General features: G+C 43.5%; 3 protein-coding genes across 4 annotated transcripts; 1 reads left to right on the top strand and 2 right to left on the bottom strand.

The window, feature by feature from the left end:
• Nucleotides 1-4,488: 4,488 nt before the first annotated feature.
• LOC125374029 (involucrin-like) lies at nucleotides 4,489-5,757 on the bottom strand. The gene is made up of 4 exons (XM_048384722.1): nucleotides 5,380-5,757; nucleotides 5,215-5,295; nucleotides 4,951-5,031; nucleotides 4,489-4,536 (listed from the first exon to the last, which is right to left on the bottom strand). The coding sequence occupies exons 1-4, from the start codon at nucleotides 5,755-5,757 to the stop codon at nucleotides 4,489-4,491; spliced, it is 588 nt and encodes a 195-aa protein (XP_048240679.1).
• A 617-nt stretch (nucleotides 5,758-6,374) lies between these two features.
• On the bottom strand, nucleotides 6,375-20,261 carry LOC124120952. Its single transcript, XM_046483874.2, has 3 exons — nucleotides 20,104-20,261; nucleotides 10,298-11,060; nucleotides 6,375-8,050 (listed from the first exon to the last, which is right to left on the bottom strand). The coding sequence occupies exons 2-3, from the start codon at nucleotides 11,024-11,026 to the stop codon at nucleotides 7,856-7,858; spliced, it is 924 nt and encodes a 307-aa protein (XP_046339830.1). The 5' UTR covers nucleotides 11,027-11,060; nucleotides 20,104-20,261; the 3' UTR covers nucleotides 6,375-7,855.
• A 17,452-nt stretch (nucleotides 20,262-37,713) lies between these two features.
• On the top strand, nucleotides 37,714-52,067 carry LOC124120948. 2 transcript variants are annotated; one of them, XM_046483865.2, is made up of 3 exons: nucleotides 37,714-37,857; nucleotides 49,430-49,616; nucleotides 50,019-52,067. In XM_046483865.2, exons 2-3 carry the CDS (start codon nucleotides 49,459-49,461, stop codon nucleotides 50,692-50,694), a joined length of 834 nt encoding a protein of 277 aa, XP_046339821.1. In that variant the 5' UTR covers nucleotides 37,714-37,857; nucleotides 49,430-49,458; the 3' UTR covers nucleotides 50,695-52,067. The 2 variants fall into 2 exon arrangements, with proteins under 2 accessions (XP_046339821.1, XP_048240714.1); XM_048384757.1 differs by lacking the exon at nucleotides 37,714-37,857 and adding an exon at nucleotides 47,463-47,528.
• The last annotated feature ends 12,354 nt before the right edge of the window (nucleotides 52,068-64,421 follow it).

Genomic DNA, 64,421 nt, shown 5'->3' with positions numbered 1-64,421 from the left:
ACAAATTGCCAACCTATACTTTCTTTTGCCGCTTACTTTATTTGATCAGGGTTACATCATTCAAGGCCTTCGTAATAAAAGCTTTCAAAAACAAAACGTTTCATGGTAGACATGTGGACCGTTACAAAATTTGTGTCCGGTGCACTTCCATAGTCTGACTCGTACCATTTCTTTTTAGTTCCCTTTTTTCAGGTGAACAGTTAACTTGCCTTTGCATGTGTTTGTGACGGGTGCCACCGGTGTGGCAGTGGGGCACGCTCACCTTCTTGCGAAAACCTAGTATCATTAGGATTTAATTTTATTATAATTATTTAGAAACCACGTACAAACTATGAAAAATATGATGGGAAATGTAATGAAAACAAAAGGAAGAAAAATAGGATTTGATTGTGATTCATAATTATAATTATTTAGAAACCATGTACAAACTATGAAAAATATGATGGGAAATGTAATGAAAACAAAAGGAAGAAAAATAGGATTTGATTGTGATTCATAAACTTATGATTGTGATATACACTGTAGTCGGAATCAGAATGAACTCTGCTAATAGTAGAGATTTCTTATGAATATGGTTTTATTTACTCCTTCCAGCTTATGCCTGGAGAATACCAGTGCCTCTAGTTGGTTGAAGAGGCATCAATGAAAGGGGGATCAGGTGTTCACAATGGCGACTGAATATCGGATATTTTGGGATGTGGCTATCTGAGCTCGGTCAGTTCTTCTTCTTTTTTTAAAATGCCAGGTAGTAGCTTCATGGAAACTACACATATACATATATACCGTGGTCGAGTGGTAGAGCGTCCGCCTGGAGAGTGGAAGGTCCGGGGTTCGATCCCCGGCTGTGTCATACCAAAATACGTTAAAAGATGGTACTTGTTGTTACCCTGTCTGACGCTCGGCATTTAGGGGCTAAAACAAGGACTGGTCGGCTCGGAGTCAGTATACTGTGTCTGAGTAGGGTATTCATGTTAAACTGCGGCTTGGTATCTCAGTGCGCTAGCACTATAAATCAGCATCAGTCCGGAACTAGAACAAGCAGCCACACACATACGTGCATGCACATCGCTATATAAGTGCAATAATCTTGGACGCGACCCCATTTCACCTCACCTGTGATTATGGAAAGGGGTTTCGCGTCTTTTATTTTAGAACTCTTCAGAAATAGTGTCATTTGTTTTTTCAGATGTCCATGTAGACCCACTTGGACCTCAACATGAGTATGGAACTACAGTAAACTACGGTTATAACGAACTCAAAGGGACTGCTAATTTTAGTTCGGTATAACCGTAGTTCGTTATAAGTACATATACAGCATGACTACAGCAAGTGGTCGGGACCAAAAAGTAAGTTCGTTATATCCGTCAGTTCGTTATAACCCTGTTCGTTATAACCGTAGTTTACTGTATGTCTGGCTTGATAAAGTGTAACAAACACGTGTAACCATCCTCTGAATCGCAATAGATTTATCGGGGCGGGCGGCATGTATTGATAACACTGTTCAGCCTTCTGATTTCATCGCAAAGCTTCTGAACACATCTCTCCCTGCCTTTATCAATTTCCGTGGGCGACTTTAAAATTGGGAATGAAAATTCCCTTCGATTTTACAACAAAAATGTGTCGCAGCACATGCTGGATATCCTGAAAATGTGTTGTCAAAACAAGAAGTGTCGTGTCAAGAATAGTCGATGATGTTCCCAAACGATTAGGTCATACAAACATACATGTAGTGTCCTTCGTATGTGACACCAGGGAGTGTTATAAACAATTGACTAGTGACACCAGGGAGTGTTATAAGCTATTGACTAGTGACACCGGGAGTGTTATAAACTATTGACATGTAACACCAGGGAGTGTTATAAGCTATTGACTAGTGACACAAGGGAGTGTTATAAGCTATTGACATGTAACACCAGGGAGTGTTATAAGCTATTGACTAGTGACACCAGGGAGTGTTATAAGCTATTGACTAGTGACACCAGGGAGTGTTATAAGCTATTGACATGTAACACCAGGGAGTGTTATAAGCTATTGACTAGTGACACCAGGGAGTGTTATAAGCTATTGACATGTAACAACAGGGAGTGGTATATGCTATTGACTAGTGACACCCGGGAGTGTTATAAGCTATTGACATGTAACAACAGGGAGTGGTATAAGCTATTGACTAGTGACACCAGGGAGTGTTATAAGCTATTGACTAGTGACACCAGGGAGTGGTATAAGCTATTGACTAGTGACACCAGGGAGTGTTATAAGCTATTGACATGTAACAACAGGGAGTGTTATAAGCTATTGACTAGTGACACCAGGGAGTGTTATAAGCTATTGACATTTAACAACAGGGAGTGGTATAAGCTATTGACTAGTGACACCAGGGAGTGTTATAAGCTATTGACATGTAACAACAGGGAGTGGTATAAGCTATTGACTAGTGACACCAGGGAGTGTTATAAGCTATTGACATGTAACAACAGGGAGTGGTTTAAGCTATTGACTAGTGACACCAGGGAGTGTTATAAGGTATTGACATGTAACAACAGGGAGTGGTATAAGCTATTGACTAGTGACACCAGGGAGTGTTATAAGGTATTGACATGTAACAACAGGGAGTGGTATAAGCTATTGACTAGTGACACCAGGGAGAGTTATAAGGTATTGACATGTAACAACAGGGAGTGGTATAAGCTACTGACATGTAACAACAGGGAGCTATTTTAACTTATTGTTTGTAGGTGCTACCTTGTTTGGCGTCCTTTCCAAGGCCACTAGTTTATGCCTCATTGGTCACGGGAGTCTTCTTGATACATTGGTAAGTTTGAAATACAAGTCTCATTGATGTGTCACCTCTACCACGAATTACCAACAATACTCGTTGGTTGGTTAGTTGGTTGATTTGTTGTACAACACCGCACTCAGCAATATTCCAGCTGAATGACGACGGTCTGCAAATAATGGAGTCTGGACCAGACAATCCAGTGATTAACACCATGAGCATCGATCTATTGCAAATGGGATACGATGACATGCATCAACAAAGTCAGCCAGCCTGACCACCCGATCCATTGAGTCGCCTCTTACGACAAGTATGGGTTGTTGGGGACCTATAGTCTTACCCGACATCCCTACGGGTGTCCTGTACATCCAGTCAACAAGGTTTCAAAGTTATATTTTATGGATTAATAATAAACAAGTTTATCGTTATCCTTTTGGTTTATTATTTCAGAACTAAAACTGTACACATTCAGTGTATAAACATAAATAACAAAACACATGTTATGTAGATCTATCACAAGTATTTTAGATGTTATGTAGATCTATCACAAGTATTTTAGATCTTATGAACATTAAAATTGTCATGATCATAGCTATTAGTGGTACACAATATAGTACACTTGCACATATAACTATTTCCAAACATAAACGTCCATTTATATAATTGGCAATTTCTGTATCAGGTCAATATTGTACAGTAATAAATTAAATTTTCGTAATATGTTGTTATATTGTTAAAAACTCAATGTACACAGAAAATTAATCATGATTTTCAAGAGACGTAAATATGATGTCATAGACCATATGATATATACATATGTATGTTTTCAGGACGTTTTGATTGGAATCTGCTCCAACAGTGGAGGTAGCGGACCGGACCGGGGATCTTCAGATTGTACAGAGCATTTCACATGACGTCCAAATAAATACGTGAACAATACTTGCACATACAATTTCACAAGTATGGACAACGTATGTTGCAGGTATGCAGGTAATTAATCTCACTATGTAATATCACACTTTTGTTTTGAGGTGGTCCCTTATTAATAGTTTTTGCTTCAACATGTAACTGAATAGTTCCCCTGGCGTATATAGAATTTCAGGTGACAAAAAAACATCAATTAACCGTTACATATGTTTTACACCCTTGCTACCTGTATATCATGTTAAATTAATGAATATTTTTCTCCACTGGATTCATTGTATTAATGTCATCTATTTCTGAAATTTAATTTTGTTTTCAAGGCCTGTTGTATACATGACACTTTTTATGAATGGCATCTTCTTTCATTCTTTGTCACGACGTTTCAGAGCTACTTCTTGCTCCTTCATCAGGTGAATCAGAGATACTTCTGGCTCCTTCATCAGGTGAATCAGAGCTACTTCTTGCTCCTTCATCAGATGAATCAGAGCTACTTCTTGCTCCTTCATCAGGTGAATCAGAGCTACTTCTTGCTCCTTCATCAGGTGAATCAGAGATACTTCTTGCTCCTTCATCAGGTGAATCAGAGATACTTCTTGCTCCTTCATCAGGTGAATCAGAGTTACTTCTGGCTCCTTCATCAGGTGAATCAGAGATACTTCTTGCTCCTTCATCAGGTGAATCAGAGATACTTCTTGCTCCTTCATCTGGTGAATCAGAGCTACTTCTTGCTCCTTCATCAGGTGAATCAGAGCTACTTCTTGCTCCTTCATCAGGTGAATCAGAGTTACTTATTGCTCCTTCATCTGGTGAATCAGAGATACTTCTTGCTCCTTCATCTGGTGAATCAGAGATACTTCTTGCTCCTTCATCAGGTGAATCAGAGATACTTCTTGCTCCTTCATCAGGTGAATCAGAGATACTTCCTGCTCCTTCATCAGGTGAATCAGAGCTACTTCTTGCTCCTTCATCAGGTGAATCAGAGATACTTCTTGCTCCTTCATCTGGTGAATCAGAGATACTTCTTGCTCCTTCATCAGGTGAATCAGAGATACTTCTTGCTCCTTCATCAGGTGAATCAGAGATACTTCTTGCTCCTTCATCTGGTGAATCAGAGATACTTCTTGCTCCTTCATCAGGTGAATCAGAGATACTTCTGGCTCCTTCATCAGGTGAATCAGAGCTACTTCTTGCTCCTTCATCTGGTGAATCAGAGCTACTTCTTGCTCCTTCATCAGGTGAATCAGAGCTACTTCTTGCTCCTTCATCTGGTGAATCAGAGATACTTCCTGCTCCTTCATCAGGTGAATCAGAGATACTTCCTGCTCCTTCATCTGGTGAATCAGAGATACTTCTTGCTCCTTCATCAGGTGAATCAGAGATACTTCTTGCTCCTTCATCAGGTGAATCAGAGATACTTCCTGCTCCTTCATCTGGTGAATCAGAGCTACTTCTTGCTCCTTCATCAGGTGAATCAGAGCTACTTCTTGCTCCTTCATCAGGTGAATCAGAGATACTTCCTGCTCCTTCATCAGGTGAATCAGAGTTACTTCTGGCTCCTTCATCAGGTGAATCAGAGATACTTCTTGCTCCTTCATCTGGTGAATCAGAGATACTTCTTGCTCCTTCATCAGGTGAATCAGAGTTACTTCTTGCTCCTTCATCAGGTGAATCAGAGTTACTTCTGGCTCCTTCATCAGGTGAATCAGAGATACTTCTTCCTCCTTCATCAGATGAATCAGAGTTACTTCTTGCTCCTGCATCAGGTGAATCAGAGATACTTCTGGCTCCTTCATCAGGTGAATCAGAGATACTTCTGGCTCCTTCATCAGATGAATCAGAGTTACTTCTTGCTCCTGCATCAGGTGAATCAGAGATACTTCTGGCTCCTTCATCAGGTGAATCAGAGATACTTCCTGCTCCTTCATCAGTTGAATCAGAGATACTTCTTGCTCCTTCATCAGGTGAATCAGAGTTACTTCTTCCTCCTTCATCAGGTGAATCAGAGTTACTTCTGGCTCCTTCATCAGGTGAATCAGAGCTTCTTCTTGCTCCTTCATCTGGTGAATCGTTCATTTGATGAAGGAGCAAGAAGTAGCTCTGAAACGTCGTGACAAAGAATGAAAGAAGTTGCTATCCATACAAAGTGTCATGTATTCAGGTTCATCTTGCTTCTAAATGCCTGTTAGAGACTCTAGGTGTGTTGTAGTTTCCTCTGTTGTCATATCCATCATTTCATTAGTCCAGCAGCGTATAAGAATGTATCTGCTTCTCGGGGCGTGTTACATGTTACTGATTTACAATTTCAGACTGTCAGTCGTGACATGGAATGTGGTATAAGGGTCACATGCCGTACACATCAGCAGTTGTGGATAACAAAACAAAATACAACTTGTAACAAAAACAGTAACGGGCATACCAAGCATCCATATCATTTGATGTTTTGTGGTCCACTTCCAACTAAATGTTAAAAGTAAATGTTCTTGTTATAATTCTTTGTTTTTTCAAACGATCTTTCAAATTTCTTTTTTAACGAATACAAACCATAAAAGGTAAGCCACAATGACACGAATTGTTAAATCGTGCTCGGTTTTCCATACAATATTGCCTCAGATGGAGCATTAAGAGTTTCATTAAGGACCATATTGCGACAAAAAGAACGAAATGCGTAACTATATATATATATATGTATATATATTCATAAAAATAACATTGGTATAAATGATGAATGCATTATGAGACTTGGTAATACATTTGTAATAATATGGTACACATACGTGAAATGGTATGTTATAGGTTTCTTCATAAACAAAAACTGGTGACCAGAATCGAACAGAGATCATTGTTATCGTAGTTCAACACGTCTTGTCTCGTCATGTCACGTCATACCATGTCGTATTTTCAGTTTTAACCATGCCATATAACGTCATCACGTGACGTCTTCTGTCAATCACGTCACATAACGTCATTTGCCTCACCACGTACATGACGCCACGTCACTTTGTATCACTTAACGTCTCCTGGGCACAAAAATACGTAATACACCTTCACGTTACATTATGTCATATACTGGTCACGTAACGTCACATGTCCCCGCATCATCACGAAACGTCTCCTCGTGACTTAACGTCACAATGTCATCCTCACATACGTCACGTCGCCGTGCATGATGTCAGACACTCTGTATCGCTATATCCTGTATTGTCACAAGACTTAACCCACATCGCGCCTTTCGTTTCAACTCTCCCAATAATCAACCAATGGTCAAACTTAATTCACCAATATAATACAAATATAGATGTAATATGTTATATATCAAAAGAAGCTCTTTGCAAACACAAAAACACAAATAATATGATTATAGATGAAAACATTGCTTGCATGTTGAAAACCCTCTTTACTGATTGCCAGATCTAGAAGAAAAAGTTTCAATCTAAAACAGCGACACAGCACATGTATACAGATAATGCCATATGGTAGACGAAGCACCATATATAAGGTCAGGTGACTGAAACCTGTAAGCACCCATAACGAGGTTTGATTCATACGATAAAGAGGATGCAAGTCTCTACGGCCTTTCTGGTTCAGGGCTTCACATTGTTATTAGCATCCTGTGCCAAATTGGACAATCGCCTGTTAAATTAGCGTGACCAGTCTGGATCGAGATTGAACAAGAGCCCACACCAGAGGAGAAAGGTTCTTTTGGTACGTCCTGTTCCAGAACCGCTTAGGTTGGAGATTCGCCCAGGCCTAAATATTTCTTAACTGAATTTATTTGATTTCACGTATTTCGACATGTAACCATGCATCCACAAATCAACCCCTGGCAACAATTTTATATTACTTAAACCTTTCATGAAGAATTTACCCCACTTAAGGTCAAAAGGTATGTCCATGGTGTTAAAATTGGTAATATATCGATTATCTTATTTCAATCGTGTGTAATGCCTTTAATCTGAAACATACATATACTGATCGAAAGAAGTAAGGGAACGGCTCAAAATCAAATCATTTAGAACTGAAAAATGAATATTTTAAATAGTGATCTTTTATGTTGTGAAGGTTTTTTAACATATTTACATATTCATTGATATTTTTATACCTTCCCTTACTTATTTCCAACAATATATTATGAAATCATTGCTGCTGCCGCTGTTCTCAGTCCTTGAGTCCATTCCTCTCGATGTAAAGTCCGGACACGTGGTTATTGTTTACGTTAGGCATCGGTTCTGTTTTGATGTTCACTTTTTGATCTGACCACGCCACACTGGTGCAGGCGCCTTGTGTGGTCAGCTGGATGCTCGTCGTACTCCTCTCCTTCCGGTCCATATCCAGGGTTGTCTCCATCAGCACCTGGAGAACAGGAAGATGGAGGTGTTGATGAGACAGTTGCATGGGGCAGGAAATACGTACAGGAGTCTCATAGTTGAACAGGTTAATCCAAGGGTGATACAGCAAATATGATAATAAACGCGTATCTTCTATCTGGTCGGTTCTTGTAATGAACAGCTGCTTTATCATTTGTACTTTTAATGTAAAAAATAACATACTGAAAAAACTAAGTGTTGCCACTCATAAACGGATGAACTATGTCTTGAAATAAATATTTAATTCCAAACATTTTCTTCGATGTCGCCGTGGTTGAAGACTACATTCGTTAGCCTTCAGTGAAAATTGTATGGGTTCGAATCACGCTGTCAAATCACGATTTTCCAGAAAAAGAAGTTCTGTCATTGCCATTTGGTTAATTCCTAACAATTCAGTTACTTACAGCCCGGTCACACACAAAGAAGCCTTGATTTAATTATTCAATTAATGGAGGTGAAAGAAGAGCAGAAATACGCTGACCCGTTCCAACGTATGATCGACTTACAGGAAGAAGAGGGAAACGGGAAACGTTTTATCTTGGCTATGATAGCGTCGAACAAGGGAGGGAAAAGCAAGGGACGTTTAAACGTAATAACGGTAGCTACAGCGTTCCATCAGCGTCTCAACGGGTACAACGTGAAACGGTAAAATGTGATGAGGGTAGCTACAGCGTTCCAAATCAGGACCACAATGGACAGCTAAAGAGGTCGACATCAGGATCTCAACGGATTAAAGAAGAAACGTTTTAACGTAATAAAACGGTAGCTACAGCGTTCCATATCAGGGTCTCAACGGGTACATGATGAGACGTTAACTCGTGATGAGGATAGCTACAGCGTTCCACATCAGGATCTTAAGGGATGCAAGAAATGTTTAGACGGGCGTGTGGTAGCCGTAGCGTCGGACGAGATTGTTAAAAATGTCAGTTTTGGTATTAAATAGCAGCGTTTGAGATCAGAACATCGCCATTTTGATATAGCCTATTGTTGCCCTGTTTGTGTGAAAATATAACACGTTTGTATTTCAAACCCGTATAATATGCTCGGCAATGTACATACCACCTGTGTAAAGAATACTTAATGAATATAGTCTGATTTCATCGACGTTCCAACTACGTATACGTATAAAGATGGCCATATTGACAAAGACTCTCCACGTGACAAAACATTCAAATCATTATAATCTCACATCTACTCTTCATCATACATGTCATATTTCAGAAAGCCGATTAACATTTTCAACCTGTTCATGTCAATGATGGTGTCAATGTGTTGTTGGGATGGACAATCCTTATCAGGAGCGCAGCTGGCTGTTGGCGTTGTCGATGGTCTGATCTAAACTAGGACTAGTTCCAAACCTCACATAGAAGGAATTGCGAAGTAGCAAAACAATTTGTTCAAATAATTTAAGCGTTTGTGGATATACCTCCATGACATCGTGTAATGAACATAACAAAAGATTTCACAATTACGCAATTCTTTCTCTTTGAAGCTTAGAACTTATCTATCAACCGTGGTATGAGACTAGATTGATCATTTTCATCTTAATGTGTATGTGAAACGAAACGTTCCCTAAACAGGTTCTGTTCGCCGTCGGGGATCTCGTGCGTCATAATATGGTGACAAACTCACGTTTACCACTTAGGGGTAACCGTCCATCATAAAGCTGACAAACCAAGGATCGCGATAAGGGCGAATATGTAATTCGAACCCACAATCAGCGGATCCTGGTATCACTTATGAACAAGTGGATTCGAACCAACAATCATAAGTTCCTGGCGTGCCAAAGGGACGCAACTCAGCACACGAATTGCGGCACATGAGACTACTGGGCCTCCCGTGCCCCGATCCGCCTTCTTTTTTGACGGTGTCAAGGGACAACATAACGGATGCCTTTAAGTTATTATATGCATTATCAAAACTAGACCCCTGAAGATCCGGGGTAGAATAGGTCATCAGCAACCCATGTTTGCCGTAAAAGGCGACTGTGCTTGTCGTATGAGGTGACTAACGGGATAGGGTGGTCAGGCTCGCTGACTTGGTAGAAGCATGTCATCGATCCCATTGCGTCGATCGATACTCATGATATCAATCACTTGATTGTCTGGTCCAGACTCGATTATTTACAGACCGCTGTCATATAGCTGTAATATTGCTGAGTTCGGCGTTAAACAACAAACCAACATCACCAACAACCAACAAAACTAGCAAGAGAATACTTTAACTCACTGACCTGCACTAGAGACATTTCCTCCTCATCCAGTATCCCCCCGGACTCCAGGGACAGGAAGGCGTTGTGGAAGTCATCCAGCAACACCAGGTACGCCACTTTGTCGTCCGACTTCTTCTTGAAGTACACCGGTAGTTTGCCTTTAGGAACAGACAACTTGGTCCGGATTTCGAAATCTATCACTTGGCATTCTTCACGTGCCAGAAGCTCGGCGCTGGCCTTCCATGACGGTCCGATCTCGATCTGAGAATTCACCTCCCACGGGATGACCTCCTTGAACACCTCTCCCTTCATCTTGCTCACGTTCATCGTGTTGTCTCTGCCGGCACGGAACTTGACGAAATTTGTCGGAAGGTTTACGTCGATGTTGACGTTTCTGTCGATGGTGTAACAATTCTGAAGCTCCACTGCAATCCATGTCGTCGTCTCCCGCTTCCCGCGGAATGAATGCACCTGCTTGGTCTCCGACTTATTCTCGTACTCGCAGCCGTACAGGGAGACCCATCGAGACCCGGTCGTGATCTCACCCCACGCAGTCTCCACGCAGTTGTTTGTGGGGCGGAGTGAGAACTTCATAATGTTGTGTTCAATGTTAAGAGACTTCCAGTCAATCACGGCATAGTAATCCCCGGGGTCAATAAAGAGACGTTTCACGAAATTGATACTTTTCTCCAATTTGCGCCAGGCATACTGTCCCAATACGGTGTCAAGCTCCAGAATTTTCGACGCCATCTTGGATTTCTGACCAATTCACATTTATTCGACCCTGCAACAAAATATATACACCATCGATCACAGTCGCAAGAGAAAAATATCAATTCTTACCCTAAACGTTTGCTTTAATAATTGATACACAAAACACGTATTAGGGGTAAATATGTTCATCCATTGAACCATACTTCACACTGCCAACTGTAAATCGTCAGTATGCCAGGCAATTGCCAATCCTGACTATGAAAAAGATGGCTTACCCACCACAGATAAGAGCAGATAAGTATCGGATCGCACAGTTGGTGTATCGTCCCAGCCATATATGTGCCTGTGCGCGTGCGTGTGCGTGTACGTGTGCGTGTGTGAATATAACCGCACTGTCCTGGAAAGAATCAATCATTTCACCCCGACACCTGCGACAATATATATGTAAAACAACAAGAATGATTGCTCACCTTCCGGCAGGTTTAATTCACATCGTTCAAATACCACATTGTGCATCTGCGTCGTATTGGGTGCAGCAAGGGACACTTTATAGACTCCCTGGTGTAGTAAGTGCGAAGTAAGTGCTTACCACCCAGGTTACAAAGAGACAAGGCCCCGTCACATATAGAGCACAGTACGTCTAGGCCGGGGCTGGAGCATGCCACCAGATTGTTGAGTATCGTACATTTCATGGATTTGAAAATCTCTTCAGTAAGCCTTTTTCTCGGTTGTAATGAGCTTCCTGATAGGATATGTCGACTATAAATCACTGTAATTGACACTCTGGTTCAAGTTGATCAATTGAGTTCGACACTCTTCAGGGTCAAAACTAGATATGAGTCCCTACTGTCTTAACTGGCAACTTTTGTTTATTTACGCGTCATGTTGATTCTACAATAACTACTGCTGCTGTTGCTACTACTACTACTACAACTACAACTACTGCTACCATTGCTGCTCCTGCTACTGTAGCTACTCCAGATACACATGTTGCGTCTATGAAGTCCCTACTGTCTTAACTGGCAACTTTTGTTTATTTAGGCGTCATGTTGATTCTACAATAACTAGTCCTGCTGTTGCTACTACTACAACTACAACTACAACTACTACTACTGCTACCATTGCTGCTGCTGCTACTGTAGCTACTACGTATACAGATACACATGTTGCGTCTATGAAGTCCCTACTGTCTTAACTGGCAACTTTTGTTTATTTACGCGTCATGTTGATTCTACAGTAACTAGTCCTGCTGTTGATACTTCTACTACTACAACTACTACTACTGCTACTATTGCTGCTGCTGCTGCTGCTGCTACTTCTTCTACTACTACTACTACTACTACTACTACTACTACTGTAGCTACAACAGATACACATGCTGCTTCTCTAGTAACTAATACTGCTCTGCTGCTGTGACAACTACTACTTCCGCTACTGCAGCAACTACACTTACTATTGTTACTACTGCTATACTAATGATTATTACAGCTACTGCAACTACTACTGACACAAATGCTGCTTCTACTACATCTACTGCTACGGCAACTACAGCTACCAGTACAACTACTAACAATGCAGCATCTACCACGTCCACCGCAGTAGCCACTGTTACCACAGTAACAGCGTCGACATATGTAACCAACACAACTGATAGGAAAATTCAATAAAAAATATCAAATCATATGATTTTTTAAATATTACTTTCACAAAAGGCAAATAACTCGACATGGAGGTCACATCTGTCCACGGGAGCCACGTGATGAAAGCAGCACGGTTGCAATATGACCGGAGCATCCGCTGTAGTTAATAAACAGCATCGTCAACATCTACAGTACTCCTGCATCCTGTCACAACAGCTGATTCAGCATACAACACGAGGTTAAAGCTCCACGCTACACACCATGGTGAAAGTGTGTTTCACTGTCCATGAAACATCTGTTGCCGGTTTAATATTCAGATCCTGAAATAGCACTCGTGATACGTCTGAAGTATTACACACGTGGTATTACAACCCCTTCATACAGCCATTGATTCATGACATGGATTCGTCACCCTTTCAAAAATGTTCATATACTCCTATAGCCCGATGACATTTTACTTCGTTATAACCGTAGTTCGTTATAAGCATATATACAGCAAATGGCCGGGGCCACAAAACCAGTTCGTTATATCCGACAGTTTGTTATAAGCGTGTTCGTTATAAACGTAAATAAACAAAACATATATGTGTATGATAAATTTACGAAACGAGTGTTCGAATTATTGTCTAAATTTATCCTGAGCCAGCGCGAGAGTGAGTGAGTTGGGTTTAACGCCGCTTTGAACAATATTCCACTTATATCAAGGCGTGTCAGCTTAATGTGATGCAGGTCTCAGACGTTTACCACTTCGGTGAAACCCACGAGCACGGGTATGGTGCTGACAAACCTAAACGGCGCAAATCAGGACTCGAACCCACGTAGCTTCCTGGCGTGTCAAAGGGACATAACCCTGCTGAACCAGAATTCTTGACATGATGTTCATGAAATCGCTGTGACGTCATCATATTATGTTACGTCATTACACATTGATGTCTGAATGTCGTCAGCAGCCATGACTTAGTTGGTTGGTTGGTTGTTTTACGCCGCACTCAGCAATATTCCAGCTATATGACGGCGGTCTGTAAATAATCGAGTCTGGACCAGACAATCCAGTGATTAGTATCATGAGCATCGATCCACGCAATTGGGATCGATGACATTCATCAACCAAGTCAGCGAGCCTGACCACCCGATCCCGTTAGTCGCCTCTTACGACAAGCATAGTCGCCTTTTACGGCAAGCGTGGGTTACTGAAGACCTATTCTACCCCGGAATTTCACAGGGCCAGCTACCATGAACAATGTGGACAATAAAGGACAAGGAGTTTATGAACAATCCACAACAACACACTCCCACATCTTACATTTAACACTACGATGCTTGTAAGTCGATTTGGTTTTGTGGATACAAGAAATGGGCTTCACAAATTGTAACCTTGTGGAGAATCGAACCCGCGCCTTCGGCGTGACGAGCGAATGCTTAGTCCACCAGGCTACCCCACCTTTCAACAGCATGTAATACAAAACATGTAATATTAAAATGCACACTACATATACACACTAAAATGCACACTACATATACACACTAAAATGCACACTACGTGTACGCACTAAAATGCACACTACATACACACTAAAATGCACACTAAATATACACACTAAAATGCACACTACGTGTACGCACTAAAATTCACTCTACATATACGCACTAAAATGCACACTACATATACACACTAAAATGCACACTACATATACACACTAAAATGCACACAACATATACACACTAAAATGCACACTACATACACACTAAAATGCACACTACGTGTAAGCACTAAAATGCACACTTCATATACACACTAAAATGCACACTACGTGTATACTATGAACAGATTAATTAAAACTTCATTGAAAGCGGCACCTCTTACAACATGATTTCATTCAGCGCTGAAGCAGCATTGGGGTCAATACTGACAATAGTGTAACAGGATCTGGATCCCAGCACGAACTGCGAATATCTCCCATACACACTGACATTTACACGTATGGAATGTCAATGATACGACTAATTATAGGCTTGTGTTAAGTACTTGGTAACAATCAACGGACAATAAAACGTCTAGGCTCTTATAATGACGTTAGTAAACACTAAATTAAGCATTACACACAGCATACATGGAGCCACGGAGATTGCTTAAATTGTTTGGGTATTTTTAGTTAGCAATATTCTAGCCAGATCATGCCGACCAGTAAATAATCGAGTCTGGTCAGACAAAACCGTTGTTACCATTATGTGTAACGTTACACGTAGACTAAAAAAAGCCTCTGAAAAAATATATGTTTGAAAGAAACAAATAAAATTAAATTGAAGATTACCCCAGTGAGATGGGAGATTCCTGAACCTGAGGCAAATCGAATGCAATACTACAGCTATCTCTCCAGGAGATGCTGGTGACACGGGCCGACGTTCACCTAGAGTGTGTGTGTGTGTGTGTGTGTGTGTGTGTGTGTGTGTGTGTGTGTGTGTGTGTGTGTGTGTGTGTGTGTGTGTGTGTGTGTGTGTGTGTTAAATAAATGTTGCAATAAAAATGTGTTTTTGTTTTACTTTTGTACACCCCTAATAGGGGTTGATCAACATGCCTACTTTTTCTAACAAGTCACTCATCCCTGTGCGTGCGTGTGTGCGTGCGTGCGTGTGTGTGTGTGTGTTACATAAATGATGCAATAAAAAATGTGTTTTTGTTTTACTTTTGTACACCCCTAAAATGGGTGGATCAACATGCCTACTTTTCTAACAAGTCACTCATCCCTGACTATGTCTGGGTTGTCTAATTGCTACTGTTTACCTGTTTTTAAAATTAGACGGAGCAGGTTAATACCAATCTAGACTTGCTTCATCTAAGGTTTTTTGCATTACAGAAAGGGCTGGTCGGAAGGGAGCATAATGTGGTTCAGGGACTGACACACAGACCACGTCCCACGCCGGGGCAAAATGACGCAACAAGATAAAAAGAATATATCGGAAAATTGAGCGGTTTCATTGTTACATATGCAAATACAAAAATGCATCTGACAGTAACATGGACACTTGCTTTTGAGGAAATAGATAAATCAACCACAAATCTATTTTATGGATAGTTGTTACACATATCCAAAAATATGACAGAAAAAACAAAGTAAAAGATGTGAATAGTGATTAATCACAGCTTTAACATATGGCGGCCTCCAGTGTGAATTGAGTGAGTGAGTATTGTTACAATATTCCAGCAATATCACGGCGGGGGACACTAAAAATGGCCTTCACACATTGTACCCGGGTCTTCGGCGTGACGAGCGAACGCTTTAACCACAAGGCTACCCAACCGCCATCCAGGGTGAAGGTCAACGTCATTGTATACGCTCGCTGCACGTGAGGATAATGTTAACACAAAGCAGCAGCCAGAGAGCATTCATTCTCTTTGTGTTTCAGGAAAGTGTCCAGAAACAGGCTTCAAATAGTGTCTACATCTGGGGGAATCGAAACCGGTTCCTCGGCCTACTGAGCCAAAAATATTTGAATAACCCGCTGCTCACCCGTTTTGAAAAAAAGAAACCTGTTTGACTGGCTTGTTGATTGTTCAACAATTGATCAGAACCGTCCTCCCGCCCCCTGAGTGTTAACCATGCTTGATGCGTTCCTCGCTGACAGGCATGTCTATAACTGTGAAGACTTCCATAAAATGATAAGATGATGCGACGTGAAGCCTAACAATAGTGAATGAGACTTGTGTTTTAGAGCGAGAAATGAAGAATAGGGATCCATTGAAATATTCAATATTCAAAGAGAACGATACACATTAACATTGGAATATTCAAAAAAGACGATGCAAGTTAACATACTGTGATTTACACAAATTTGTAACTGTACGCTTGAGTGTTCTAACATGTATGCCAGTACTCATAGTCAGTGTATATCGACCGAACATGTCACAACATTAATTTGTTATTTATAATCATTTTGCCATGTCGTTGACGATTCGTCAAACATTGATGCAAATTATATAGCCATCCGACTCAAGCTATAATTAAATAATAACATTGTTTATGAAATAATTAGCGAACATTTATATTATATTTATGTGAATCTGGTGGACCATCGGTGTTATCTCACTTTTATATGCATTGTCAAGCAAAGGTGTCAGGAATATTTTTTATCCCTGAACATCTGTTACACGTGCACGTGCTTGACAACAAGTCAGCCAAACTATCCGCTGACGCTCCATCTCTGCGACTCTGCGACCACGGAGTTCTGGGATATGAAACGAGCTCCTCGGTGTATATTACGTTTATGTCCTGAGTGGAATAACTTGGATCTGTCCAGAGCTTTGGTCATTTTTTCCAGCCGATCAAGAGATTCCACGTGAGATTATATTTACATCTGTCTGGACCAAAAAAACTGAATTTCATATGAAACGTATATGTAATTTATGATACATTTTTTGTATCTACGCAGAAACATTAGTTCAGAGTTTTGTTTCAATGAATAAACCTAAATTATGACGTTTCCGTTCTTAAATGAATGAGTGAATAAATGAATCGATCAATGAAAAGTAGAGCCAGAAAGGTCACAGTTGGCGTCTCAGCCAATCAAATTCCGTGGATGTGATATGCAATTTGTGAAAGATGAAAGCAGATACCATCTGAAGTTTACTGAGAAAACAGTATGTGAAATGCTGGACTGTCTCATTGATAACATCTACGGGGGTAAGCCATTTAGGCAGGAGTAGGCATCCCCATGGGCAGCGATTTTGCCCCCCTTCTTGCTGATCTGTTCCTTTATGTTTATGAATCTGAATTTCTGCTTGGATTGGCAAAGTCCAAAAAAGGTAATTTGGCCAAGAAGTTTAACTTACCCTTCAGGTATATCGATGATCTGATATCGTTAAAAAACAATCAAATAGCCAATTCCCTTCCACTGATTCACCCACGAGAACTAGAAATAAAGGAGACAAGTGATACCGCCTCATCTGTTTCATATTTAGATCTATGCATAAAGATTCAGAGTGACAAAACACTCTCCACAAGACTGTATGACAAGAGGGATGACTTCAACTTTACAATAGTCAACTTTCCCTTCATGTCGATCAATATTCCAGCAGCTCCAGCCTTTAGTGTTTACATTTCACAACTTTTGAGATACAATCGAGCATGCTCTTTCTACCAAGATTTCAAAGAGCGTCACATGGCTCAGAAGTTTTTTGATCAAGGCTACAACATTCAAGGCCTCAGTAAAGCTTTCAATAACTTTTATTTTAGACATCTGGAGGGCATTTCCAAATTTGATGCATCAGTGACACAAATGATGTCCGATGCAATTCCCTATTTTGACTTGTACCATATGTTCCCATGTTTTTCAGGTGAACAAGTGACTGACCTTTGCATGCATTTGTGACGAGTGCCACGGGTGGGGCAGGATACGCTGACCATTTCGCGAACACCTAGTATCATGACTATATATCTGATAGTGATTCATAAACACATGCTCATGATATAGTCGGAATCGTACAATCGACTCTGCTTTATGCAGAGATTTCTATTGGATATGGAAAGGGTGGTGTTGCTTTAATTAATTATTTATGAAACCTGTTTACGTAGTACACTATTTTATAAGGACACCTTGGACACACTGGATACATAAAAAATATGGCGTCACTTAACAATGCATTGACGTCATCAACAATGACGTCATGGGTTGCCACTATAAGCAAGAGGCGAATGATGAGTTATTGTCACATGTTGCTGACATAAAGTATTTCATAAAAATAATGAGGGACTATTTGTTATGTCTAAAAGTGGTCACGGTTAAGATGTGATTAACGGGGTTAACAAATATGGCAGTATGCATATTTCTTTAGACCATGCATCAAATGTTGGCTGGCTGTCCACACAAATCTTTAGGATGCAGCATGTTTGATACAAATGACATTTGTATGTGCAATTGTCAACACTCGATTACCTATTTACAAGCACGTCTTATCGACTAGTCCGTGATATGGGAGTAGCGGCCATTAATTTCCGAGTCCCGTGATAGGATTCGAACCACGGACTTTCTAATCCGAGGCCGGACGCCATGTCCACACGACCAAAGAGGTTAACCCCGTCAGCAAGCTGACAAAGTAAGGATGTCATGCGTGGGATGACGGGGGTGGCGGGGGTGGAGGGGGTGGAGGGGTGGGTGTTAGAGGGGAAGGGTGGGATGGTGGGTGCTTTAAGACATGGTCAGTTATGAAAGGGGTTTAGGGTGGCCACGTTATGATAGACACAAGAATGATACATAAGAATAAGACTATACTCTCTGGTAGGCGTGTTACACAAGCTGTTGAGATCAGACAGGCTGTGTTTCCGGATGACAGACTAGGCTGTATACAGCATAGAGATTTAAAGGATGGAGAGTACATGCATCGTGTCACGCATCCCGGGCAGTATGTAGGCTGGAGGAACCTATTTTCTACACTTGTTCATAAGTCAACGTTAACATCTAAACCGGCTGTTATATGAAGAGACGCAACCCAGACCGAGCCTCAAGCATGAATAAACTGATGAAAATGACAGAAAGATTCAAATAGAATGATGTTTGGTGATTTTAGCTAATTATTTGAAGGTATTGTTTTGCCTATAAGATTTACTAATACCAGCTACATAACAATGTTCTCCATAGTTATTAAACAGCTGTTTGATAAAGATACCAACGCCTGTATCGAAACATTTCATTGAAAATATAAAGACGTTGAAATCTGTACGTCAACACTGACATACTACAGCTTGTAAATGTCGCTTACGAGATGAATAAAAATGATGAATATGAAAAATGAACATTCTCACAGAAATTGATACCTATAGAATTCAGTGTCAAAGAGGACGGATGATTTTCACACGCAATCGAATGTAATGTGCTTCAACATGGCTACCATATGCTGAAAATTACCATAAATTACCATTTGTATTATCGTTTATCACAAGATATCTGGAAAATATATCAACTGTAACTGAAATACGATACATGTCTACAGTGTAGGCGGTAGAATTATCATTCGCGTAAATTGTGAACTGGAACGCTATATTATCCTGCACATGTTGCAAGACATAAACTGTTGTAATTGACCAGTCGATCCGGTGATCAGGATAGTCTTAATGTCAATGTTCATTCGTTGACACGAGGTTCAGAGACAGCGTTGACATTTCCACCGACAACATCGCACACGACTGCTGCCACTTTCAGTTCGAGACGGATACTGATTCAAGAGCATCCCGTTATGTACATGGTGTATATGCATAGATACTAGTATACAGATACATACATACATACAAACATACATATGCTTACACATCATGTGATAAACATATATTCAATAAGCTAAATGTTACTTCATAATGAAGCATCCTGCTGGTAACAGTGCTATTAGTATATAATACATCAGTGCATGTATATTACGACAGCTATATATACCATGTATACACACATATGTTGGTCCCTGTATGGTGACAAAATGGACCTCACCTGTTGGGAGCCTGCCTGATCGATCTAGCGGATGACCCTTAATCCAAGTCGGTGTTCAGTCCACTGGCAACACATGCAGTAAGAACACCACACTCCCGAAAGACGCTGCTTCAAAATCGCGATCAATTATTTGGATTTGTGCGCATGCGCGTCATCTATGTCGGCTCAGCGGGATTTAATACCTACGTTTATATACATCTGGTGTATAGGATGAAAGTTATAGTTTGTTTCAGTGTTAGAAAGTGCTCTATGGTCTGTTGACAGGCAAGTTTTAAAAAATCGATATGGTGTATGGCAGGGATATGTTTTACTACTAGGCCCTTTGAGGCGAAGCGAATGAAAGGATGGAGCCCGTGTACAACACTAGAATGCCTTTGTTCTGTAAAGTAACATAACTGTAAACGTTAATTAGCGAATTAAGATATTAGTAACGGGGTCAATTGTTGATTTGACAAGCACTTAACGTATGTGAAAATACCAGCCAAGAGACTTCCTGCCAGTCTTACGTTACACATCACACATATATTTATTCGTATTTTAAGGATCTTTCATTTTTTAATGTAAGTTTGAAATATCCTAATACTTTATCCTCCAGCATAGTCATCTCGGAGTAGTTCGGTACATAAACTTACATATTTTTATCTTTTCAAATGAACGTCCGAAGAAATACTGGTCTTTCAAGTTAGTAAGCGATTGTGGAACAATTAAAGGGAAACGTGTTGGACGGGGTTACGGTAGGCGCGGAGTATTGTACCCCTCCGGCAATTAACCAACACCCGGAGGGTGTTTAGTAAAAGGAGGATTTGAAGAACAATTGCAAATACATGTATAACCTGATCGGCTTTGTGGTGAGTGGTTTATTGTTTCAGTTTCGTCACAGCTTGACAACGTCAACCAAAGTTGTGCAGTTCTTGGACATTTACGACTTTTATGAAACCAAACAGCGCGGGTATACGTGTGTTCCACTGGTGTCTCCCACTTTCCTAACATCGGTATATTCTGTATTCTGTATATTCCAAAAAAATACTACTTGTGGCAAAATATTTTAAAACTCTAAAGAACTGTATCACCCAATTGGCGAAATGATATCAGAAATGTGTCCCGGTGATATATTGTATGTCTATGTAAGTTAATTAGAAAGAACCGTTGACCCTGTCACTCGTCATGTTCATATCTTTTTGTATTTTCACACATCTCTCTCTCTCTCTCTCTCTCTCTCTCTCTCTCTCTCTCTCTCTCTAATAATAAACGGAATCTGGTAAGGGTATAACAACATCGGGATTAAGGGGCGGGTTGCCAAGGTCTTGATAGCGGGCTTGGGGAGATTGTTGTGAAATAACTTGAAGTTGTTCAATTATACATCAACTCTATTACCAATTTTATAAAACATATGGATCAACACATATACTTGAGATTGATATGATGGAGACAGTGAAGTGTAACTGATCTCACTGTCAGCCACCCCTCAAAGTGGACTACCCTCGATAATCCTTCTATTGTTCTACGCCTGACTAAACATGCTTTAACAAATGTCGGGAAAGGGGAGTAGACCGTTACACTGAGGGTGTAAATCACAACGATGTACAATCGAGCGCTTTTGACCTGATTTACAGTAGAGTGATTTCGACCGCTGGGTCAGGCGCTATTGACCACCCGTGTCCTAATGTATTATTGTGTTTTAGATAAACGAAATTCTTCTTCAAATAAGGACATATCTGTTCCTATCGATAAATTATTTCAATTATGCTCAGCATCAGTAAACATTACGTATATAAATCTGTTAAAAATGTGTATCTTATTTAAGTTAGTAGCGTTATAGACTTAAGAAATTTATTGTACGACTGTTAAATATTGATAAAATTGAAAAAATATCGCATAGAACATGTTGCATACATCCGCCATCTTGTTATGAATACTGTATTATGTATATATATTCATGTACCTCCGTTGGTGGTTTGGAGAAAAAGCTTGAATGACATATGATGAGCAAAGCCTCACGCCGTCGAGGTACGGCAACACGCTGTCAGCCAGATCTCCAACCAAATAGAGTCGTCACTTGCCACCAGCAACTGGACAGTGGGTGCCCGTTCTAACCACAGCGGTGATACTCCCCATGGAGATGACTGGTCAGATGACGTCCTCTGTTCCTCATGCTTGTCGAAGTACGTTGACACCATATGTGTCGTGGTCTGCTTGCAATTCCTGGAAGACCTCCTTTCAACATAAGTATCGCTGGGTTGTACGGGGAACCACGTACATAAATGTATGACCACAAAATAATTTCTCGTGACAGAAATAAAAATCACACCAATGTTTTGTTTGTTTGTTTATGGTTTAACGTCGCACTCAGCGATATTAAGGCTTTACGAAACGGTATGGCCTGCATATAATCGAGTCTGAATCAGATTATCAAGTGATTGAGCATCGATCTACGCAGTTGGGATACGATGACATGAATCAACCAAGTCAGGGAGCTTGATCTCCGGATCCAATTCGTCTCCTCTTACGACAGCGACGGTTGCGAAAGATCAATTCTCACCCCAAATCTTCACGGGTCGATAGCAATGTGTATAAATATGTTTTTCTTCATTAAAGGGAACGACTAGAGACAACAAAACGTGAAAGAAAATTTCAATAAATCCCAATTAATGATTGCGCACTTGAGAAAACTTGTGCATTCCATCAGAACGGAATTGTCCATAGCATTACAGTGAGTGAGTAGGGTTTTGCGCCGCTTTTAGCAATATTCCAGCAATACCACGGCGGGGGGACACCAGATATGGGCTTCACACACTGTACCCATGTGGGGAATCGAACCCGGGTCTTCGGCGTGACGAGCGAACGCTTTAACCACTAGGCTACCCGACCGTCCCTCATAGCATAACATGTCATCTTTCTAAATATATTAAGGGGTAGGCAATGGGGGCATTTGTAATATTCGTTACGACGGTGACACGAGTATCTTACCATTCTCATAATGTAGATTCCCTAGCATTGCTCAAAACGGTGACGTATCCCACCATCAGTTATAAATGTATGGACATATTCTGAAAATTCTTTGTTTCTTCAAAGTTGATGGATTTTGCATCAAACCGAAAAGAAAAGTTGTAAATCAAAAGTATTTACATTACATGTGTCGTATTTCTCTACCTTCTTGGAAGTAAAGTTCTGTATGATTACATGGCCTGCGAAATAGCACTCGTTCCGAATGGGGGAGCCGGTGAAAACCCTATACCCCTATACTCAGCGAGTATACTAAGTCAGTGAGCCTGACCACCCGATCCCGTTAGTCGCGTAGAAGTGTCGTTCTGTATGTATACACAGAGGCCATATTCGGTCTCTGGAATATTTGACCTGCGAAATAGCACGTATTCCATAAGGAGGAGCCGGTGCAACTCCATACCCAGCTCCCACTACGTCGGCTCTCACTGACACCGACATCTACATCTGTAGGGACCTCATTCCATGCTGTAAAGCGTATAGTTATTACTTATGTAAAACACCAATGTACATTCAAGTTGCATTCTCAGCATGGATACACTTGACTAACATTAATCATAGGGTACTGGGAACTTATCCTGTCTCAACTGTGATCGCTTCTTCCGCAATATGAGCATGCACAAAGAACCATTTGTTAGATCTACAGTTTTTCAAAACTTGCACAATCATCATAAATAAAGTCATGTTTGAAAGTTACCAACATTTTACTTTGAGATCAGTGATTATGCTAAACGTATGTTGAAAAAGTGTTGTGTTTTAATCAAGTCCAAATGGAAAGTAAGCCAAACTTAACTTCCAAATCAGTGGATCACTCTAAGCTTATGTTATGTAAGCGTGTGTGTTAATGGCCGCTTATACGAGGCTACCAGCCATTTACTCAGCGTCTATAATGACCACATTGTTCGCTGCCTGTGCGCAGAACCTGCTTAAGTATGATTTGGGGTGGATTCTACTTGCTTTTGAGGATTAAGACATATACACGTAGAAATGCGTTGACACTGTACGTGTCGTGGCTTATTCGAAGTTCTTAGTAGACCTCCTTCCAACATAAGTATCGCTGGGGTGAACGGGTAACCACCATATATAAATGTGTGACCACAATAACAGATTCTCTTGACGTGACAGAAAAAGACTAGTCTGTGTCTAACAATGGTTTGCCACGAATAGCTGGTGTTATCCATTCAAATAAGCTTCACCGCTAGTTCCCGTCTACGGAATCTGTTTCGGTAGACAGAGGAGACTGGTTATTGTTCAAACTCAATTGTTTCATTCATTGATTAATGCTGCCGACTGCGGCGTTAAATAACGTTCACACCTAGGTTTTGTTTGTTTGTTTCTTCTTTAACGCCGCACTCAGCAATATTCAAGCGGTCTGTAAATAATTGAATCCCGGCCAGACAATCCATTAACTGACATCATGAGCATCGATCTAAGCATTTAGGATGCATGCATCAACCAAGTCAGCGAGTCCTGTTACGACAAGCATGGGTTGTTGAAGATCAATTCTAAACCGTGTCCTGCATCCAGGAGGCCACGTCTATCTGTCTGCTGTTGAGTAGTGAGACCTGCGACTTCACACACTCCGGGACGGAACTCTCTCTCCTAATTATATCATACAAGGATTTGAAACAAGGACATCATCACATTATATGACAGTGAATCTACTGTTTTAATATGTACTTAAGTGTTAAAGACTGAGTTTTCCGAAGTTGATATTTTCATTTCAGTGAACATAATAATTGATATTTCACTGCATAACACTTTGACGGAACTATTGTCATACAAGAGTGACCTCCCCTCAAATTGTCTCCCTTTATCGTACGTGTCTAGCCCGTTCACAAACTGTTGACTTCCTTTTTACGTTGGTACCACACTGACAAGGCAAGATAAGGACAGATGGTCATTTATGGAGTTAATATCGCCTCAAGGCGTTTGTTATTCACATGAAAATGTTCCGTTATAAACTGTACATTTCTCACTTAACTCGTCAATCGAGACCGTTCGTTTCGCAAAGCGCCATTTTTGTTACTTGACCAGCGTGTATTCTTTTGCTTCCAACAGCGGTCTCGAAGATTTCAAGAATATTTTGTGTTAAAGTTGATTTTGTATATAATAATATCTTTATGTATTATACAGAATTTTCGCGACCCTAAATATTTTTTGTTTCTCTTGTTTATATTTTTTTATGATTTTCAAATATTAAATACTTTTTTTAGTCGCAAATACAAGGGGTTGTGACCCGTCCCTGTGTGTTAGGAAATGAAATAATTAATTTTCGGGTAGACAACTACACAAAAATTATATAATAAATTTGATATTCCATGTGTCTCGTGAAATATCATGTTCCTCTCATCTCGTGACAGGGGTAAAAGAGATATCTACATCCGTGGCTACGCTTGTTCATCGTGCCATCCTGTGGGGTCACCGCACCAATTAATGAAGACGGTTCCGTGACTCAGTTGGAGCATACTGGCCTCCAGTATCGTCACCCATGTCCCAAACGGCGACCTCTGTGGATCGGGTGGTAACAATGTCGTTGAGGAGGATGTGTCATTGTGCCCAATGACGTGGATCAGCATGTTGCCGGCCACTGGTTTGTCTGATCAAGGCTCGATGATTTACAGACTACCTTGATACAGATGGGACGTTGTTGACCGCGGCATAAAATGACATTCAATTGGACCCTACCAATGTCTGTGTACAGAACTGTACACATATTAAAAGCATACTATGGATATAATGTATCTTGAATGGTGAATAATGCAGTGTTATGTAAGGATATGACAAGTGCTTATCGTAACAGTGTTACTCCCCCGGCTTCAGCATTGATTAGTCCTATCGATATATTTTTCATTTTCCAGCTACTGTATATACCGTAGTTCAAGTTTGTTTGTTTGGTTAGTTGGTTTAACGCCGCACTCAGCAATATTCCAGCTGTATGACGGCGGTCTGTAAATATTCGAGTCTGGGCCTGACAATCCAGTGATTGATATCATGAGCATCGATCCATGCAATTGGGATACGATGACATGCATCAGCCAAGTCAGCGAGCCTAGCCTCCCGATACCGTTTGTCGCCTCTCGCGACAACAACGTCGCTTCTTACGATAAGCATGGTTGCTGAAGATATATTCTAACTCGGATTTTCCCGGGTCCGTAGTTCAAGAACCCCTGAACCTTTACGTTAAGGATAAAAACACGACAGGGGACAGGGGCACATTCTGTAGGAAGACCACGAAAACAAGGCCCCGTAAAGTCAACAAGGTGACGTCATTAGAGGGTGACGTCACTAGGGTTTTATAACGTGTAATCATGAACATAATCGTAATCATACCTCTGCCGGGACCCGAATTTAGAATGTGCCCCCAGTACACAATTGCTGGTCGTCAGAGGCGACTAAACTAGGTCGGGTGGACTTGGCCTCCTTGTGTCCTATCGTACCCCTACAGTGCGGGACGTTGGTCAGATTTAATCATCGTTATGTCTGCCCCAGACTCGATTATTTATAGGCCGCTGTGATACTAGTATATACAAAAAGAAAAATGTTAAGCACACCTTAATATATTTCATTATTTATATATAATTTATATCGGTATATAATATTCATAGGCCGCCGTGATATATACACAAAGAAAAAAGTTAAGCACACCTTAATATATTTCATTATTGTTTGGTCCGAATATTTGTAACAGTCATGAAAGATATAATTACGGGAAGAATTCATGCGTGACGAAAGCTCACGTACCATGCTTGGTATGCCCGTGCAGCATGCTGCTCTCGAGTATCTCTAAAAGCAGTATATCCAAAAGTTAAAATTGTTTTCTTAAGCTCGGTTTTAAACAGTTATTCCATGACATGGTGTGACTATGGCACGAAGGCGATTGTCAAACGCTACAAGATGGCAAATAATCGGCATGCATAACGCAGGAATGTCTTGTAATGCCATTGGTCGGAATTTGGGGTATCATCAAACTGTCGTAAGCCGTTTAGTCGAGAAACATGCTCAAACCGTTGATGTACAGGACCGTCCCAGATCCGGAAGACCTCCTGTGACGACACATCGCGAAGACGGGGACCTTCGTCTCATACACCGAAAACCCTTTTCAACAAGTACTCGTCCGGAACAGCTGTGGTTGCCCAATCGTCGTTTCAGCACCAGAACCGCCAGGAACCGGCTGAAAGCAGCAGGACTGAGGGCTAGATGAGCCATAAAGCGTCCCTTGTTGAGAGATCATTACAGAACTGCTCGTATAGCATGGTGTATTGCGAGACAGAACTGGAATCTGAGAACTTGGAGACGGATTCATTGGTCAGACGAAAGTCGCTTTCTGCTCCACGTCACTGATGGAAGAATGAGAGTTTGGAGGCACCGGCACACGGCCTACACCCCAAGGAATATTAAACCGACTGTTGCATACGGCGGGGGCTCGGTAATGGTTTGGGGGTGTATCTCTCATGATTGCTGGTTGGATTTGGTCACCATAAGGGGCAACGTAACTGGGGCTCAGTACATTCGGGACGTTTTGAGGCCAGTCGTCGTTCCTCATTTTGAAAACCACCCTCTTGCTACTCGACCTCAGTACATGGATGACAATGCCAGGCCTCATCGTTCGCATGCAGGATTACATGAGGGCCAATGCAATGACGACTCTAACCTGGCCAGCAATGAGCCCAGATTTGAACCCCCTTGAACATGTTTGGGATATTCTGGGGCGGCGCACACAGGCACGAGATCCTCCTGTACAAGATATACACCACCTGGAAGCAGCATTGCATCAGGCGAGGTTGTTGTTGACCCATCAACAGATCCAACATCTGACTGGAGGCATGAGACGTAGGGTGGAATGCGTCATCCGGGCACGTGGCGGTTATACCTGCTACTGATCCGTTTCACGTGTTATGTCAAGTAGAGACTTTAAGGAACATTTTCACATGAAACATCAAACGTAACTCGTTTACTTAATCCTGCAGCTCCATACTTTTTTTAAGTATTGTCTAATGTCAAAACAGTACCTGTGTTACCATGATGTTTTGTCAGTAAATTTCAATCACAACTCACCAATACCTTCTTTATTTGTTGTCAAATGTTTGTTCTATCCGATGACATTGGTATCGCCCAGCTCCTGTGGTTAGTCATCCCATGCCATGATTTTTGCCATTTGTTATGGGTCAAAAATAGGGATGTGCTTAACCTTTCTCTTTGTGTATAGCTTAAATGATTTATCACAAAACAAACGAAAAGAATTGCAATACATGTCAGTAATTACTCACGTCATGCTTCAGCCGATGCTAGGTATCTCGGACACGTTAATGTAGTTGTTGTTTCTCCTGTAGACCAACACAAGCCATCTGCTGCCGTGAATGTATTCATACGTTGTAGCTCTGTTTACGGTCCAACTGCTTACATTATGCATATCATAATATATCACGATAACGTCATGTCGATTGTTTTGAATACTCTATGTGTAGGTTCTGCCTTGCAATTTAGCGTCCCCCAAGATCATTTTATACCAGGTGTCTTATTCTGTTTCTAACATGTAATACTCGTGCTACTTCACGTCGTTCTCTTGATAAATGTCGTCATACAAGGAGGTTGCAACTATGTCGTTAAACTCTTACTTGTCCCAGATGTCCTCTGTCGTGCCAATGATACTAGATGTCTCGTGCCAGTGACACTAAACGTCTCGTGCCAGTGATACTAGAAATCTCGTGTCAGTGATACTGGACGTCTCGTGCCAGTGATACTAGACGTCTCGTGCCAGTGACACTAAACGTCTCGTGCCAGTGATACTGGACGTCTCGTGCCAGTGATACTAGATGTCTCGTGCCAGTGACACTAAACGTCTCGTGCCAGTGATACTAGATGTCTCGTGCCAGTGACACTAAACGTCTCGTGCCAGTGATACTAGATGTCTCGTGCCAGTGATACTAGATGTCTCGTGCCAGTGACACTAAACGTCTCGTGCCAGTGATACTAGATGTCTCGTGCCAGTGACACTAAACGTCACGTGCCAGTGATACTAGGTGTCTCGTGCCAATGATACTAGACGTCTCGTGTCAGTGATACTGGACGTCTCGTGCCAGTGATACTAGACGTCTCGTGCCAGTGATACTAGAACGTCTCGTGCCAGTGATACTAGACGTCTCGTGCCAGTGATACTAGATGTATCGTGCCAGTGATACTGGCCGTCTCGTGCCAGTGATACTAGATGTCTCGTGCCAGTGATACTGGACGTCTCGTGCCAGTGATACTATACGTCTCGTGCCAGTCATACTAGACGTCTCGTGCCAGTGATACTGGGCATCTCGTGCCAGTGATACTGGACGTCTCGTGCCAGTGATACTAGACGTCTCGTGCCAGTCATACTAGACATCTCGTGCCAGTGATACTGGACGTCTCGTGCCAATGATACTAGACGTTTCGTTCCAGTGATACCAGATGTATCGTGCCAATGATACTAAACGTCTCGTGCCAGTGATACTAGATGTCTCGTGCCAGTGATACTGGACGTCTCGTGCCAGTGATACTAGACGTCTCGTTCCAATGATACTAGATGTCTCGTGCCAGTGATAATAAACGTCTCGTGCCAGTGATACTGGACGTCTCGTGCCAATGATACTAGACGTATCGTACCAGTGATACCAGATGTATCGTGCCAATGATACTGGACGTCTCGTGCCAATGATACTGGTCGTCTCGTGCCAGTGATATTAGATGTCTCGTGCCAGTGATACTAGACGTCTCGTGCCAATGATACTAGATGTCTCGTGCCAGTGATACTAGACGTCTCGTGCCAGTGATACTGGACGTCTCGTGCCAATGATACTAGACGTATCGTACCAGTGATACCAGATGTATCGTGCCAATGATACTAGACGTCTCGTGCCAGTGATACTAGATGTCTCGTGCCAGTGATACTGGACGTCTCGTGCCAGTGATACTAGACGTCTCGTGCCAGTGATACTGGACGTCTCGTGCCAGTGATACTAGATGTCTCGTGCAAGTGATACTGGTCGTCTCGTGCCAGTGATACTAGACGTCTCGTTCCAATGATACTAGATGTCTCGTGTCAGTGATACTAAACGTCTCGTGCCAGTGATACTAGATGTCTCGTGCCAGTGATACTGGACGTCTCGTGCCAGTGATACTAGATGTCTCGTGCCAGTGATACTAGATGTCTCGTTCCAATGATACTAGATGTCTCGTGTCAGTGATACTAAACGTCTCGTGCCAGTGATACTAGATGTCTCGTGCCAGTGATACTGGACGTCTCGTGCCAGTGATACTAGACGTCTCCTGCCAATGATACTATACGTCTCGTGCCAGTGATACTATACGTCTCGTGTCAGTGATACTAAACGTCTCGTGCCAGTGATACTAGATGTCTCGTGCCAGTGATACTGGACGTCTCGTGCCAGTGATACTAGACGTCTCGTGCCAGTGATACTGGACGTCTCGTGCCAGTGATACTAGATGTCTCGTGCCAGTGATACTGGTCGTCTCGTGCCAGTGATACTAGACGTCTCGTTCCAATGATACTAGATGTCTCGTGTCAGTGATACTAAACGTCTCGTGCCAGTGATACTAGATGTCTCGTGCCAGTGATACTGGACGTCTCGTGCCAGTGATACTAGACGTCTCCTGCCAATGATACTAGATGTCTCGTGCCAGTGATACTATACGTCTCGTGCCAGTGATACTAAGCGTCTCGTGCCAGTGATACTGGATGTCTCGTGCACCGCTATACAAAGCGTCTCATGTCAATGATAAATGACGCCTCACACTAACCTTCACATGTCCATTATACACGTTTCATTTCAAAATCTCACCATCAGCTGTTTCGGTACTTTAAAAGTAGTAAAGGGTGATGTTGTACAAAGTTTGAGATTTTATCGTAAAAACTACATTGTTGCAAGGGTTTTTTTCTTAAACAAAAAATATTTGGTTTTGTAGCTGTAGCTGAACAAAGACCTAACCTCGATTATAAATTCCACGCACGCACCTCGAATATCACATGGTACGTCCTTTACGACTAACGTAACACTGCCGTCATGTCATAATTTGTAGTTACGTACTAACTAGGTTGATAAATGTGTATGTATACCGGGGTAGCAACACTGTCAACTGGTAATGGGGCCGCTGGCTTTGATCTGTCCTGTTCTGCTTCTTGAAAATGACACTGCAAGCAGCTGAAGAAGTAGACAAAGAATAACAATCCTGCGTCGTGTCATCTTCCAATTTAGCAACAGCTGCTACTATTAACTTAAAGTCACCAAGGGTCGTTGTTTTTTACAACCAATGAGGTGTGAAAATTACCCCGATACTGACTGTTTGGATCAATCAACCTTTCAGGGGATCGCTAAACAATAAGATTAAGTCAACGTTAAGAATGATAGATCAATATTGACATGTATTCATTTTACACGTTTGCTCTAAAAGCAATTACGCCGTGTCGTATTGTCTGTGATTCTGTAATGGTAGAAACAAATGTCTACATTCAGGGCGTTACCAAAGAAGTCTTGCATCAGTTGAGCTTTAATGTTCTCCACCTGTGATCGTGAGAACCACATCAACAAGTGGACAATTGCCCAGTCCTGGTCTGGAAATGCATTATCACTTAATGGTGCGTCAATTTCCACAGCACGAATATACATATATTCACGTAAACCGTTTCATGCATGGAACTTTTTCCAGCGGTAAGCTCTTGTATCGTACTGAAGGACGCGCAAGGAAAAACTACATTTGTCTTAATGAAGCAACAGGAAAATAGTTTTACTTTTAATTCAGATTTTACATCAGCTTCATGCAAAGCGTGTTGTACTTGATAATTACCGTAGCTAGTTTGTGTGTAGTAGCATTTACATTGATAACTGTATACAACCACGTTTCTTATACGTTATGGTTTGTCCACAGCATATGCTCCTAGCCCGGATGTACAGCGAGTTAAGCAACTTCCTGCAGCTACTGTCAGTATTATTGATAAGGGATGTATTAACTTATTTTTTGTGGGTATTTTCCAGCAGCGTGTAAATGTTGTTTGATCATTTTGGTAATGGTTAACGTTGTTTTTTGGTTATGATTTCTCTTCATATGGAATCTACATCAGGCAATCTAGCTTTATGTTACAACGTCTACTAAATATATGTTCTACTTTCTGAAATGCATGCGGTTTGCGGTTCCCGGTTTACCTTTAACTCGCTCCACGTACCAAATCTCACCATGCCATGAGAGAGCAACAAGAATTGTTAAATAGATGCTTTGTGATAGGAAGCGTATAATATTGACCATGGTGTATAACGATGGCCTGAAAAACAACACTATCAGCGGCTATTTGTTATCAACACTTCTGCTGTAGTCAATGAATCAGCCAAAATGGCCATCCATGGGATCTATGATAGATATCATATTATATTGCCTTTCACCCATGAGACAACGTAGGTAATTTTATGGTCTGTTATCTTGACCTATATAAATGTCCTCAGGAACATTTTGTTCCTAACGACCTGTCAAACTACGGACACGTCACCTACCACCTATCACCTACCACCTATCACCACCACTACCATCAATCACCATCACCATCACCATCACCACAGAGCTACAGATAAGCAGCGTATTTGCGTAAAATACCTGCCCCAAACCACCCCATCCCCGAAAAAAAATATAAAAAATATTTAAAACCCAATTACTTTCAATTAACATGCCTACAGAAACGCATGCATTAAATGTAAAACTCAAAGTTATAAAAATAATACCCAATGTATATACCCAATGAATCTTTTTTCAGCCTGCGTGCAAAGGAGTTAATTTCCGAAACACAATTTCGAGCTAATTTACTTTCCGAGTCAAGCATATATATTTAGAACAGTTACATACATCTAAAACATTATTCATTTTTTTTAAATCTTAAAATGTTCACTAATTTTGTGAAAAACCCAATAGAGTGGTGAATAGATGAGTGAAAAAATATTGGTTACCCAATGAAAAATGTAATAACCCAATTGATGCAACAACTACAGATCGGTTTAAGGAGACGAAATATTAACAGAAGCAGCAGTATACTAGCATGTAGAACTAGGGCATGTCTTCTCCGGAATTACAGATGTTACAAATACACGTATCAGAATGTCCCAGGCTTAACCAGTCTACCTTATGACACCCGAGACCAAAGAGTGAGCAGCCTCTGTAACATTGGTCCTATCGAAAACGAATACCATTTTCTGTTAATTTGTAAAGCATAACAATCTCACAAATAAATACATGTATATTCCCGGAAAATATTTTGTCCAGCCTACAGTACATAAATTTAACATTTTGTTGTCATCATGTGATGTTGAAACCATGAAAAACCTCTCATTATATATATTCCATGCCATGAATATTAGAATCTTCTAAATGTCCATTGTGGGCCTGACTTTCTACATGCACAAGGGGCCGATGACCTACAGTGCGAAATGAATAAAGAATATCAACACAATACTGCTTGTTACATATCGCTACCTGTATTTATTGATGCATATATAACCTGGGGCTGTACGTACGGTATACATCATACCTTATCTACACAATAGTGTGTATTCGACAAAGCTTAAATGTGCAGTAAATTATCCGTTGATTATAACGCCCCATCCACCGCCTTACATAACCGCCGAGAACGGCTAAACGATCCCTACTTGTTACAAAACCACTGACCCTAATCTACAAGCTGCTAGACTGACTATCCCAGCAGCCCGGACCCCCCTCCATTCACTCAGCCATGTTGTATTTGGCTAATGATAGGGTCTGTAGTACACTTACACATATGATTATAAGCAGGGCGGACTTCTTATCAGACTAATTCACACGTGCATCGTGTTGTTTCACATAATAACGAGTAATGGGAACTGGGTTGTGTCTTAACAATCCTCTGAAGCAAGTAGAATCCACCCCACATCATACTTAAACAGGTTCTGCGCACAGGCAGCGAACAATGTGGTCATTATGGACGCTGGGCAAATGGCTGGGAGCCTCGGTGTGAGCGGCCATTAACACCACGCTTACATAACATAAGCTTAGCGTGATCCCCTGATTTGGAAGTAAAGTTTAACTTACTTTCCATTTGGACTTGATTTAAGATAGGCTGAAAACACAACACTTTTATAACATACGTTTGGTATAATCACTGCTCTCAAAGTAAAATGTTGGTAACTTTCAAATAGGATTTTATTTGTGATGATTGTGCAAGTTTTGAAAATCTGTAGATCTAACAAATGGTTCTTTGTGCATGCTCATATTGCGGACGAAGCGATCGCAGTTGAGACAGGATAAGTTCCCAGTACCCCATGATTAATGTTAGTCAAGTGTATCCATGCTGAGAAAGCAACTTGAATGTACATTGTTTTTTTTACATAAGTAATAATTATACGCTTTACAGCATGTACATACAGATGTCGATGTCGGTGTCGGTGTCGATGTCGGTGTCAGTGAGAGCCGACTTAGTGGGAGTTGGGTATAGGGTTTTCACAGGCTCCCCCATTCGGAACGAGTGCTATTTCGCAGGCCATGTAATCATACAGAACTTTACTTCCAAGAAGGTAGCGAAATACGACATATGAAATGTAAAATACTTTTGATTTACCACTTTTCTTTTCGGCTTGATGCAAAATCCATCAACTTTGAAGAAACAAAGAATTTTCAGAATATGTCCATACATTTACGACTGATGGTGGGATACGTCGCCGTGTTGAGCAATGCTAGGGAATCTACATTATGAGAAAGGTAAGATAATCGTATTCCCAGTACCCCATAATGGTAGTCAAGTGTCTCCATACTGAGAATGCAACTTGAATGTACATTGGTGTTTTACATATGTAATAACTATACGCTGTACAGCATGGAATGAGGTCCCTACAGATGTAGATGTCGGTGTCAGTGAGAGCCGACGTAGTGGGAGTTGGGTATGAGGTTGCACCAGCTCCTCCTTATGGAATACGTGCTATTTCGCAGGTCAAGTATTCCAGAGACCATATATGGCCTCTGTGTATACATACAGAACGACACTTCTACGCGACTAACGGGATCGGGTGGTCAGGCTCGCTGACTTAGTTGATGCATGTCATCGTATCCCAATTGCGTGAATCGCTGCTCATGATGTCAATCACTCGCGTTACCGTCATAACACTATTACAAATGCTCCCATTGGTCACCCCTTAACATATTCTGAGGGGCACGGGTGGCCCAGTTGTCTAAGGCGCCGCGATTCGCTGTGCAGAGTTGCGTCCCTTGGGCACGCCAGAAACCTATGATTGTGGGTTCGAATCCCGGTTCGCCCCGATTATGTTTCTAGGTTTGTCAGCACCATACCCGTGCTCGTGGGTTTCACCGAAGTGGTAAACGTCTGAAACCTGCATTACCTCGGGCTTTCCTCCCACTTTAAGCTGACACGCCGTGATATAACTGGAACACTGTTAAAAGCGGCGTTAAACACAACTCACATACTCACTCACGTAACCCGATGACGCGGACCGAGCAATCAACCCCTGTCGATGACGTATTGTATGGAATCGTAGAAGGGACATTGTCGCGTTTAGTTACGGGTGGTCCAAGGACCCGCATTTCGCTATGCTTTTATAATCACGTTTCATAATCACGCTGTGAGACATGGAAAGCTCTTGGATACAGATTGCTCAAGTGAACCCGTTTCTTATTCGGTCAAACATGGAATCAGACTGTCTACGGTGCCATTGTTTCAATCAATACGGTGAACGACGAATGTCATAAAGATCTGGTGGTTGTTTGTTAAAATAGTCCAACTTACAGTAGTCCACGAAGATGTCTCGATGTCCTATATTTTAACAAATTCACCTGCAAAGCAAACACTCGGGTTCGGATATGTAAATAGAACGTGTGTAAACAATAAAAGAAGAAGAATCTTGTCATACTGCAATATTCCAACACTAAAATTGCGAGAGATGCCTAAAATGGGTTTCACCCGTTTGGGGAGAGTCAAAATCCTGTAATCTGCGTAACGAGACTAGACAAACCCACAGCTCACTTTCAACACATCAAACAATTTTCTGTTCACTATAGACAAATAAAACAATTCACAGTTTGCCATCAACAAGTTAATGCCATTACAGTTAATCCTTACTGTCACATCACAGCTCACCTTGAACACGAATCAGGGCACATTGGAATTGTTTGCTACAGTTCACAATAAATACCAAGTACATTTTCACACTTTGTCGACGCGACCTGTCCGCCCCTTGCAGGGACAAACGGAGTACACGGGCCGCTTCGAGACAGCATTGCCAAGGTAGATAACTCTAACGGCTTTAGTTACAGCCATAAATCTTTATCGGTAGGGGGACTTGCAGCAGTCCATTGAATTAACATGCATTTGGTTGTTTACGAACTGGCTGTTTCTAATTATAAATATCACTCTGAAAAATTAGTTGTTTTTTTTATATGGACATGTCATCATAAAACTGAATTATTAACACAGGCTAGCAACTCAAAAACTGTAAGATAGACATGCTAGGAAAGCTTAATGACCAGATACAAATACATGTTTTCACTTGAACCCGATCTCCCCGAATGTGTTCTCAAATTCCCTTAACACCCTTTAACTAATAACAGGTAAGTTCCTCTTATAAAATGACGATGTATGATAGGGACCCATTTTAAGTCCATAATTCTGCATAATTTAAGAGATTATCAATAATCGCACATAAAAGGTTACACACGAATGCCCATGTTAACAGAGTGATCGCAGCTCTGCCACTATTGTACGTTCAGTATGAGAGTGACAATAGGGACAGCACTAAGATCGCTTTGTGCACGTGGGCCTCAGATTATGTGAATGATAATAAGTGGTGGTTCTTTTAAACGCGCACATGCTCAAGACTTCTCACCTCATCAAATGTAGTGGTTCGTCTAAATGTTGCCTCAAAGGGGTATTGTAGGTACTTGACAGTAAAAACATATTGTGCTAACAGTTTCTCTTGACGTTTGACATATTTGCAATTATTCACGCAGTTTAACACTTCTTCGGTATTTGATAATGTCATAAATTCAAAAATCTGTCTTCCAAGTGTAAGAAAGAAAAAGTGCAAGTTGTCAGACATATAAACATATTTTAAACATGACTTTAAATAGATATATTTTTAAAGTCTATTTTCAAAATTAAACTTTGACTTTTCCAGTGGCCAGAAAGGCTTACATCCTTCAATCTCTCCATTGCAATTAGCCTATCCGGTGATTGTGTCTGTTAAGTACGTATAAAAAGGGAAGTTTTACACAACGTGTGTGGTTCTAACTGTTTCACGCAATAGCTCCCAGCGTTCGACACATATGTTTATGATTTTATTAGTACACACGCGTGTGCATTAAGTGGGTACATAGATAAATTACAGTTTCCAGAAACCGCTCTGCTAATGACTCAATTTGAGGCGTAAATGAACCGCGAGCTATGCAAGAAATTAAGCACGTGAAACTTGTGCATGTCAAGAATTGACTGATCAGCTGTTGAGCCGAGAGGTGAAATCTACACAGCTTTCGGGGAACACATTGCAGAATAATATCAATTATACAGTACCACGTGACGGACGCAACCAATCACCGACAAGCAGCGTTGAGCATTATCATAAAGCACAACCCGACAGTCATCTTTGTCTGTGTTCCTATCGTCTACACTGGATAACATTAACTAGCCACGATTTCAGCACATTCTTCATAATTTTCCTTACTCAACAAAACGGATTTCCTAGTTTACAGGTAGGTACGAATGGATTATTTCGTTTGTTTCAACATTCTAGTACCAAAAATATTTCCTAAAACAAAATGTCGGATCAAGTCTCTCCATTTTATTTATCTTGAATACACATTTTTCAACATGTCACGTGCAATATTTTCGTTATGAATGATAAAATCAATTTTCCTCATCGCCAAGAGGGCAGGTGTGGCTATTTATATTACAGGTCGATCTATACCCATAGAAATAGTATCCGTTATCACCCGACAACACCCATCGATTATCAACTTACTGTGGTAGTTTCGCCCAGGGTAAGCCCAATTTCAGCATTTCCTTGATACAGGACTATAGGTGGCATACATTTTGCGTTCAATTGTTCCGAAACAGAAACGAAAATATATGTTCATACATTCCGAATCTATAAACATCTGATGAACAACATGCGTCATCAGCGTTGATTGTGTCGGGCAGGGTACCGTTACACTGCCCTGTTGATAATATTTACATATAATGTGTCGTTTACTAAACCTATTTCATGAGCTGGAGGTTAAAATGCATTGTTTCCATGCCATACAATATCCGACGGGGGAAATAGACGCATGATCCCGATCTCATATGCCGTGATATTAATTAATACCATGTACGTATATATGTCGCGTTCTCCCAAGCATTTCTACCGGGGGTTTATAACCTATCGTTATTAACATCATTTCCGTGTACATTTTATTTACAATTTGAAAGTAGAAATATTTGCACGGCCCACATCGCTAATACAAGGCTTTGTTCGTGTGATTCATTTAGCAAATTGCACAGGAAACTTAGGCTAATATTTGTTACGATTCAATAAATCCACACAGAGCTTGTGTTTCCTATAGGAATACCGACAACAATTCGTAAACAGTGGCTGCACGAACTGCCACATCGTACTAACACTCTCGACATAATATCAGGTATTTACTGTTCAAAACTATTTATTTTCATGGTCATTGTGTTTCAAGTTTACGATTCGTGACTGGTGTACATTTGTGCGAATATTTTCAACAACATTTTCTTTAAAAGATGCTACTGTTTTGTTGAAGTACATGTAAAACTTTGTTGCCAATCCCCAGTCGCCATGTTTGAGGTTTGCTGCTAATAGAGAGGCTCTTCCGTCGTGTATGAGCTGTCGGAATGTCAGTTAAAACAATCAGCCTCAAGATGTTCCCCTATCTCTACATCTCCCCCTACATCCGCGTGTTTATGTTGTCTGAATGGGAAACAAGACCCCCTGTCGGGCACAGGGGCTGGCACGCGACTGGGGTCTGGTGTTACTCTCTACTTTCACAGTCCCCCCCCCCCCCCCCCCCCCCCCCCCTCCCCGCCCCCTCTCCCTCGCCCTCTCCACCTCTTCCTTGTCCACATCCCCGACCACTCCGATACGTCCTCATACTGTACAAACAAACCCTGCTTTATCTGATATTTATTTAACTTCATAACGGTAATGTATCATATTTCAAACTCGTAATGATACAAGCTACATGGGTGTATTCTGCTGAATCTATTAACCTCTGAGAACACATCTGCTTTTAATTTACTGTTTCTAGAAACAAAACTACAACTTTCTTGTTTTTAGTTTATTCATACTTATTTTTTATATATGGACCGGAAGCCTTTATACAAATACGCTATGTTGACTTTGATTGTACCTCATCCATCTTCTACTACTACTACTACTACTACTACTACTACTGTAATTGTACTCCAACTGTTCGATACTACAGTTACTACAACTACTATAGATTTAGATAGACTTTGATTGTACCTCCTCACTACTACTACTACTACTACTACTACTACTACTACTACTGTAATGTAATTGTACTCCAGCTGTTCGATACTACAGTTACTACAACTACTATATACACAGACACAGACACAAACACACCCCTCCCTCCGACCGGGGTTTCCATCATGCTTCCTCCAGGCTAGTCTGGGTACATGGATCTGCAACATCTGGCCTGTTCTGTTTCACGGTAATAGCCGAGCAGCCAGAGGCCCGACCGTATCTATCAATGATACAGCCACCGAGAGACAAGAAGGCTCTCATCCATGTCAACCCTTCTGTCCAGGTACACAACCACGGTGTTTCTGAACAGTGTGACTATATATTTTAGAAAATATATTCCTGTGGTTTTTTTGGTTAAAATATGTAATAAAACGGTTTTTTCCCCGATATACCGTTGCTTGCTGATCAGTGTCAGTATAAACGTACTGGTCATTTCCACTGTTGTGAACTGAGCTAACCACACTTAGCGTTATTTGTTTGTTTCTTGTTTAACGCCGCACTCAGCAATATTCCAGCAAAATGACGGCGGTCTATAAATAATCGAGTCTGAACCAGACAATCCAGTGATTGACATCATGAGCATCAATCCATGCAATTGGGATACGATGACATGCATCAACCAAGTCAGCGAGCCTGACCACCCGACCCCGTCAGTCGCCTCTTACGACAAGCATACTCGACTTTTACGGCAAGAATGGGTTGCTGACAAACTACATTGAAATGCCATTCATCGATCTATAGGGTGTTCTATTAGGGTGTCATGTTTAGCTCTTGAATCGTTCTGTGCTGCAGTTCACGATTATATAGAAGAAGGGTGCTGATCATGTAAACACACATGCTTGTTTAGTTCTCATTTAATTAATAATGTTCTTTTTCGATGAAGTGTTTGATGTTATTTAACAATTCAGATCATTGTTTTACATTCAAGAACAAACTACGTGATTCGTGTAATGGAATTTAATTGATTCAATGGAAGTATGTGTTTTGCATAATTACTAAACGTATGTATCCCTAATAGGCATTTCTATTTTCTTGTAGGATATCGATTTAAAACTGTGTGATATGAGGGAGAAACTGCTGTCATCTGAATGGTATGGATAGATAGTGTGCAGTATATAGGAGTACATCGTGTATGCTACCCGCCTGTGTGTTCACCTGTACCTATAAGTAACGGTAAATCTGTCGAGTTCTTCAATGCTGTTAGCAGCAAAGGCGCGACTGCAGGGTTAAATGAAATATGACAAAGAAACTCTACATTTAGTATCGAAGTGAGAATTAACACGAGAATGTAAACAAAACACTTCAGCGCTCAACTCGAACAAAAGTACATTAGGAAATTAGTACAGTCATGCGAGGAGTAAGTCCTCTGAATGACAAACATTCTGGAATCCATCACCGACATAACATTGGGAATGATCGGCCCCAGGTCCGTTAATTGAGTTTATTCAGGGCGTTGTGGCGTGGACAAGGCGACAAAAGACATGGCTTTGTGAAACAGTTAATACTTACTCGGCGACTGTGATATATAATAACGGACTGGTGGTTAAGTGCAAAGCTGTGTGTTTCGCTGTAGTATCAACTTTGTCAAACGCGAACTCTGAACTGTCAGTTCATACCAATGGTTTCAGTGAAGCGATTATATCGTTCTTTTATTAGTGACGGATATCGCTGTCACGATAAAAGAAACGTATATTTTCAAGTGATTAAAAGAATTTCAACCATTCAGTGAGCCTGACCACCCGATCCCGTTAGTCGCCTCTTACGACAAGCATAGTCGCCTTTAATGGCAAGCATGGGTTGCTAGAGAGAGAGAGAGAGAGAGAGAGAGAGAGAGAGAGAGAGAGAGAGAGAGAGACCTAACGTTATAATAGCAGGGGTACATGGAAATAGTGTGTATAGGTATTAAATGTTTGGGTTTTTGGTGTAACAATGTTGCTTCACTATCACAATTTAGCTTGATAAGCAGGTAAAAAAACCAGAAAAAATGCCTTTTGTGTGGTAATGTGCGGTTGTGTGGCTGTTTTATTATATATATACTTGGCCTTCTTGGGTGAACCAGGCGTGCTGCTAATGATCTTTGCCTCATGAACATGAGCTCATAGCGAGGACATAGAGGCAGGAAATCCTCCCCGCGGGTTCAACTGTGTCTTGGCTAGGCAGGAAACAGCTGGTTACAGAAAGCACTACTCTGCTTGGCCGGTCAAGCGCTCATTGTGTTTCTGTAGTCAATTGTACAAGGTGTTTTACAACTAAAAACATTACTGCTTTAGCGTATGTAACTACGTACTCTAAGGAAACCAGGTTTTAAATTTGCCTTTGTTTCTCTTGTCACTGAGATTGAGATTGTGATTGTCAATGCATATAAAAATGGTATTTGTGAACTGAAATGGAAAAGAAAACGAATTAAAATCATTCAAGATAATTGACAGGTAAAAATACTGAAGAAGCGACAATAAGATGAATAGCCATCCAAGATACCGCAGCACGTTAACAGAATTTGTATTTCAATTATGAATATGTATGAGTACACAATGCCATTTAGAAAGTGGTCAAATGTAACAAACGTTATATCTGGGATAACACTCAACTAAGAAAAGGACGAGAATCTCTCCTTTACTAAGAAAGTGTTATCCCAAATACAATTTGTTATATGAATATGTAATTTTGTAATATGTGTTGTATATTACAAATGCACTAGATTTAACTTTTATGATATTTAAATAGAATTTCGCAGAAAAAAACGTTACCGTCAAGTACGCCATCAAGGGTTCTTTTTTTATAAAGCAGGTAAATGTTACAGCCAGCTTGCCTCCAAGATAAATGACAAGGTATAATTCTTCTGAAATATTATTTGAAACATATGCATATCGGGTATTCGCATGCTTCAGTAAGACCTCCACAGAGTGATACAGTTATAGGTCATGTAAATGGTATCTTAGCATAAGTTATCAATGACGTGTATATCTATATGTAGAGTGATGTCAGTTTGAAACCCTCCACGTGACGTCAAGGTTATTAGATAAGCAGAACGTGATCCAACGACACTTGTAGATTTCAGTAAGTAAAATCATAAGTGTTTATTGTAATTTGACGTTTCTGGCGTAATGTCATGAAGTACGACACATGTTCTGGAGTGTACGTTCCAGTCAGTCGTGTGCGATATGTTTACCTTCAATCTCATTAAAATCAGATCTTAGTTCTTGCTACCGCTTTGTTTAGCGGTAGCGACTACTAAGATCTGATTTTAATGAGATTGGTTTACCTTGAAATCACGAGAGTGAGTGAATATTGTTTTACGCCACATCAAGACTGCGATCCTGGAGCGATTGTGCGGCTTGGAAATAGATCCTTCTTTCGTCACACAGAGGATTTTAATTTCTTACATGGAACGAATTCTAAAATAGTTGTTTTGATGGGAGTTAGTCAATATCGCATAAGATCTTTCCTTCGGGCACTGCAAACAATGCTTGATGTCAACATTTTCAAATAATGATCAAACTTATCATACATGAATATATAAACCGAACACGACGAAACATGCGCAGACACAACACCGCCCTGAAGCTACACGTCACGTGACTCATTAACCCTGGGTCACATTCTCGCTTGGTGGCCGAGGATTCATCACATTCCAGTAATTACGTGCAAGGGAGGGTCTCTCCGATGAGCCCTCAACATAAACCTTCACAGAACCCGCATGATGTGTTAACGGGCTTGTATATATACAGCATGGCAGGTTAACTGCGGGTAATGGAGCATCTTTCAGAAACAGGAGCCGTGTCAATAAATACATCGCGTTTGTGCATGTCTGTCTCTTCGTTTGAGTTTAGGATTCGCTCCAACGAAAACGGGAAAATGTTTCATTAATACTTTCTTTGTTATATCTAGGATGATAAATTCTATTTTATAAATGTGTTGAAGTTATTTACGCCAAATGGCGGATAATCCAGACTGGTTTTTCTCTTGCATTGACATTTTATATTCTTGTTTTAGATGGCAAGTTAAGAGTTTGAAGTAAAATTGGCATCCTTGATTTTCGTAAGCGGCAAAACACATTGACTATTTACCTCGTGTACATTGCTTTTGGACTTTCATGTTTTGACATTATAACCAATTGCCACAAAAAAGTAACCGTTTATTTTGACACTCTCAGTAATGGTTACATTTAAAAACAGAAAAAAATATCACTAGCTCGAGAACGTCCAGAGATAACCAGCCGAAACATTCAATGAGATAAAAAAAAAATCAGATTATCTAACCTTTAACCTGTGTTTAGGGTTACACTTCCTGCATTTTGTTGAAACAAATTCGCCGTCATTTGTACTGTCTTACAGTCTGGTTCGCGACAACATAAACAATGATTATGAAGTTTATGTTCACACTCAGTGAATGAGTGTTTTTAACATCGTCGTCTATACAGACATCGCTCAGTCCAGGGAGTCTATATTCACATCCATTCACAGCTTACCACAGGCCCTGTCAATTGTCGCATATGTTTTGTAAGCTACATGTTGTCAACCGCTGTCGCCCCAGGTACAGTCTGTACCTGATAAGTTGTGTCACACTCCGTATTTGACAAATGTAGTTATATTTAGTTTCATTAATTACACTGAGTGGAATGAATATATTAGTAGTATAGGTAGTTGTTTGTCTTCTAGGTTTGTTCTTTTTGTATTTAATGCAGGGCTCAGTAATATTCCATTTAAACGGCGTTGGCGTATAGTAGTAGTAGTAGTAGTAGTAGTAGTAGTAGTAGTAGTTGTAGTAGTAGTAGTAGTAGTAGTAGTAGTAGTAGTAGTAGTTGTAGTTGTCGTTGTCGTAGTAGTAGTAGTAGTAGTAGTAGTAGTAGTAGTAGTAGTAGTAGTAGTAGTAGTTGCAGTAGAAAATATATGAATATAGTTAACATTTTACGGGTGCCATATGCGTATTTAATGTGTAGAGACAAAACAATCCGATAGCGACACATGCGAACGATCAACATATCTGATGCTCTCGTTTCTTGCTGAAATAATTGAGGAGAGCAAATACACTGTCTGTGTCGTGAAAGACTGAATCAATATGGCTTTGAGGGATTTAGGATTCACCTTGGTTCGTGAAAATGATGACAATTGCCCCTTATTGAGGCTGTACAGTCGCGCCCTGCAACACCTGGCTGTGTATTGACGCGGCACGCGCGCACGTGGCACGTGAAATATCGATAACGAGGTTCGGACGGGTGGTTGACAGACAGCGGGTGACAGCTCACTTGTAATTGATTACAGGTAGATTTATATCTCACCCGTTTCCACCTGCGCGTCTGACCTTACAACAATCGGCTTCAGTATGGCAGATGTGCTATGAATTAGAAATAGTGAGTGGATGGCAAACGCTCATCCATAATAATACACAGGATATGTATGTTTAAATTGTTGTAGTCACGATATTGCTGAAATACTGCCGATGTGACTGTAAATCTTAACTCACTCACTCACTAATACACAGGATCCACATTTAAGTCGGATCTCACAACAAATAGGAGGTATTAGGTGTCTCGTCTACTACTGAATCAGCACGGAGCATAAACGAAGGAATTATTTGTTTAAACAAACAAACAAACGAAAATCGAAACGTTATAAATTATCTGCAATACATTTTCATTTGAAATATTTTGAATAATTTCTTTTATTAATTTGATTCAGGTCTACGTGTTCACTACGTTATTCTGGTAACAGATGTATGGAGATCTAGAAGGGACAACAGATGTATGGAGATCTAGAAGGGACAACAGATGTATGGAGATCTAGAAGGGACATAGTCGCATTGTTACGTTGTCGCCCTTACAAAAACATGGAAAAAGTGCCAAAATCTACCAAACCGCGACAAACGCTACATTTTAGCCATTTGGGCCATGTGAGGATGACAAGACGACAATGTCCCTTCTAGGATTCCATACAGATGCGTTTAAGACTAAACGGAGTATTTATCCTGTAAGTTAATCAAGTCAATGTGCACGTGAAAAAAAACTTTTTCTTATAATAGAGATATCTCTTGGTCGTCAGTCGTCACGAGGCCGCGATAAACACAGGTGACAAGCTAGGGAAAACACCACCAGCCCAAAACATAAACATAAAATTACATGGGAGGGTAAATATTTGATAACGGCACTTTACATTTGTTTAAACAGTAGTACAGATGGTTGAACACTTGAATTAACGCTGCTCGAAACATAAAAGAAATAACGGCACAGGGCCGATGGGTGGTGTGCATTATTCATAGCGGGAATAGTTCATGCTTTTGTGTACAGTTTAGGGGAATGAATAATTAATCATGTCCATATTTGGCAAACAGGCGATTGCATATTACTGAATGCGAATTTTCGAACTCACTTAGTGTTGTGTGTGTATGTAAATGTACGGGTAGATATCGGTGACCCGTGCAGATCCGGGGTAGAATAGGTCTTCAGCAACCCATGCTTGCCCTAAAAGGCAACTATGCTTGTCGTAAAAGGCGACTAACGGGATCGGGTGGTCAGGCTCGCTGACTTGGTTGATGCATGTCATCGTATCCCAATTGCGTATATCGATGCTCATGATGTCAATCACTGGATTGTCTGGCCCCGACTCGATTATTTACAGACCGCCATCATACAGCTACAATGATCAATATGCATCAGATATAGATCCATTTGTGTGATATAAATTTTCTCGACAATAGTACATGCAGCAGTTCGGTACAGTGATATACCTCGCCATAACAATTTTTTAAAAAAAGAAACGCCAACTTGGGTAAATGGTGGTTTCCCTTTTTTTTTAAACCCTGCATATGAAAGATAATTTCAAATGTTTGCATAAATTAAACGATTGTGAGTGTCACCAAATTAATAATCTTGCCCAAATTGCTATCACCGTTAGTGCACTCGCTTAAAGTAATGTGATACCAATGGAACACTACTGTATTATCGTGTTTTTTTTATAGATATAAGTTTGATACATTCAGTGTCCGTAAAGAATTGCTTACATATCACAAACATACACTGTTAGATAACACAAATATATACAATATGATTAAGCAAGTATACGCTCTTATAAGGTTAATAGTCACATTACCTTCTCCCCCTACCGGGTACCCATTCACTGCTGACTGAACAGAGGCGTGTTTCGAACAAAGTCACTTGCCAAAAGCGACAACACATATGCTACAGGTGCTTCAGTGTGGGACAGTTCCGAAGTCCTAGAAACACGGCCCCCCTCCCATCTAACCTCCTCGCACAACGTTACTAAAATATGTGACTACACAAATATACACGGCGTGATAAAAAAACATTTCCGCCAATTTTATATTTCAAGAAACAAATTTACAGAAACTATCAAACAATTTCACATTATTCCACCACTATTGTTTCTATTATTTATATAACCTTTAAAAGTCAACTTCTAGCAATATTTTATGTGGCAGTTAAAAACAAGGCGTGAGTTATTTTCCGCCATCATGTCGACAACCGAAATGTACATATGATTGACATGTTGAAACAGACCACTAGTTACGTAACAACTCACGAGGAAGTGCCACGAGCTGTAGGAAGTATTGCTTAACACAATAGAAAGCAGGTGACACAATGTGTTAGTATTACTGAGAAGACAGCTTGATTATCTTAATCCGCGCTAATCCCCACAAATCCCCCGACAATGATTGTTTGCATTCGGGTTATGAAGTCTATTCAATTTTGAGTACATATATCATTAATATTTACCTGTCAATGCGTGCGTGTCAAAAGTTGACCATATATAAGTAAATTTTATACGGGTGTAGAAACATATTTTCTCCGGTTCTGATCTGAACAAGTATATCCGAAGTGCTGGTGATCTGCTCGTTTATAATAAGAATTTGTAGGTGAGTGTATTTAAAATCATCAATAAGGAAAATAATTCCTAGATGGTCTTTATTTTGGTGGGTTTTTTTATAAATATAACAAACATTTATTTTTCAGTAGATTTTGATTTTTTTATGCTACATATTTTAATGTTGTTCTTAAAAGCTTCATGTTTGAAGCGTTTTCTGAATTATGTTTGTTCGTTAGAAGTAGTTTTGTCCGTAACATCTTGTTTACCTGCTTTATTAATGTCAGATTACGCGGGCAAAGCATTCAACAAAGGCATCGTTAATCACGGGAATTAAAATCTGTGTCTTTGTCACAGAACATGCTCTTTCGGGTTTAGGTAATTTCTCGTGGGCGTGACATGGTACGGTTAAAGAAGCGGTCATAAAATTCACAAGGCGGGCGATTTTTCAGTTCAACGGTAGCGTGCACGTTTGCTGAAGGGCCGCAAAATCTGGTTGATTTATACGTTTTTATTTTCCAATTATTCTATTTGCATAACAAATACTTTGTCAGAATGAAAACAAGACTTTCAATTTATTCAGATTGTTGGAGCTTATTTATGTTAAAGCTAAAAACCTTCAAACAATATTATGTTAAATGCCTTTCAAAGACTTAAAGAATTGCTTCGTTGCCATAAAATCATCAGTATATGATTAAAGGGGAACAAATCACGGTGCATTAATAGAAAATATGTAACTAACATTTTATTTTAACAAAAACATGTCACAAAGAGAGATTATTATTTTTACAAACCTACAAACTGTGCGCTGTTTAGCCGGTAATGTACATCTATGCTAACAATGGCTGTGTATATTGATTGTTACATGCTTGGAGTATAAAGTCTAACATGTAATATTAACATATGTTGCCATTATTATTTACATTTCAGACGCAGCTGTTACAATCATCAAATAAGTTAATTATTGGTTCTTTTCAACAGAATGTTTGTTCAGCGGATTATACTCTTAACATCTTCATCCGCACTGCCTTAAACATCACTAACATAAACAGCATCAATTACTTGATAAGATCAGACGAAGATCTCGATCCCGATCAGCGGCGTTGGGTCCCGCTTCAGTAGCCCGAAGACTCCGCCTCCATCACAGTTCAAAGCTCTTGTCCAATGAGAAATTGGCAGGTCATCACGTGGAGTATATTTATATCCCCAAAACAATATTATTGATACCGTGTGCGAAACACGCATAATGTCATCTCCAAATCATCATCATCATCATCATCATCTTACTATGCGTGTGCGAAATACGCATAATATCGTAAGACGCGATATTTAGTTGCGTTTCCTTGAAAAATAGAGGTACATTATCGGAAAGGAAAGGTCACTCCGCTATATACTGCAACAACAATTGATTTACTAATTTTGGCGACTGTATCTTATCTTCACTTTGGTAGCTTGCTACAGACAGATGAGTTTAAGTAAAACATATTTTGCTAGCAACAAGTGGACATGGAAGCTTTCTGTCAAAATAGACCCGCCAGTGTAATCCTACCTAATTTTGAAGTTACCCAGCTTACTGTTGCCGTGAAGGTATATTTATGACTCAAATATCGAATTATCATAAAATCACATGGTTGGATGAAGAAGTTTCATTTAATTATTGCTGACGTTACCCGACATGTGGTACCGTGTTCCACTCCCCAGTAACCAATGTGTGTCGCATGAAGCGGATAACTGTGTAGTTATATTGACTGGCAGGTGTTAACGTTCAACGTTTAATTGCTTTCAGCAGGTTTAGTTTGTCACGTGGAGCCACCCCTGGTTCACCTGCTCCAGGCTCCGACACACAGATCTGTTCGCTGACATATGTCTACAAGAGCATTCAACTTCATCCACTAACTCTTCAGGGTGAATTTACAGGTCCATGTTTTCATTGTTTTCATCCTTGTGTTCCAGTGTCCCCCGTGACCGTTGTCCACTGTAAGATGGGTGCCTGTTGTACAAAGAAGCGGACCCTGGACCTGACCCGCCTGGACCTGACTCAGGTGTTCTCGGACTACATCTGGAACAAGCTGTACCCGGAGGATGTGGGGAAACTCAAGGCCATGATGACACGGAGGAACAAGTGCAAGGTGGAAATCAGGTACAGGACACGAACTAACCATCGTCTGGTGGAGAATGGATGTCACATCACAATTAAAGAATGAATGATATAATGTGTCCGACTTTCATAATGTTGGATTGAACAAGACGCCATAACTGTTGGGGTTATGAGTGAGTAGACTTTGGTTTTCATTCGCTTTTGGCAATATTACAGCCATTTCAAGAGATATGTGGACAAAGGGATTCACACATTTTACTCATGGAAGATGCATCGCTTATGTTCTATATCTTGGTAACGTTATGTCTCGAATAGACCAAACATATGTATGAGGGATATGTGAACACAGTCGACATGGTATAGACACAACGTCCTATAGGTTCATCGTATTCGTCTTCGATATTTTCGGGTTATTCTTGACAGAAAAGGGCCTCTGTGTTTCAGATGGGAATACCTTCAGAAGGCCAGCTCCACTGAGTGGCACGACCGAGCTCAGGACATCGACAAAGAACCCGAGGAGCCAGTCTGCATGCACTTCGCTCATTACGAGAACAACACAGGCGAAGAACAGAAGTTCAGTTTCGGCGCTGAGCGGGAAACTGTGTCGTCTGCTACCTTTGAGTTCATGGAGAGCTACACTATGGGAAAAGAGGCAAGCATTGAAATTGGGATCCCGGATTATTTGAAAATCGGCGCTGGCGTCCACGAAGAGGTCACAATGGAGAAAAGCAACAGCAAAACGTTCGAAACTCGACTCCAGTGGAGTATCAATTCCGACATCAGTGTCAACATAGGGCAGAAAACCAAGGCCGAGATGAAGATTGTGGAAAAGAAAACTCTTTCGGACTTTACCGTCGTCAACAAAATGAGTTACAACGAGAACAAGGAGACCAACAGACGGCGTCTGCCATACGTTATCAAAGATAAGGATGATAACATTCTCTCTGTTGGGAGCATTTTAAACCTCGAGGCACCATTCCGGGGTCGTCTGCCGGAGAAGTGCGAGATGGTTACATTCGAAGATGGCGGACGGAGTATGGTCATCCGAGTTTCTGGCACGTGCAAAAGCATCACGTGGCAGGAGCAGCACGTGAAGGTCGAGTCTGAGAAACTACCCTAGAACAAAACGTTTGTTCACGTTGTCAAGATGGCTTCGTAACGCATGGAACGTCTCCGAAATAGGAAGAACATCTGCACAAATTCAAATATTCGGTACAGACTCAACGTAATCAAATTGTGCCATATTAAATTACCATGGAAAAGATCGGCTGTTGACGTTGCCAAACTGTTTACGTAACATATTTAACTCCTTTAAATTTGCAACGTCTCGAAAATAGGAAGAACGTCTACACAAATTCAAATACTTGGTACCGACTCAACGTAATCAAATTGTGCCATATTAAATGTATTGGCGGATGTCCAAGCCCATGCACATTTGGAATGAAGAGCCATAAGGGAATGGCATGGCGATAACTATACTCTTAGTCCATATACAAGGTCAAGAATACCCCCACCGTATACGTAGTACTACTGGGTTTGGTTCATGTAACAATGTAACTAATCAGATAGATCGAATAGCCCTTTTAATATACCCTAGACGCCAGTTTCCAAGTCAAAATGTAAGGGGAGATAATAGAAGGTTCATGCGTAGGGTGGTAAGGATCGTGTTTAACTCCAGCAATGATTTGTATATATTTAGGGAATTGCGTACGATATTCGTTGCCCATCTTGAAGAGTGCTTTTAATAACTGATCAATACAATGTCTTTCATCTCTATGAGAGAGCACTGCATATGGAATACAATATATGCATGGCATTTAATGTGTCCGTCATATGGTTGTAATCATGTAAGGAAAACAGAAATACGTTCAGTTTGATGAGGTAGACATTTGTGTTGGATTGGGCTTCACGTAACTTGGTGATTTGGTAGATCCGTTCTCAGACAGGTTGTTTTTATGTATTTCCGGGATTATTCTTGTGTTGTGACGTAACAGGGACATTTCCCGGACATTAAACCTAAGGACACGTCTTGATCCAAGTCTGACACAAGTCACCACTTGACTTGAAAAGAGAAGTCACACCAACATTCGTGATTCGTGCTATTGGTGATGATGACAGGTTACAGAAGTCCCCGAGTGTTGCAGGATTGGGCCAAAGGACATGAATGTAGAGACGAGCACCCAGTTATCAGAATGCTCAGCGCATCCCTAACGACAATAGGAACAAACATCGGTGTAATGATCATTGTTTTTATCTGGACCTTACAGCACATTCCCATACACAGGGGTGGACTTCTATACTTACTTGATATGAGCGCCTGTAACTGCTGTCGAGACGTGCTTTATTTAATTCGCTGCTAGTGCGCATGTATGTACTCAAAATAAATCATGTGTGATATTGTACATGCTGATTTTTTGTAAATATATCACTTTGTTTTATAACATGTCTATATTTCATCATGAAAGCTTTTGAAATAAATTTGTGAAGATTTGTAAAAAATTGGTTTTGTCACATTTCATAAAAGCAATCAGAAATTGGGCGCATATTTTAAATGCCGATGTAAATGCGTGTATTGAAACACATTTTATTGTAGAAACAACACTGAATCTCACAAGTGAACCCTTCGTGGTCGTCACAAGGATAGGAATGTTTCCCTGGTAAGCAGTAGTTGTTAATGTGCCTCGGTTTGTTCTGCAGAGTTGCACACCTTGCCTGTGCCAGGAACCGCAGATCTAGGTTCGAATTCCTGTACAGGTGTGATGCCGGCACCTTACATGTTCTCCCGCTCCCGGGCCCCATCAGTGTTGTGGATGTGTACAGGTGTGATGCCGGCACCTTACATGTTCTCCCGCTCCCGGGTCCCATCAGTGTTGTGGATGTGTACAGGTGTGATGCCGGCACCTTACATGTTCTCCCGCTCCCGTGCCCCATCAGTGTTGTGGATGTGTACAGGTGTGATGCCGGCACCTTACATGTTCTCCCGGGCCCCATCAGTGTTGTGGATGTGTACAGGTGTGATGCCGGCACCTTACATGTTCTCCCGGGCCCCATCAGTGTTGTGGATGTGTACAGGTGTGATGCCGGCACCTTACATGTTCTCCCGGGTCCCATCAGTGTTGTGGATGTGTACTGGTGTGATGCCGGCACCTTACATGTTCTCCCGGGCCCCATCAGTGTTGTGGATGTGTACAGGTGTGATGCCGGCACCTTACATGTTCTCCCGCTCCCGGGTCCCATCAGTGTTGTAGATGTGTACAGGTGTGATGCCGGCACCTTACATGTTCTCCCGGGCCCCATCAGTGTTGTGGATGTGTACAGGTGTGATGCCGGCACCTTACATGTTCTCCCGGGCCCCATCAGTGTTGTGGATGTGTACAGGTGTGATGCCGGCACCTTACATGTTCTCCCGGGCCCCATCAGTGTTGTGGATGTGTACAGGTGTGATGCCGGCACCTTACATGTTCTCCCGGGTCCCATCAGTGTTGTGGATGTGTACAGGTGTGATGCCGGCACCTTACATGTTCTCCCGCTCCCGGGCCCCATCAGTGTTGTGGATGTGTACAGGTGTGATGCCGGCACCTTACATGTTCTCCCGCTCCCGTGCCCCATCAGTGTTGTGGATGTGTACAGGTGTGATGCCGGCACCTTACATGTTCTCCCGGGTCCCATCAGTGTTGTTGATGTGTACAGGTGTGATGCCGGCACCTTACATGTTCTCCCGGGTCCCATCAGTGTTGTGGATGTGTACAGGTGTGATGCCGGCACCTTACATGTTCTCCCGGGTCCCATCAGTGTTGTGGATGTGTACAGGTGTGATGCCGGCACCTTACATGTTCTCCCGTGTCCCATCAGTGTTGTGGATGTGTACAGGTGTGATGCCGGCACCTTACATGTTCTCCCGGGTCCCATCAGTGTTGTGGATGTGTACAGGTGTGATGCCGGCACCTTACATGTTCTCCCGCTCCCGGGCCCCATCAGTGTTGTGGATGTGTACAGGTGTGATGCCGGCACCTTACATGTTCTCCCGCTCCCGTGCCCCATCAGTGTTGTGGATGTGTACAGGTGTGATGCCGGCACCTTACATGTTCTCCCGGGTCCCATCAGTGTTGTGGATGTGTACAGGTGTGATGCCGGCACCTTACATGTTCTCCCGGGTCCCATCAGTGTTGTGGATGTGTACAGGTGTGATGCCGGCACCTTACATGTTCTCCCGGGCCCCATCAGTGTTGTGGATGTGTACAGGTGTGATGCCGGCACCTTACATGTTCTCCCGGGTCCCATCAGTGTTGTGGATGTGTACAGGTGTGATGCCGGCACCTTACATGTTCTCCCGTGCCCCATCAGTGTTGTGGATGTGTACAGGTGTGATGCCGGCACCTTACATGTTCTCCCGGGCCCCATCAGTGTTGTGGATGTGTACAGGTGTGATGCCGGCACCTTACATGTTCTCCCGCTCCCGGGCCCCATCAGTGTTGTGGATGTGTACAGGTGTGATGCCGGCACCTTACATGTTCTACTGGGCCCCATCAGTGTTGTAGATGTGTACAGGTGTGATGCCGGCACCTTACATGTTCTCCCGGGCCCCATCAGTGTTGTGGATGTGTACAGGTGTGATGCCGGCACCTTACATGTTCTCCCGCTCCCGTGTCCCATCAGTGTTGTAGATGTGTACAGGTGTGATGCCGGCACCTTACATGTTCTCCCGGGCCCCATCAGTGTTGTGGATGTGTACAGGTGTGATGCCGGCACCTTACATGTTCTCCCGCTCCCGGGTCCCATCAGTGTTGTGGATGTGTACAGGTGTGATGCCGGCACCTTACATGTTCTCCCGCTCCCGTGTCCCATCAGTGTTGTGGATGTGTACAGGTGTGATGCCGGCACCTTACATGTTCTCCCGCTCCCGGGCCCCATCAGTGTTGTGGATGTGTACAGGTGTGATGCCGGCACCTTACATGTTCTCCCGCTCCCGGGTCCCATCAGTGTTGTGGATGTGTACTGGTGTGATGCCGGCACCTTACATGTTCTCCCGCTCCCGGGTCCCATCAGTGTTGTGGATGTGTACAGGTGTGATGCCGGCACCTTACATGTTCTCCCGCTCCCGGGTCCCATCAGTGTTGTGGATGTGTACAGGTGTGATGCCGGCACCTTACATGTTCTCCCGGGCCCCATCAGTGTTGTGGATGTGTACAGGTGTGATGCCGGCACCTTACATGTTCTCCCGGGCCCCATCAGTGTTGTGGATGTGTACAGGTGTGATGCCGGCACCTTACATGTTCTCCCGGGCCCCATCAGTGTTGTGGATGTGTACAGGTGTGATGCCGGCACCTTACATGTTCTCCCGTGCCCCAACAGTGTTGTGGATGTGTACAGGTGTGATGCCGGCACCTTACATGTTCTCCCGTGCCCCATCAGTGTTGTGGATGTGTACAGGTGTGATGCCGGCACCTTACATGTTCTCCCGGGCCCCATCAGTGTTGTGGATGTGTACAGGTGTGATGCCGGCACCTTACATGTTCTCCCGTGTCCCATCAGTGTTGTAGATGTGTACAGGTGTGATGCCGGCACCTTACATGTTCTCCCGTGTCCCATCAGTGTTGTGGATGTGTACAGGTGTGATGCCGGCACCTTACATGTTCTCCCGGGCCCCATCAGTGTTGTGGATGTGTACAGGTGTGATGCCGGCACCTTACATGTTCTCCCGTGTCCCATCAGTGTTGTAGATGTGTACAGGTGTGATGCCGGCACCTTACATGTTCTCCCGTGTCCCATCAGTGTTGTGGATGTGTACAGGTGTGATGCCGGCACCTTACATGTTCTCCCGGGCCCCATCAGTGTTGTGGATGTGTACAGGTGTGATGCCGGCACCTTACATGTTCTCCCGGGTCCCATCAGTGTTGTGGATGTGTACAGGTGTGATGCCGGCACCTTACATGTTCTCCCGTGTCCCATCAGTGTTGTGGATGTGTACAGGTGTGATGCCGGCACCTTACATGTTCTCCCGGGTCCCATCAGTGTTGTGGATGTGTACAGGTGTGATGCCGGCACCTTACATGTTCTCCCGTGCCCCATCAGTGTTGTGGATGTGTACAGGTGTGATGCCGGCACCTTACATGTTCTCCCGGGCCCCATCAGTGTTGTTGATGTGTACAGGTGTGATGCCGGCACCTTACATGTTCTCCCGCTCCCGGGCCCCATCAGTGTTGTGGATGTGTACAGGTGTGATGCCGGCACCTTACATGTTCTCCCGGGTCCCATCAGTGTTGTGGATGTGTACAGGTGTGATGCCGGCACCTTACATGTTCTCCCGGGTCCCATCAGTGTTGTGGATGTGTACAGGTGTGATGCCGGCACCTTACATGTTCTCCCGCTCCCGGGCCCCATCAGTGTTGTGGATGTGTACAGGTGTGATGCCGGCACCTTACATGTTCTCCCGGGTCCCATCAGTGTTGTGGATGTGTACAGGTGTGATGCCGGCACCTTACATGTTCTCCCGCTCCCGGGCCCCATCAGTGTTGTGGATGTGTACAGGTGTGATGCCGGCACCTTACATGTTCTCCCGGGTCCCATCAGTGTTGTGGATGTGTACAGGTGTGATGCCGGCACCTTACATGTTCTCCCGGGTCCCATCAGTGTTGTGGATGTGTACAGGTGTGATGCCGGCACCTTACATGTTCTCCCGGGTCCCATCAGTGTTGTGGATGTGTACAGGTGTGATGCCGGCACCTTACATGTTCTCACGGGTCCCATCAGTGTTGTGGATGTGTACAGGTGTGATGCCGGCACCTTACATGTTCTCCCGGGTCCCATCAGTGTTGTGGATGTGTACAGGTGTGATGCCGGCACCTTACATGTTCTCCCGTGTCCCATCAGTGTTGTGGATGTGTACAGGTGTGATGCCGGCACCTTACATGTTCTCCCGGGCCCCATCAGTGTTGTGGATGTGTACAGGTGTGATGCCGGCACCTTACATGTTCTCCCGTGTCCCATCAGTGTTGTGGATGTGTACAGGTGTGATGCCGGCACCTTACATGTTCTCCCGTGCCCCATCAGTGTTGTGGATGTGTACAGGTGTGATGCCGGCACCTTACATGTTCTCCCGCTCCCGGGCCCCATCAGTGTTGTGGATGTGTACAGGTGTGATGCCGGCACCTTACATGTTCTCCCGGGTCCCATCAGTGTTGTGGATGTGTACAGGTGTGATGCCGGCACCTTACATGTTCTCCCGCTCCCGGGCCCCATCAGTGTTGTGGATGTGTACAGGTGTGATGCCGGCACCTTACATGTTCTCCCGCTCCCGGGTCCCATCAGTGTTGTGGATGTGTACAGGTGTGATGCCGGCACCTTACATGTTCTCCCGCTCCCGGGTCCCATCAGTGTTGTGGATGTGTACAGGTGTGATGCCGGCACCTTACATGTTCTCCCGGGCCCCATCAGTGTTGTGGATGTGTACAGGTGTGATGCCGGCACCTTACATGTTCTCCCGGGTCCCATCAGTGTTGTGGATGTGTACAGGTGTGATGCCGGCACCTTACATGTTCTCCCGCTCCCGGGTCCCATCAGTGTTGTGGATGTGTACAGGTGTGATGCCGGCACCTTACATGTTCTCCCGTGTCCCATCAGTGTTGTGGATGTGTACAGGTGTGATGCCGGCACCTTACATGTTCTCCCGGACCCCATCAGTGTTGTGGATGTGTACAGGTGTGATGCCGGCACCTTACATGTTCTCCCGCTCCCGGGTCCCATCAGTGTTGTGGATGTGTACAGGTGTGATGCCGGCACCTTACATGTTCTCCCGGGCCCCATCAGTGTTGTGGATGTGTACAGGTGTGATGCCGGCACCTTACATGTTCTCCCGCTCCCGGGTCCCATCAGTGTTGTGGATGTGTACAGGTGTGATGCCGGCACCTTACATGTTCTCCCGGGCCCCATCAGTGTTGTGGATGTGTACAGGTGTGATGCCGGCACCTTACATGTTCTCCCGGGCCCCATCAGTGTTGTAGATGTGTACAGGTGTGATGCCGGCACCTTACATGTTCTCCCGTGTCCCATCAGTGTTGTGGATGTGTACAGGTGTGATGCCGGCACCTTACATGTTCTCCCGTGTCCCATCAGTGTTGTGGATGTGTACAGGTGTGATGCCGGCACCTTACATGTTCTCCCGGGTCCCATCAGTGTTGTGGATGTGTACAGGTGTGATGCCGGCACCTTACATGTTCTCCCGGGCCCCATCAGTGTTGTAGATGTGTACAGGTGTGATGCCGGCACCTTACATGTTCTCCTGGGCCCCATCAGTGTTGTGGATGTGTACAGGTGTGATGCCGGCACCTTACATGTTCTCCCGCTCCCGGGTCCCATCAGTATTGTGGATGTGTACAGGTGTGATGCCGGCACCTTACATGTTCTCCCGTGCCCCAACAGTGTTGTGGATGTGTACAGGTGTGATGCCGGCACCTTACATGTTCTCCCGGGCCCCATCAGTGTTGTGGATGTGTACAGGTGTGATGCCGGCACCTTAGATGTTCTCCCGGGTCACATCAGTGTTGTGGATGTGTACAGGTGTGATGCCGGCACCTTACATGTTCTCCCGGGTCCCATCAGTGTTGTGGATGTGTACAGGTGTGATGCCGGCACCTTACATGTTCTCCCGGGCCCCATCAGTGTTGTGGATGTGTACAGGTGTGATGCCGGCACCTTACATGTTCTCCCGTGTCCCATCAGTGTTGTGGATGTGTACAGGTGTGATGCCGGCACCTTACATGTTCTCCCGTGTCCCATCAGTGTTGTGGATGTGTACAGGTGTGATGCCGGCACCTTACATGTTCTCCCGGGCCCCATCAGTGTTGTGGATGTGTACAGGTGTGATGCCGGCACCTTACATGTTCTCCCGGGTCCCATCAGTGTTGTGGATGTGTACAGGTGTGATGCCGGCACCTTACATGTTCTCCCGTGTCCCATCAGTGTTGTGGATGTGTACAGGTGTGATGCCGGCACCTTACATGTTCTCCCGGGTCCCATCAGTGTTGTGGATGTGTACAGGTGTGATGCCGGCACCTTACATGTTCTCCCGGGCCCCATCAGTGTTGTGGATGTGTACAGGTGTGATGCCGGCACCTTACATGTTCTCCCGGGCCCCATCAGTGTTGTTGATGTGTACAGGTGTGATGCCGGCACCTTACATGTTCTCCCGCTCCCGGGCCCCATCAGTGTTGTGGATGTGTACAGGTGTGATGCCGGCACCTTACATGTTCTCCCGGGTCCCATCAGTGTTGTGGATGTGTACAGGTGTGATGCCGGCACCTTACATGTTCTCCCGGGTCCCATCAGTGTTGTGGATGTGTACAGGTGTGATGCCGGCACCTTACATGTTCTCCCGCTCCCGGGCCCCATCAGTGTTGTGGATGTGTACAGGTGTGATGCCGGCACCTTACATGTTCTCCCGGGTCCCATCAGTGTTGTGGATGTGTACAGGTGTGATGCCGGCACCTTACATGTTCTCCCGGGTCCCATCAGTGTTGTGGATGTGTACAGGTGTGATGCCGGCACCTTACATGTTCTCCCGCTCCCGTGCCCCATCAGTGTTGTGGATGTGTACAGGTGTGATGCCGGCACCTTACATGTTCTCCCGGGTCCAATCAGTGTTGTGGATGTGTACAGGTGTGATGCCGGCACCGTACATGTTCTCCCGGGTCCCATCAGTGTTGTGGATGTGTACAGGTGTGATGCCGGCACCTTACATGTTCTCCCGGGTCCCATCAGTGTTGTGGATGTGTACAGGTGTGATACCGGCACCATACATGTTCTCCCGGGTCCCATCAGTGTTGTGGATGTGTACAGGTGTGATGCCGGCACCTTACATGTTCTCCCGCTCCCGGGCCCCATCAGTGTTGTGGATGTGTACAGGTGTGATGCCGGCACCTTACATGTTCTCCCGGGTCCCATCAGTGTTGTGGATGTGTACAGGTGTGATGCCGGCACCTTACATGTTCTCCCGCTCCCGGGCCCCATCAGTGTTGTGGATGTGTACAGGTGTGATGCCGGCACCTTACATGTTCTCCCGCTCCCGGGTCCCATCAGTGTTGTGGATGTGTACAGGTGTGATGCCGGCACCTTACATGTTCTCCCGCTCCCGGGTCCCATCAGTGTTGTGGATGTGTACAGGTGTGATGCCGGCACCTTACATGTTCTCCCGGGCCCCATCAGTGTTGTGGATGTGTACAGGTGTGATGCCGGCACCTTACATGTTCTCCCGGGTCCCATCAGTGTTGTGGATGTGTACAGGTGTGATGCCGGCACCTTACATGTTCTCCCGCTCCCGGGTCCCATCAGTGTTGTGGATGTGTACAGGTGTGATGCCGGCACCTTACATGTTCTCCCGGGTCCAATCAGTGTTGTGGATGTGTACAGGTGTGATGCCGGCACCTTACATGTTCTCCCGGACCCCATCAGTGTTGTGGATGTGTACAGGTGTGATGCCGGCACCTTACATGTTCTCCCGCTCCCGGGTCCCATCAGTGTTGTGGATGTGTACAGGTGTGATGCCGGCACCTTACATGTTCTCCCGGGTCCCATCAGTGTTGTGGATGTGTACAGGTGTGATGCCGGCACCTTACATGTTCTCCCGCTCCCGGGTCCCATCAGTGTTGTGGATGTGTACAGGTGTGATGCCGGCACCTTACATGTTCTCCCGGGCCCCATCAGTGTTGTGGATGTGTACAGGTGTGATGCCGGCACCTTACATGTTCTCCCGGGCCCCATCAGTGTTGTAGATGTGTACAGGTGTGATGCCGGCACCTTACATGTTCTCCCGTGTCCCATCAGTGTTGTGGATGTGTACAGGTGTGATGCCGGCACCTTACATGTTCTCCCGTGTCCCATCAGTGTTGTGGATGTGTACAGGTGTGATGCCGGCACCTTACATGTTCTCCCGTGTCCCATCAGTGTTGTGGATGTGTACAGGTGTGATGCCGGCACCTTACATGTTCTCCCGGGCCCCATCAGTGTTGTAGATGTGTACAGGTGTGATGCCGGCACCTTACATGTTCTCCTGGGCCCCATCAGTGTTGTGGATGTGTACAGGTGTGATGCCGGCACCTTACATGTTCTCCCGCTCCCGGGTCCCATCAGTATTGTGGATGTGTACAGGTGTGATGCCGGCACCTTACATGTTCTCCCGTGTCCCAACAGTGTTGTGGATGTGTACAGGTGTGATGCCGGCACCTTACATGTTCTCCCGGGCCCCATCAGTGTTGTGGATGTGTACAGGTGTGATGCCGGCACCTTACATGTTCTCCCGTGTCCCATCAGTGTTGTGGATGTGTACAGGTGTGATGCCGGCACCTTACATGTTCTCCCGTGTCCCATCAGTGTTGTGGATGTGTACAGGTGTGATGCCGGCACCTTACATGTTCTCCCGGGCCCCATCAGTGTTGTGGATGTGTACAGGTGTGATGCCGGCACCTTACATGTTCTCCCGGGTCCCATCAGTGTTGTGGATGTGTACAGGTGTGATGCCGGCACCTTACATGTTCTCCCGTGTTCCATCAGTGTTGTGGATGTGTACAGGTGTGATGCCGGCACCTTACATGTTCTCCCGGGTCCCATCAGTGTTGTGGATGTGTACAGGTGTGATGCCGGCACCTTACATGTTCTCCCGGGCCCCATCAGTGTTGTGGATGTGTACAGGTGTGATGCCGGCACCTTACATGTTCTCCCGGGCCCCATCAGTGTTGTTGATGTGTACAGGTGTGATGCCGGCACCTTACATGTTCTCCCGCTCCCGGGCCCCATCAGTGTTGTGGATGTGTACAGGTGTGATGCCGGCACCTTACATGTTCTCCCGGGTCCCATCAGTGTTGTGGATGTGTACAGGTGTGATGCCGGCACCTTACATGTTCTCCCGTGTCCCATCAGTGTTGTGGATGTGTACAGGTGTGATGCCGGCACCTTACATGTTCTCCCGCTCCCGGGCCCCATCAGTGTTGTGGATGTGTACAGGTGTGATGCCGGCACCTTACATGTTCTCCCGGGTCCCATCAGTGTTGTGGATGTGTACAGGTGTGATGCCGGCACCTTACATGTTCTCCCGGGTCCCATCAGTGTTGTGGATGTGTACAGGTGTGATGCCGGCACCTTACATGTTCTCCCGCTCCCGGGCCCCATCAGTGTTGTGGATGTGTACAGGTGTGATGCCGGCACCTTACATGTTCTCCCGGGCCCCATCAGTGTTGTGGATGTGTACAGGTGTGATGCCGGCACCTTACATGTTCTCCCGGGTCCCATCAGTGTTGTGGATGTGTACAGGTGTGATGCCGGCACCTTACATGTTCTCCCGGGTCCCATCAGTGTTGTGGATGTGTACAGGTGTGATGCCGGCACCATACATGTTCTCCCGGGTCCCATCAGTGTTGTGGATGTGTACAGGTGTGATGCCGGCACCTAACATGTTCTCCCGGGTCCCATCAGTGTTGTGGATGTGTACAGGTGTGATGCCGGCACCTTACATGTTCTCCCGTGTCCCATCAGTGTTGTGGATGTGTACAGGTGTGATGCCGGCACCTTACATGTTCTCCCGGGCCCCATCAGTGTTGTGGATGTGTACAGGTGTGATGCCGGCACCTTACATGTTCTCCCGTGTCCCATCAGTGTTGTGGATGTGTACAGGTGTGATGCCGGCACCTTACATGTTCTCCCGTGCCCCATCAGTGTTGTGGATGTGTACAGGTGTGATGCCGGCACCTTACATGTTCTCCCGCTCCCGGGCCCCATCAGTGTTGTGGATGTGTACAGGTGTGATGCCGGCACCTTACATGTTCTCCCGGGTCCCATCAGTGTTGTGGATGTGTACAGGTGTGATGCCGGCACCTTACATGTTCTCCCGCTCCCGGGCCCCATCAGTGTTGTGGATGTGTACAGGTGTGATGCCGGCACCTTACATGTTCTCCCGCTCCCGGGTCCCATCAGTGTTGTGGATGTGTACAGGTGTGATGCCGGCACCTTACATGTTCTCCCGCTCCCGGGTCCCATCAGTGTTGTGGATGTGTACAGGTGTGATGCCGGCACCTTACATGTTCTCCCGGGCCCCATCAGTGTTGTGGATGTGTACAGGTGTGATGCCGGCACCTTACATGTTCTCCCGTGTCCCATCAGTGTTGTGGATGTGTACAGGTGTGATGCCGGCACCTTACATGTTCTCCCGCTCCCGGGTCCCATCAGTGTTGTGGATGTGTACAGGTGTGATGCCGGCACCTTACATGTTCTCCCGGGTCCCATCAGTGTTGTGGATGTGTACAGGTGTGATGCCGGCACCTTACATGTTCTCCCGGACCCCATCAGTGTTGTGGATGTGTACAGGTGTGATGCCGGCACCTTACATGTTCTCCCGCTCCCGGGTCCCATCAGTGTTGTGGATGTGTACAGGTGTGATCCCGGCACCTTACATGTTCTCCCGGGCCCCATCAGTGTTGTGGATGTGTACAGGTGTGATGCCGGCACCTTACATGTTCTCCCGCTCCCGGGTCCCATCAGTGTTGTGGATGTGTACAGGTGTGATGCCGGCACCTTACATGTTCTCCCGGGCCCCATCAGTGTTGTGGATGTGTACAGGTGTGATGCCGGCACCTTACATGTTCTCCCGGGCCCCATCAGTGTTGTAGATGTGTACAGGTGTGATGCCGGCACCTTACATGTTCTCCCGGGTCCCATCAGTGTTGTGGATGTGTACAGGTGTGATGCCGGCACCTTACATGTTCTCCCGTGTCCCATCAGTGTTGTGGATGTGTACAGGTGTGATGCCGGCACCTTACATGTTCTCCCGGGTCCCATCAGTGTTGTGGATGTGTACAGGTGTGATGCCGGCACCTTACATGTTCTCCCGGGCCCCATCAGTGTTGTAGATGTGTACAGGTGTGATGCCGGCACCTTACATGTTCTCCCGGGCCCCATCAGTGTTGTGGATGTGTACAGGTGTGATGCCGGCACCTTACATGTTCTCCCGCTCCCGGGTCCCATCAGTATTGTGGATGTGTACAGGTGTGATGCCGGCACCTTACATGTTCTCCCGTGTCCCATCAGTGTTGTGGATGTGTACAGGTGTGATGCCGGCACCTTACATGTTCTCCCGGGCCCCATCAGTGTTGTGGATGTGTACAGGTGTGATGCCGGCACCTTACATGTTCTCCCGGGCCCCATCAGTGTTGTGGATGTGTACAGGTGTGATGCCGGCACCTTACATGTTCTCCCGCTCCCGGGTCCCATCAGTGTTGTGGATGTGTACAGGTGTGATGCCGGCACCTTACATGTTCTCCCGGGCCCCATCAGTGTTGTGGATGTGTACAGGTGTGATGCCGGCACCTTACATGTTCTCCCGGGCCCCATCAGTGTTGTAGATGTGTACAGGTGTGATGCCGGCACCTTACATGTTCTCCCGTGTCCCATCAGTGTTGTGGATGTGTACAGGTGTGATGCCGGCACCTTACATGTTCTCCCGTGTCCCATCAGTGTTGTGGATGTGTACAGGTGTGATGCCGGCACCTTACATGTTCTCCCGTGTCCCATCAGTGTTGTGGATGTGTACAGGTGTGATGCCGGCACCTTACATGTTCTCCCGGGCCCCATCAGTGTTGTAGATGTGTACAGGTGTGATGCCGGCACCTTACATGTTCTCCTGGGCCCCATCAGTGTTGTGGATGTGTACAGGTGTGATGCCGGCACCTTACATGTTCTCCCGCTCCCGGGTCCCATCAGTATTGTGGATGTGTACAGGTGTGATGCCGGCACCTTACATGTTCTCCCGTGCCCCAACAGTGTTGTGGATGTGTACAGGTGTGATGCCGGCACCTTACATGTTCT

Source organism: Haliotis rufescens, unplaced genomic scaffold, assembly GCF_023055435.1.
Source record: "Haliotis rufescens isolate VD_foot unplaced genomic scaffold, xgHalRufe1.0.p SCAF_50, whole genome shotgun sequence".
Taxonomy (NCBI): domain Eukaryota; kingdom Metazoa; phylum Mollusca; class Gastropoda; order Lepetellida; family Haliotidae; genus Haliotis; species Haliotis rufescens.
Note: the sequence above shows the minus strand (reverse complement) of the source record. Positions and strands in the feature narration are given on the sequence as shown.

What these genes read in the sequence shown, in the direction of transcription:
- LOC125374029 (XM_048384722.1), bottom strand. Translation starts at nt 5,757, where the DNA reads ATGAAGGAGCAAGAAGAAGCTCTGATTCACCTGATGAAGGAGCCAGAA. An exon ending in ACCTGATGAAGGAGCAGGAA is followed by an intron (nt 5,032 to 5,214) that starts GTATCTCTGATT and finishes CTGATTCACCAG; the next exon opens with ATGAAGGAGCAGGAAGTATC. An exon ending in ACCAGATGAAGGAGCAAGAA is followed by an intron (nt 4,537 to 4,950) that starts GTAGCTCTGATT and finishes CTGATTCACCAG; the next exon opens with ATGAAGGAGCAAGAAGTATC.
- LOC124120952 (XM_046483874.2), bottom strand. Translation starts at nt 11,026, where the DNA reads ATGGCGTCGAAAATTCTGGAGCTTGACACCGTATTGGGACAGTATGCC. An exon ending in AGGAAATGTCTCTAGTGCAG is followed by an intron (nt 8,051 to 10,297) that starts GTCAGTGAGTTA and finishes CCTGTTCTCCAG; the next exon opens with GTGCTGATGGAGACAACCCT.
- LOC124120948 (XM_046483865.2), top strand. Translation starts at nt 49,459, where the DNA reads ATGGGTGCCTGTTGTACAAAGAAGCGGACCCTGGACCTGACCCGCCTG. An exon ending in AAGTGCAAGGTGGAAATCAG is followed by an intron (nt 49,617 to 50,018) that starts GTACAGGACACG and finishes TCTGTGTTTCAG; the next exon opens with ATGGGAATACCTTCAGAAGG.